This window comes from Acomys minous (assembly GCF_964271855.1).
Source record: "Acomys minous genome assembly, chromosome: 8".
NCBI classification, from domain to species: Eukaryota; Metazoa; Chordata; class Mammalia; order Rodentia; family Muridae; genus Acomys; species Acomys minous.
Genome location: NC_140489.1, coordinates 40,800,111 through 40,861,058, shown reverse-complemented (window position 1 = coordinate 40,861,058; position 60,948 = coordinate 40,800,111). Strand labels below are relative to the sequence as shown.

The 60,948-nt window shown below is 46.4% G+C and overlaps 1 protein-coding gene across 7 annotated transcripts; it reads left to right on the top strand.

Annotated features, from left to right (window-relative positions):
- The first annotated feature begins 5,848 nt into the window (after window positions 1-5,848).
- On the top strand, window positions 5,849-26,015 carry PPP1R36 (protein phosphatase 1 regulatory subunit 36). Of its 7 annotated transcripts, none has more exons than XM_084792318.1 (11): window positions 5,849-5,989; window positions 7,314-7,378; window positions 15,201-15,287; window positions 16,423-16,520; window positions 16,599-16,665; window positions 17,893-17,991; window positions 22,146-22,280; window positions 23,811-23,853; window positions 24,168-24,346; window positions 24,578-24,766; window positions 25,668-26,015. In XM_084792318.1, the coding sequence occupies exons 1-11, from the start codon at window positions 5,921-5,923 to the stop codon at window positions 25,849-25,851; spliced, it is 1,215 nt and encodes a 404-aa protein (XP_084648444.1). In that variant the 5' UTR covers window positions 5,849-5,920; the 3' UTR covers window positions 25,852-26,015. The 7 variants fall into 7 exon arrangements, with proteins under 7 accessions (XP_084648444.1, XP_084648447.1, XP_084648448.1 ...); XM_084792317.1 differs by lacking the exon at window positions 5,849-5,989 and adding an exon at window positions 6,017-6,227; XM_084792321.1 differs by lacking the exon at window positions 15,201-15,287.
- Window positions 26,016-60,948: the final 34,933 nt, after the last annotated feature.

Sequence of the window (60,948 nt, the reverse complement as noted above, 5' to 3'; positions counted from 1 at the left end):
GTGCCACCACCGCTGCCTAATAATAAATAGTGCTTTGTTTTTGTTTTAGCTTTTCAAGACAGAGTTTCTCTGTGTAATAACCCTGGCAGTCCTGGAACTTGTTTTATAGAGTAGCCTGGCATTTTTGGTTTGGTTTGGTTGGTTGGTTGGTTTTTTTGAGACAGGGTTTCTCTGTGTAGCCCTGGCTGTCCTGGATTCACTTTGTAGACCAGGCTGGCCTTGAACTCACAGAGATCCACCTGCCTCTGTCTCCCAAGTTCTGGGAATCCTGTCTCAAAAAAACAAAAACAAACAAGCAAAAACAAAAACAAACCCGAGAGAGAGAGAGAGAGAGAGAGAGAGGGAGAGAGAGGAGAGAGAGAGAGAGAGAGAGAGAGAGAGAGAGAGAGAGAGAGAGAGAAGAGAGAGTTTCTTTGTGTAGCCTTGGCTGTCCTGGACTCGCTTTGTAGGTCAGCCTGCATCTGCGTCCAGAGTGCTGAGAGAGATTAAAGGCGTACGCTGCCACAGCCTGCCTCCATTTTATATCTTAAACAGGAGTACAATCAGAATATCTGGGTAAAATAAGATCTTTTATGAAGCTAAGTGGAGAGGCACATAAGACATTCCTACTTGACATTGTAGGTTGTGGAAGTTGTATTGTAAAGCATGTCCCCCTTGCTTTTGAATTCTGGAAATTAAAATAAAAACGAGCCAACCTTGACTTCCCGAGTTCCGTTCTCAGGCTCCACAACACAGAAGAGAAGAAATACATTGTCCCTGCCACACTACCTGCCTACACATGCATGTGTCCACATGTCCCTGCTACACTACCTGCCTACACATGCATGTGCCCACATGTCCCTGCTATACTACCTGCCTACACATGCATGTACCCACGTGTCCCTGCTACACTACCTGCCTACACATGCATGTGCCCACATGTCCCTGCTACACTACCTGCCTACACATGCATGTGCCCACATGTCCCTGCTACACTACCTGCCTACACATGCATGTGCCCACATGTCCCTGCTACACTACCTGTCTACACATGCATGTGCCCACATGTCCCTACTATACTACCTGCCTACACATGCATGTGCCCACATGTCCCTGCTATACTACCTGCCTACACATGCATGTACCCACGTGTCCCTGCTACACTACCTGCCTACACATGCATGTGCCCACATGTCCCTGCTACACTACCTGCCTACACATGCATGTGCCCACATGTCCCTGCTACACTACCTGCCTACACATGCATGTGCCCACATGTCCCTGCTACACTACCTGTCTACACATGCATGTACCCACATGTCCCTGCTATACTACCTGCCTACACATGCATGTACCCACACACATAAATGAAAGCAAAGATTTAATTTAAACACGCAATCATAAATTCCATAACCATTACTAAGGGAATATATGTGTTAAAATTAAGAAATAGGGTGGTGGCAGTACCGGAAGCAGACAGGTGGATGTCTATGAGTTTGATGCCAGCCTGGTTTGCAGAGTTCCAGGACAGCCAGGATTACACAGTGAAACCCTGTCTAGAAAAAACAAAGGAAAATAATAAGAGTAGAAGAGGCAGTCCTGCATGGTGGCGCACCCCTTTAATCCCAGCACTGCGAGTTCAAGGCCAGCCTGGTCTATAAAGCAAGTCCAGGACAGCCAAGGCTACACAGAGCAACCTTGTCTGGAAATACTAAGAGAAAAAAAGAGTAGAAGAGGCTAAAGAGATGGTTCAATAGTTAAAGAGCTTCCCTTCCTGAGGACCTGAGTTCAAGTCCCAGCACCCACATCAGGTGGATTACTACTGCCTGTAACTAGCTCCAGGGGAATCTGATACCTTTGACCTCAGTGGGCCCGTGTGCACACACACACACACTTAAAATAATAAAAATGAATTTTAAAGGATAAGAGACTACCAAGAAGAGACTTGATACCCTATGAGCATGTACAGGGGGAGGAAGTCTCCCTAGTCACAGTCATAGGGGAAGGGAGTAGGGGGCAAAATGGGAGGGAGGGAGGAATGGGAGGATACAAGGGATGGGATAACCATTGAGATGTAATATGAATAAATAAAATATATTTTAAATAAATAAGTAAAACAAAGGATAAGAGAGCCGAGCATGGTGAGGCACGCCTTTAATCCCAGCACTGGGGAGGCAGAGGCAGGTAGATCTGTGTGAGTTAAGACCAGCCTGGTCTACAAAGACATCTAAGACAGCCAGGGTTACACAGAGAAACCCTGTCTCAAAAAAACTAAAAAGAAAGGAATAAGTAGGGATGTTCAGCTGCTTCTGTATGTTTAATGCATACACAGGCATGAATAAATGTTCTCAATTAGAAACCATACATGGGGGCTGGAGAGATGGCTCAGCAGTTAAAAAGACTGTCTGCTCTTCTGGAGGTCCTGAGTTCAATTCCCAGCAACCACATGATGGCTCACAAACATGTATAACGTGATCTGATGCCCTCTTCTGGCCTGCAGGTGTACATGCAGATAGAGCACGGTACATATAAAATAAATCTTTTTTTAAAAAAGAAACCATACACAAAGTTTCCAGTTTTATTCTTGGTATGACTCTTGGGATGTAAATATTTTAGAGCATAATCATTTCTGCTTTCATGGGGCAATACTTAATTCTAAGGTATCTTTAGAACAAGTTACAATGCATAGGTACTCTTCACCACCTTCCTTCAGAGAAGCTTGGTTGTAGATTGACGTTAGGAAAATAAGCAGCCAAGAATGTGTAGTTAATATATGGCATCACAAGTGTTCTGTTTTTAGAGCCTATCTTGCTATGTAGCCCAGACAGTCTCTGAATTCCCAGTCTTCTTGCCCCAGCATCTCCAGTGCTGACACCACAGGCATGCGCCACTGCGAAAACGTCTCAAACATTGCTCTTTTCTTTAGTGGACAGAATTACAACACTGGAATTCCATGACTTTTTCACTAAGCATGTGGGGTTTTTTTTTTTTCTCTCCTTTGTTTTTGAGACAGTGTCTTCACATAGCCCTGGTTGTCCTGGAACTCACTGTTCAGACCAGATTGTCCTGGAACTCACACAGATCTGCCTGCCTCTGCCTTCTGAGTGCCAGGACTAAGGATACGTGCCACCATGCTTGGCACAAGTATATACCAGGCCTAAAATTCTGAGCCCAGAAATTTTGTTCTGTGTTACATGTTCCTTGTTGCTCCACCTCTGACCACACCCCCACCCCCCCACCCCACCCCCCACCCCAGACAGGATTTCTCTGTGTAGCCTTGGCTGTCCTGGAACTCACTCTGTAGATGAGACTGGCCTTAAACTCACAGAGATATGCCTGCCTCTGCCTCCCCGACTGCTGGGATTATAGTATGCATCACCTTGCCCATGTCTTAGTGCTTTTTTAATTTTAAAAAATTATTTTATAGCTCTGTGTGGTGGCTGCACGCCTTTAATCCTAGCATTCAGGAGGCAGAGACAGGAGAATCACTGTAAGTTCAAGGCCAGCCTGGTCTACAAAGAGAGTTCCAGGACAGCCACGACTGTTACACAAAGAAACCCTGTCTCAAAACAAACAAACAAACAAACAAACAAACAACAAATCTATGTATTGTGAGAATTTTGTACACATGTATGTATTATACCATATGTGTGCCTCCTGTTTTTGGACATCAGAAGAGGTTGGATCCCTGAAACCAGTTACAGATGTGGTTATGAGCCACCATGTGGGTGCTGGGAACGAAACCCAGGTCCTACACAACAGCGGCCTTAACCTCTTAACGATCTCAAGCCCTGCTCCCTAGTTTCTATAAGATCTTAAGGATGGGGGCTGGAGAGATGGCTCAGAAGTTAAGGGCACTGATTGCTCCTCCAGAGGTCCAGAGTTCAATTCCCAGCCATCATGGTGGCTCACCACCATCAATAATGTGATCTGATGCCCTCTTCTGGCCTTCAGGTGTACATGCAGGCAGAGCACTGTATACATAATAATAAATCTTTTTAAAAAAAATCTTAAGGAGTTTCTCTTGATTAGGCACAAACACTTTCATAGGATACATGTTATTAGATACTTAGAAGGTAACTTTTTATTTCTATTTTATAACAGTATAAGCTTTTAAAAGTCTGTTACCTTCGTGTTGCATGTGCTTGTGTAGGCATGTGCTTCACCTGTGCGTATGATGTCAGGGAGCGATGCTCTGCGGTCAGCCTTCACTTCCACCATGTGGGCTGCAGGCTGGCCTCCACCTCACCTTCAGAGTGCTGGGATTACACTGCATCACCATGCCTGGCTTTTCGTGTTAATTTTAAATAATGTTTTAATTTTCCAAGAACTTCCTTTCACCTTAGTTTAGACCAAGGTTAGAGACAGGTGAGGTCTATAAACCCTGTTAGCATTTAATGTATTTAGGGGGTTTATGGAAAGATTTTTACTCTCACGGTCTCTACTAATTGTGGAATAACTCGATTCCTTGGTCTTAGTCTTCTCTGGGACTTTATCTCATTTTTCATGGTTCACTCCACTCCAAGTTGTACACATAGGTTGTTAAGTAATTCTTGGCATCTAGGAGATACTCTTTTCTCAGCTAGTAAGCAGGCTTTGCCCTTTGCCTCAGCCTGCACTGGAGATGTCCGGATGGATTCCCACACATTTGATTTAACCTGCTCAACAGCACTGACTCCAGCGACAAGGACAGCAATGAATTGATTACACTTTTAGACCGGAAGGCTGGGAGACTAGGGCAGGCCGTGACCTGCTTGTTTCCCGTAACTGTGGAGTTTACAGGCATTTATCCTTGCATATTTACTGTGCATCTTATACTTACTCAGCTGTGGGGATACAAAAGCAGAGCCAGTAATCAATCCAGTCGTTTCTTTACCTGGCATTGCCTGTGTTGGAGGGGGAAATAGCCCAAAACTGCCTATCAGTTCAGCTGCAAAAAAGAAAGCACAAGGTAGCGCGAGGTTGGTGACCTAAGTTCGCTTGAATTACCCGTCAACACTGAGCACGTTAATTGCTCTTGTTTTAAAGCAGCACTAATTTAGGGGTATTTATTAAGGCTAATGCTTTATACTGTACTGGCTAGGTTTATGTCAACTTGACACAAGCTAGAGTCGGAGAGGACGGAGCCTCAGTTGAGAAAACCTTATGATCGGCCTGTAGGTACGCCTGCGCAGGGCATTTTCTTACTAATGATTGATGAGGGATAGCACAGCCCATTGTGGGTAGTCATTCCTGGCCTGGTGGCCCTGGGTTCTGTAAGAAAGCAGGCTGAGGGATTTGGAGTTGGGTTGGGTTGGTTTGGTTTTTTTGGTTTTCAAGACAGGGTTTCTCTTTGTAGCCCTGATTGTCCTGGAACTCGGTCTGTAGACCAGGGTGGCTTCAAACTCAGAAATCTGTCTACTTCTGCCTCTCGAGTGCTGGAATTAAAGGTGTGTGCCACCACCGCCCTGCAGATTCGGATATTTTCAGATGTAGGTTAAAACCAGGTTCCACAAAAACAAACAAAACAAAACAAAAGACCAGGTTCCACTAGTTAAGCAGAAACTGCCCAAAACATTTTTATTTCCGCATCCATAGTTTCTTACAATGACCGAACTCTCCAGCCTAGGTCTCACTGTGTTTCAAATTCGTTGGGCTAGCCATGGCAGTTCGCAATAGGCTTTTCCTATAGGAATTAAAGTCTGGGTGAGGGTTTCATGGGGGGGGGGAGAGGGTGGGAAAGAGGGGGCGGGGAGAGACGCGGGTTACCGCAGTAAGCCTCAAGTCCGGGCAGGCCCCACCGCTGGGGGAGGGACTGGAGGATCGCTGGGGGCGGGGGGGGGGGGGGCCCGGGGGGCGGGGGCGGGGCGAGTGTCCGCCTCTGGCGGAAGCCCCGCCCACCGGGCGCCAGCTGGCGTGGCCGTATCCCAGGTGATGGCGGTGTGATGCTCTGGGTGAAACCATGCACTCCGTACCTGAGTTTTACTCCAAGAGGAAGCCTTTGGACGCGCAATCCTCTGCCAGGTTGGACGTAAGTGCAGCCTGGTCGCACTCTCGCGGGGCCCGCGAAAGGAGGGCAGTGCTGACCGGGACCCGCCCTCGACGCGGCAGGCGGTGTAGCTGGCACCTTGGGAGCCCAGGGAGACTCCATGGGGAGGCCGGGGCAGCGCTTGGGCTCCTCCTTCACAAGCGGGTCGAGGCCTTCGACTTGTGTCTGCAGTTTTCAAGAACAGGGGGGCCTGTTTGCCTCCAAAAACAAAAATGGAGAGGTGTGTTGTCGGATTTGAATTGTCTGACTCCCCACGCAGAGATGTAGATTATTATGAAAGTTCATTCCCCATTGTTATGTGGTTGTGAGATAGGGCAGTCCTGCTGCAGGAGTTCTGGGCTCTGGGTAGGACTCCGGGAGAGGAAGGGCTGGTTGCTTGCTTTCTACCTACTGTGTGAAATTCTGTCCCTGAAGGTCAGGGATAACGTCACAGCCGGCTGTTTCTTTTTTATTTTTTGGTTTTCCAAGACAGGGTTTTTCTGTGTACATTTGGCTCTTCTGGACTTGCTTTGTAGACCAGGCTAGCCTCAAACTCATAGCGATCCGCCTGCAGAGACCTCCCAAGTGCTGTCATCACAGATATGTGCCCCCAAGTCCGGCTGCTTTTTAATTTTTTAAATGGGAGTCTAACAAATCTAGATTAAAGGCTGCTGTATGTCATCCTCTGAATGGCTATAACTAGTCTTGAGCTAAATTTCATTCTTTTTCCCTTCCCATCTTCCTCTTTTCTGTTCTACTTTCCTTCTCTCATCCTCTCTCCCTTTTTCACGTTGAACCCACATCTGAAAACGAAAAGGTGAAATCAAGAACAATGGAGAGATGACTCAGCGAATAAGAGTACTGGCTGCTCTTCCAAAGGAGCCAGATTCTGTTCCCAGCACCCACAAATAGGCTCATGGCTGTAGTTAACTCCAACTCCAGGAGATCCAATGCCCTCTGCTGGCCACTTCTAGAATTACACATCTATGGTGTCCAGATAGATAGGCGCACAAATAAAACACCCGTACACACAAAATAAAATAAAAGTATAGGCTGGGTGTCACTTAGGTTGGGTGTTTGCCTAGCATGTACCCATCCATGTTTTGGATCCTAATCCCCAGCAGCACATAAGCCAGGGGTAGCAACGCACGCCTGTAATCCCAGCAATGGAGAGGTAGGGACAGGAGCGTCAGAAGCTCAAAGATTCATTCGAGATTCATTCGATAGAATTAACGAGGGAGTAGCAGGGCTTAATAAAGGTTTATGAGGACATGCGGGTTGTAAAGTGAATTTTAGTTATATATGATACAATCATTTCATTTTACAGCAATGTGGACTACGATTAGGAATGTGGTACTGGAAAGATGAAACCAAAACTCTGGAATTTAGAAGGTAAAGTTTAATAAAACCTTTTTTTTTTTTTAAAGCATTTTTTAACTACAATTACATGTCCTGGGGACAGAGGGTACTAAACCATACAGAAGAGTCTTTTTAAAAAATAAAATTAAATCCCACGATCTGAACATAATGAATGATTTCTTTCTTTTCTTTTTTTCTTTTTTTGATTTTGTTTTCGAGACAGGATTTCTCTGCGTAGCCTTGGCTGTCCTGGACTCGATTTGTAGACCAGGCTGGCCTCGAACTCAGAGATCCACTTGCCTCTGCCTCCTGAGCACTGGGATTAAAGGCGTGCGCCATCACGCCAAGCCATAATGATTTTTTTTTTTTGAACAGCCTTAAGACATTGTTTTCTGATCATGCCTGGTGAGTTGCTTTCTACTAGCTACTATATTCATCATTTAAATAATCCTTTGAAACATCTGAAGAGTTTGTTAAGGAGCTGAGGTTTTTAAGTAAGGAACTTGAGGGGCGTAATTGACATGGTTTAAACGTAGATCTGCTTGACTCAGAGGCCATGTTCTTAATGACTTCGTAGGCTTGCCTTTGGAGTTATAGTCTCACCATTTAAATTAACGAGATGACATTATACCTTCTGCAGCTTATAGTAAATTTTGTAAGGCTAAAATGATTGGATTGGGGGGGTGAAAGACTAGTTTTAATCTTCTTTGGGGGAATGCTGGCTGAAAGAGTGTATCTAAGCCAGGCATGTGAGTACACTTACATACCACACACTTGTTTATTTAAAGATACGTGGGTTTTGTCGTGTTTGGGGGTTGAACTCCGTGCCTTAGGCATTGCAGGCAAGCGCTCTGTCACTCAGCTACATTCCCAGCCCATACGTCCCAGCTCCTGTCCCACCCACTCCCATCCCCCACCCCCAATCCTTACCCTTAGTTACCAGCGGTTAGGGGCTGGGCTGGGTGTTCTAGGCTTTTAACCTTACTCAGATTTGTGAAACTGGCAAGGAGATTTTGCTTCAGGCAGTGCTTCTCAGCCTTCCTAAGCCCAAGAACCCCTTAATACAGTTCTTCATGTTGGGGTGAGCCCCACCCTTCCCCGTGCATAAAATTATTTTTGTTGCTACTTCATAGCTGCAATTTTGCTACTGTTATTAATTGCAATGTACATATTTTTTGGAGATAAAGGCCCACAGATTGAGAACCACTGAAAGAAGAAAGATCAGAAAAATACTACAAGAGAGCGGCAGGCCACACGGGAGAAGATGCTTAAATGCCCCCTTATTGCGTGGGGCTTCCTTTAATGGAATTCAAGAGGAGGAGTTTAGTTACTAAGGGCCTTAGAACAGGTCTTTCTAGGGAGGCATGGTAGCACAGCCCTTTAAACCCAGCATTCAGGAGGCAGAGGCAGGCAGATAATCCAAGTTCGAGACCAGCCTGGTGTACAGGCCAAGTTCCAGGAGAGCCAGGCCTACACAGAGAAACCATGTTTCTGGAAAAAAACCAAAAACAAAAGCAAAAAAGAATTCCCTGCGGTTGAGTAACCTGGAGTCCGGGGAGGCAGGAGTGCACAGTGGAGTGGGAATGGTTCGGTCTTCACAGCCGTCTCCACCCCCCCTAACTTGTGCCACCAGCACGACCTTGCTTAGCGTCCCATGCTTGGCCTCCTATAAATGAGTACACTGATGTTCACTTGCGTAGCTGCAGAGTAGACTTCGAGACGGAGCAGCCTAGCTGCTTTACCTACGGCCACTACGCAACACATCATCTGCAGCCAACTAGCAACCTCGAACTCACACTGGTGTAGGGCTACATGTTTGCTGCTCCCTGTTTCTTCTTCCCTCACAACAAACTTAATTTCTACCCAAATATACCAATGTGCTGGGATTAAAGGTATGTACCACCACTGCCTGGCTTCTTTTTCTTTCTTTCTTTCTTTCTTTCTTTCTTTCTTTCTTTCTTTCTTTTTTGTTTTGTATTGACAGAAAAGTCTTACTGTTACCACTTCCTCTGTATAGCCCTGGATGTCCTGGAACTTGTTCTGCTGACCAGACTGTCCTCTAACTCAGAGATCCACCTACTTCTGCCTCCAGAGCGCTAGAATTACAGCCGTGCGCCACCACCTCCCAGCCAACAAAATAAGTTTAACAAGTGTTTATTGAAGCCAGGCACATGTGTGGTGGAGCACGCCTGTAACCCCAGCACTTGGGGAGGCAGAGGAAGGCCTGGTCAAAAACAAAACAAAACAAAACAAAAAACCAACGCTCAAATGTTCACTGAGCATGTCCAGTTAACTAGTTGTTAACTGGGGACCAAATGAAAGGGCAGTGGCAGGGAAGGGAGTCGTACATAGTGATACAAGTGGAGGTTCAGAGTCAGGATTAGCTCTGCTGATAAATATAGAAAGCTGGGTGGAAGATGAAGAAATACTAAACAGGATGTTCAGATAAAGATGGCAGGCTATAATAATGCCCAAATGTGAAGGGAGAAAGTGGAATATGTGGCTAGGTTGCTTCCCCGCTACCTGAGGTGACTAGCATTGTCATTTCCGCACATTCAGAATAAAAGATGAGCCAGCAGTGGTACATACCTTTAATCCCAGTACACAGGAGGGAGGCAGAGGCAGGTGGATCTCTGAGTTCAAGGCCAGCCTGGACTACAACGTGAGTCCAGGACAGCCAGGGCTACAGAGAGAAACCAACACATGAAACACATGAAAACAACACATGCGCACACACACACACACAAGATGAAATCAATGGTTTGTTTAAGGTTGTTATGACAGGCTCACATGAAAACTAAGCTGCTGGGCCGGTGAAGCTGGAGGTCAGGAAAGGAGTTAGCTTAAGCACTTATAGTTTGTACTTAAATTATATAGCTCTAAAGGCATTACATGTGTTATCAAATAATTCAAAGACTTCAATTTAGAGTCAAAACCAAATGTTTCTGTTTTATTTTTTCCCAGGACCTTGTACAGGCCAGGCAAGCATTCTAACGCTAAGCTACATTCCAACAAGCATTATATTTTATTGAATATATTTATTTCAGCATCTCTGAGTAGCTTCATATGTTCAAAGCAGCCATGTAGGTTTGCCCCTGCAATATCACACACAGCGAGTGTGACCTAGATCATGAGAAAGCTTAGGGGATCAGAAAGGCTGGCCACAGAAGGGCAAATAGAGCACAAGAGGATGCAGGCACAATCTTAAGTGACCATGCGTTCCATGGACCGAATTCCTGTATAAATAAGGTTAATTGACAGTACTTTTCAAACTAAGTTTTGGTGTTGATCTCATAGTATTTCATAGTTAAGATGATGGATAAGTCTAAAGGGAAAATATTGATATTTTTATACTTATGAAATATATTAATAAGCTAAAGGTTTTAGATTTTTCTTTTCTGTGCATGTGTATGAGGTGCCCATGGAGGCCAGGCACGCCCACGTTTTTAGTAGTTTGTTATCAAATTGTTGTGAATATATGTGTTGATTGGACTGACACTAATTTTGGAGACTATGAATCGTTATGACTTCAAATGCAGGTTTTGGAGCTAGGCATGTGGTTCGGTTGGTAGAGTGCTTGCCTGCTCCATGTAAATCCCTGCGTTCAGTCTCCAGCATTGCATATGACTGGGCACAGTGGTTGGTGTCTGTAAGCCCAGCCGGGGGAGATAGAAGCAAGCAGATCCTAAGTTCAAGGGCTTCCTATGCTACCTGTCGAGGCTGAGCTATCAAACAAACAAATAACAATGAAATAAAATGGAGCTTATAGCTTGCAAATGCCTGTAGTCTCAGCACTTGGGGGCGTCGAAACAGGAGAAGAAAGAATTCAAGGCCAGCTTTGGCTCCCCAGTGAGCTCAAGGCTAGCCTAGGCTAGAGTTCTAGGCCTCACTTTGAGACTCTGCCTCAAAGTCAAAATAAAATATCCCCCAGTAAGATGAAATTAATTGCATATTTCTTCAGAGTAGACAAGTCTACGAATGATTTCATCACAAAAAAATGGTAAGTGCCTGAGGTGCTGGGCGCTGTCAATTACCTGATTAGACCATTAATTACAGTTTGTGTACATGTACTCAAGTATTACACTATGTGCTCCGCACATACATTAAATTATGCCAATTAAAAAGAAAATAATAGGGCTGGGGAGATGGTCCAATGGGTCAAGTGCTTGCCATACAAGCCTGAGGACCTGTGTTCGGAACCCCCATGGACGCATACAATGCAATCCCAGCAGAAACAGACTCACCTGGGAGCTCACAGGCTGGAGTAGATGATGACGCAGAGAGAGAGGATGAGACCTCACCTCCAACAAGGTGGGAGGCGAGAACTTACTCCCAAATGTTGTCCTAACCTCACACCTGTGCCATGCCACGTGCATGTCCACACTCACACACATCACACACACACAAACACACACACAAAATGACTCCCAAAAGTTTTCCTCTGACCTCACACATGTGCCGTGTCAAATGCATGCCTCCCCACAACCATTCAATCAATCAATCAATCAATCAATCAAATAAAAATCAAAACATGGAAAAATAAATGTAGATTGTGAGACACAGTAATGGCCAAGAAATTCTATTCACAAAAATGTAAATTTAGAGTAACTCTATAAGAGTGTGAGTTACTTTTTTTAGAAAGCAGAACGTTGTAATGGTAAGTATCAAAAGTAGTGGTTCCCTGCCTTTAATCCTGGCACCCAGGAGGCAGAGGCAGGTGGATCTCTGTGAGTTGAGGACAGCCTGGTCTACAAAACAAGTCCAGGACAGCCAGCGCTACACAGAGAAACCCTGTCTCGAAAAACAAAAAGAAAAAGTAGTGGTTCCCTTCATAGGAGAAGGTAAGTAGTGACAGTGAGGTAAGATGCAGGGCACGTTCTGAGGCACTGGAAATGGCTCACATATTGTGGTAGTTACTTGGGCACATATATATACACACACACACACATCAAATTGTATATTTGAGATTTATATGTGGAACATAAATGATGCAAATCTAAAGGGTAATCCCCACCCCCAAACCTCAGACTGTGTAGAGTACACACACCAGGATAGCGAGGGGAGTTTTGAGAGCTACATGAAGACAGAGGTGCCCTATGTGCCATCCTCCTTACCCCTCAGGGTTTTAAAAAATTATTTAAATAATTTATTCAATTACATACCGATTCTTATCCCCTCACTTGTGTCTTCCCATTCCTCCCTCCCTCCCTCTTTCACCCTATTCCCCTCCCCTAGGCCTGTGACAGATGGGGACCTCCTCCCCCACCATATGATCACAGCCTATGAGGTCTCATCCGGATAGCCTGCTTCCCCTTCCTCTGAGTACCACCAGGCCTCCCTACCAAGGGGAGGTGGTCAAATAGAGGACACCAGAGTTCATGTCAGAGGCAGTCCCCGCTCTCCACACAACTGTGGAGAATGCACTGTCCTTTTTTTTTTTTTTTTTTTTTTTTTTTTGGTTTTTCGAGACAAGGTTTCTCTGTGTAGCCTTGGCTGTCCTGGACTCGCTTTGTAGACCAGGCTGGCCTGGAACTCACAGAAATCTGCCTGCCTCTGCCTCCCAGAGTGCTGGGATTATAGACGTGCACCACCATGCCCACCTTGAGTGTCACATAATTTGATCAATAAATACTTCAGTATATCCTTCAAACTATAAGCACTTTCATAGAAAACCTACTAAATTGTTTCCATGCCTAAATATAAGCTTTAATATCAAATGTTTAGTTGCCATTCAGCTGGCTCCTAGTGTCTGATATATTTTATGTTTGTTCCAGTCAGAATTCAAATAAGGCTCAAAGATTACAAGTGCTCGATGCATGTCTCTGTTAGTGCACACATTAAAATTTTTCAGTAAATATCCTCACTAGACACTCAAGGTGATTACCCTTTAAGGCTATTATTGAAAGAAGCCTTTTGTTTTTGTTTTGTTTTTGTTTTGTTTTTCAAGAGAAGGTTTCTCTGCACAGCCCTGGGTGTCTTGGAACTCACTCTGTAGACCAGGCTGGCCTCAAACTCAGAAACCCAGCTGCCTCTGCTGGGATTAAAGGCATGTGCCACCACTGACTGGCTGTGAGAAGACGCTTTTTAAAAGGTTATTTTATTATTTCATGTTATAGGTGTTTTGCCTATGTGCACTTCGTGCCTACAGAGACTGGAAGAGGCATCAGATCTCCCAGAACTGTACTTACAGATGGTTGTGAGCCACCATGTGGGTGCTGGGAATTGAACCAGAGTCCTCTGCGAGAGCAGCCAGTGCTCTTTAACGACTGAGCCATCTCTCCAGCCTTTAGGAGCTAAGGTTTTATTACAACATGGCTATTGCCAGGAGGTTGGTAAACCTCCTAGAAGGAAGTACCAAACCAACTTTACTGTTCCCATGGGGAAGAGTATCTCTCAAAACATTTCCTTGTGGGGTTTGAAAAGGAGGTGATGGGGGTTCGTAAGATTGCTCTTCATCTTATGTGAGTGAGTGAACATGAAGAAAATCCTTCTGTCACTGCACGTATGCCTAAACTTAATAGTAAGACACAACTTTGGGCAGAGGCAAAGCTCCTGATTGGGTTTGAAAAGTAAATTGTAAGCCACCAAACTGTTGGGCTGCGACTTTATATTCCAGAGTCTATGTGTTGGCTCTACTCAGACGCCATCTTCTGTCCATTGGAATTCCTCACACCTGCTAGGGCCTTGATCTATTTTTGTTCACCATACTCCCTTAAAGCTCCTGTGTTGTGTGGTTGAGGAAACTTGTCATGATTTTACTGAGTCCTAGCAAACTGTCAGGCCACCTTCTCTGAGACTGAAGCCCAGATGGTGCGGACAGTAGAGAGAGGGACAACACCTCGCTGGAGCTGCTTAGATGTGCATATCCTTAGCACTCTACTCAAACCTTATATTCCCTTCCAGACTCTGCTCTGGACCTCTTTGTCCCTTTTCCCAATATTGTTACATTGAATAAAATCTTTTTCTGTTTTCCCTTTAAGAAAACACACACACACACACACACACACACACACACACACACACACACACACTAGCCAGGCAAGGTGGAACACGCCTTTAGTCCCAGCACTCAGGAAAGCAGAGGCAGGCGGATTTCTGTGAGTTGGAGGCCAGCCTGGTCTACAAAGTGAGTCCATGACAGCCAAGGATACACAGAAAAACCCTGTCTAGAAAAACAAACGAAAACAACCCCCAACCTAAAGTACATACACACATTACACATTCTCTCTCTCTCTCTCTCTCTCTCTCTCTCTCTCTCTCACACACACACACACACACACACACACACACACACACACACACACCACATACAACACACAGTCAAAATGCTGAAACCTTCCCAGAGCAGTGATACTGATGGCTGCTTAGGAGACCCAATGCCTGGTGACTGGGTGCACGGCTCTGTGCCTAGAGGACATGGACGCCTGTTCTGGCTTTACCCAGTCGACATGTTATCCATAAGCCTCCCTACTTCTCAAGGGTAAAAGTGATGGCTTTAATATTTTCCTCATAAAGTTCCTATGAGGGACGAGATGGTGCCTAAAAATATCTGGCCTGTCACAGGTCCTCAATACACTTCCTAAGACACTTAGGAAGTCTTCTGTATTTATGAGCTTGCTTTGTGACAATACTCCAAGATGTTCAGATAGAAATGGTTTGTGCATGGCGATATTCTAGAAGCTGACTGTGAGTTGGAGGTGCTACCCTTCCTCTTCATCATGGCCCCATGTGTGTATGTCCTGAGCTGAACACTGCTAATGTATACCAGTCTTCAGGCCACATGAGCTATGCCCCTGGTAGGATCCGCTTTCCCCCTGGAAAAGGTCAAGTCCCTAATCATCCATTTTCGTTGCAGTTTCACACCTGCAGTGGAACTGAAGGAGAAAGGCAAGAAAGGGAAGGCGGTTCACTTTGCTGAAATGGACGGCGCAACTTCAGAAAGGTGGCTCACTTGGACCACAACATCCCCCAGTGGACTTGCTTGTCTTTTCAAACTCAAAGAAATACCAATCCCATTTTCCTAGGTTGCCATGAAAACAGCCATCAAGGGAAACACAGGCAGTGTTTTAATTATGGCAGGAGTTACAAACAACCCCTAGACATTTGTTTGTTTGATGACATGGCTACTAGCACATTTCAAACTTGTTACAGCTTTTTTTTTTTTTAATCTGAAAAGAATAGTGACACTAGAATTTCTTTCATCCATCCATTTTTCCATTCATCCATCTGTAGTGCTGGGCCTTAAACTGGAGCCTCAGCACGTTCTAGGCAAATTAAACGACATCCTTAACCCATTAAATGATTTAAACAGTCTTTTTGAAAGCTGGGTGTGGTGGCACACGCCTTTAATCCAAGCACTTGGGAGGCAGAGGCAGGCAGATCTCTGAGCTGAGGCCAGCCTGGTCTACAGAGTGAGTTACGGGACAGCCAGGCCTGCATAGAGAACAAACAAACAACAACAACAAAAAAAACCAAAACAATAAAATGATCTACTTGAGTTTATGTCAGTCTGCATGCTTCCATCCCTAGCATGACAGATACAATGCACAATAAAGTGCATTTTGAAGCAATACTACATTAAATGGAGCCCATGCGTGACACTCTAGTTCTCGTTACTTTACAAGCAAATTCCCTGTGCATCTCAGGATATATTAGCTACAATTACAGCTTTTAACATTCTCCCTGAGGGAGAGAGACGCAGTGGCTCAGAGGTTAAGAACACTGACTGCTCTTCCAGAGGACACAGATTTGACTCCCAGAACCATCACAGTGGCTCTCAGTGACTATAATTCCATTTGGGGGATCCAACATTCTCCTCTGACCTCCATGAGCACAGCACTGCTGGAATGTGGTGCACAGACATACAAGCACTCCCTTAACCCCAGTACTCGGGAGGCAGAGGCAGGCAGATCTCTGTGAGTTCGAGGCCAGCCTGGTCTACAAAGGGAGTCCAGGACAGCTAAGGCTCACAGAGAAACCTTGTCTCAAAACAAAAACAAAAACAAAAACAAAAAATCAAAGGCAAATACAAAAACAAAAACAAAAAATTCACCTGAGACTATTATATTTCCAAACAGGTTGACAGATAAAAGGTTTGCCTCGAGGGAGGAAAAGTCAGGGAAGGCCTCGGAGAAACGATGCCACCAGGGTAACATCACGCTGGAGGATGTCAAGTGTGAGCCGCTTTCTTCATACCTCTTCCTGGGATGCAGCCTCCAGCCTCTGTGTTAACTGCCTTCCTCTCTCCTTGCAGTTGTTGCATTGCTTTCACTCCAAGACACTGAAATGCAGCGCGTCTGCTCTTTCACAACGTTTATGAGGTAAAGCTGACGAGGCAGCATACGCCCTTCCCTTTTCTCCTGCCGTGATTTTTGTCTAATAAGTGAAAACAGGTCTGATTGTTAGAGGAAGAGCTTGTGGCAGCCATCCTCTCAAAGACTAGACTAGGGAGAGAGTCTGGGGGAGATCCCTGAGGTCACAGGGGCCCCAAGTCACAGGAGCACCAACGTCCAAGAGCACCCGGTAAGAGCAGGCTGCAGAGGGACAGCCGGTGTTTATGAGTGGCTACCTCTGGGTAAGGTGTTTACAGAAGAGTGGGAAAAAGAGAGTGTATGCATTTCTGTACTTCTGTTTGTATGTTCAGATAGGGTTATGCTATAGAGATTTTCTCTGGCAGTTAGGGTGAGCAGCCCAGGCTGGCCTGAAACTTGAGATCTTCTTCATTGCTGATGTCACGGGTGTGACCACTATGCCCAGCCTGTACATTTTACAAAAAAATGGAAATATGTTACTTATAGAATGAATACTTGTAAACTGAAAAAAAAAGTTAGTAATTTCGTATATTGGGGGGCTGGAGAGATGGCTCAGAGGTTAAGAGCACTGTCTGTTCTTCTAGAGGTCCTGAGTTCAATTCCTAGCAACCACATGGTGCCTCAGAACCATCTATACTGGGATCTGATGCCCTCTTATGGTATGTGGGCATACAAGCAGATAGAGCACTTGTATACATAAAATAAATAATTTTTTAAAATTTAGTATCAGTCGGGTGGTGGTGGTGCACACCTTTAATCCCAGCATTTAAGGAGGCAGAGACAGGCAGATCACTGTGAGTTTGAGGCCAGCCTGGTCTACAAAGTGAGTCCAGGGTAGTCAAGGCTATACAGAGAAACCCTGTCTCAAAAACAAACAAACAAAAAATTTTAGTATCTTGGGTGTGGTGGTGCACACCTGTAATCCCAGCACGCAGGGAGGCAGAGGCAGGTGGATCACTGTGAGTTCAAGGCCAGCCTAGTCTACAAAGCAAGTCTAGGACAACCAAGGCTACACAGAGAAATCCTGTTTCCAAAAACCCAAAATAAAACAATTTAGTATCTAACTTCCCAGCAGTGGCTTTTTCAGGTATATCTTACACGTTCATTACAGTGGCTGGGAAGTTAATTGTGTGATAGACTTCTGTATATCCCTACAGTGTCCCCAGGATATTTCATGAGAAACCTGATGTCTGAAATGGGGAGTGTTGATTTCTTGTTGTCTTGGATTTCCCGTAGAAATAAGAATCTCGACAGCTTCCTCATGGCACTGTTGTACTACCTGTCCTATTACTTGGAGAAAATCTCAATGGAGAAGAAACCCCAAAGCTACATGGTGTGAGTAAGGGTTTTTAATGGCCTTAGAGCTCCGTTACTGGCAGTGCTGTGTAGGGGGAGGGGTGCAGTCTTTCTGGTCTAGGAAACATTTTTACACCTAGGAGGGTTTGCTTTGTTTTAAAGCTCACTGAGCAGTTCACACGGGGTTTCACACATGGTGAAACATTCCAACAAGCACAGGTCAGGACTGCTCAGTGAGGAGATGGCCTTGTAGCCGTGTTTGTAATTTTCTAATTCTGTTTACTTGTTTATTGATTTTTCAAGACAGGGATTCTCTGTGTAGCCTTGGCTGCCCCGGAACTCGCTCTGTAGACCAGGCTGGCCTTGACCTCACAGAGATCCACCTGCTTCTGTCTCTCAATAGCTGGGATTAAAGGGGGACACCACCACCACCCAGATGGTGGGATGTTTTTACTTTTTTCTGTAATCTTTAGAATCTGGTGTCTCTTATGGTCTCAATTCAGACGAACTGCTCTAAGGGCTCAGCAGGCACATTTAGCTGGTGACTTCAACACAGAGCCATGCAGCCAGTGTGGAGAGCTCTCCCCCCCTTCCCTCCCCCTCTTTTATGAATCTCTTATGCCTATAAAATTCATGTTAAAAGGTTTTTAAGCAACTAAATAACAAAAAGAAACTAGGGGTTTTTTTTGGGGGGGAGGTGTTGTTTGTTTTTAAGTAGATTTGGCTGAAAATAAAAATTCCCCATCAAAGCAAAGGAAAATCATCGCCCTGGTTTCTTCTTAAACTGTCTGTAGAAAATGTGACTGCTCACCCTGTTAGGCAGCTGGTCGCCTAGAGATAAACACCAGGGCCAAAATCTGGGAACTTGGAGCCCAGATCACAACAATGCCTCTTGGGCTTCGTGACCTTTCACAAGCCATGGAACTTTCCAAGTGCCCAGGCTGCCCATCCCCCTCCCCGCTCCCCTCTTTCCCCCCACAACCCCCCCTCCACCACCCCCACCTCACCCCACCCCGTAAGTGCAGAACTGAGTCAATGATTTAGCTGTTAGGAATGCTGGGTAGAGCCATTAATTTGTTGCTACAGAATGTTTTTAAAATATAAAACTCTGGATCTGATCAAACAGTTGGAGAAACATTTTGTGAACTAACTGGTCAGTGTCCCTGAATAGCAGTTTTTTAAGGGACCTGATGAATTCTTCAGACACTGCTGTGCCTGTAATGCCGCTACAATATACGCAACATGAGTGTTATTTCAGGGTGGCATTTCACAGCAGGGCAGCCAGAGTATGAAGTGTTTCTATGGCAGCACCAAAAGCCAAAGCCAGCGATAGCATACAAGGTTTGAGGAGCCCTTTGATTCCCAAACTGAACTCAGCATATTTTTATGGCTCTTTGGCTTATTATATTCTGGTTTCTTCTAATTCTGAGACTTATTACTAATCTAGCTGTGATATTTGTTTTACATATTAGTTTATAAGTAACAGAGAAGAAAGGTCTCTGGGTTAGTTTTAAATAGATTGAAACTAACTAGAGCCTAGTGGTATAGGAAAACACACCTAACCAAATTTTAAATTATGGATGCTGAAAGTCATGATAACCTGTCACCTTCAAGTGTCCAGAAGTCAGTTGGTTTACTGCATTGTAACAGAGTTAAGTGTAGATTGTGCTGGGGTATTTGCACAGAGGAAAAAAACTGAGTCCAGTCACACAAAGTGAGTAAGCGCCACACCCTTAAACCATAACTGGCTGTATGAGTGATATTTCTTTCCTCCCTCTTGTGTTTATTTATTCTGAAATGTTCTTGGTTTTTTTGATAGATAAATAATAATTGTAGGCCAGGCATGGTGGTGCACACCTTTGATCCCAGCGCTTGGGAGACACTGACAGGCAGATCTCTTAGTTTGAGGCCAGCCTTACCTACATAGTGAGTTCCAAGTCAACCAGGGCTACACAGTGGAACACCCTGTCTCAATAATCATAGTAATAATAAAAACTGTTACTATTGTTGTTGCTGCTGTTTGGTTTTGTTTTTTCGAGACAAGATTTCTCTGTGTAGCCTTTGCTATTCCAAACTCACTTTGTAGACCAGGCTGGCCTCGAATTCACAGAAATCCACCTGCCTCTGCCTCCCCAAATGCTGGGATTAAAGATATGTGCCAGCACTTTCAAATTTATTATTAATTTTTTATATATTTGTATATATTGTTATATGTTTATTATAACTTAAGATCAAATTGATTTTTTGATGTATTTTTGGGAAGGTCTTATTTAGCCCAGGTGGTCTTGAAATCAATGTGTATCTGAGGGTGATCTTGAACTCCTGGCCATCCTTCCTCAATCTGTCAAGTGCTAGGATTATGTAGCACTCTGCTACCATGTGCAGCTCAGAATTGACTATCTTCATTCATAACATCCCTCTGTCTGATTTTGGATAATGTTTTTTGCTTTTGTTTTTTTTATTAATTTATTTGGATTTTTTATGTACATTGGTATTTTGACTGCATGTATGTCTGTGTGAGTGTCGGATCCCTGGAACGGGAGTTACAGACAGTTGTGAGCTGCCATGTAGGGGCTGGGAATTGATCCTGGGTGCTTTATAGTCCAGGCTGGCCTCAAACAAACACCCAGAGATCCACCTGCCTCTGCCTCCAGATTGCTGGGATTAAAGGCGTGTGTCACGATGACCACCACCACCACCACTACCACCAGCACCACCACCACCACCACCACCACCACCACCAACACCACCACCACACCACCACCACCAGCACCACCACCACCACCACCACCACCACCACCACCACCACCACCATCACCACCGTCACCACCAGCACCACCACCACCACCATCACCACCGTCACCACCAACACCAACACCTGGCTATGTCTTCATATAGTTGTTGTAGCTACACAAGGGGCATTAATTTGTCACCATTGAGAGCACATTCTGTTTGCTTTCCTGTGACTCCTGACGGTATTGTCGACAGAACTGCTTCCTCCTATTATGCTGTATTGCAAATACTTAAGATTAGACTGCAGACCTGCTGTAACCTAAGAGCTAGCATCTTCTACCAAGCTCATTTGCAATTCAATCTGAGCGGGCTGTGTTTTCATAGGGAAGTGATGTTTTTATACACGGTGCCAAAAGCCACAGAGTAGCAACCAGCAAACAGTGCCCTACCAGACAGCGTTGGGCTCAGAGCTGAGAGCAGCCTGCATTCAGACACAGAACCCCTCAACTTACTAGCAACACCAGGGCCCTAGGGAAAGCTGAGGTGGCTTCAGGAAACCACAGGAGTGGAGGAGCCACGAGCTGCCCCAGCAGCCAGTGTGGATAACTTGCTACTCGACTGTTCTTGAGGAATTAGGATTCCGTGTGAATATAGTTGAGGGCACATAAAGAGCGTAGAGTCTAAGAGATCGATACTGGAGATGCTGACTCCACAGAGTAATAGACATTAGAAAACTTCGAGGGGCAAGGCCGGGTGGTACACACCTGTATTCCCAGCACTCAGGAAGGCAGAAGCAGGCGGATCTCTGAGTTCAAGGCCAGCCTGTTCTACAAAGAGAGTGCAGGACAGCCAAGGCTATACAGAGAAAACCTATCTTGAAGGCCCCCCTCCCCCGCCAAAAGAAGAACTTTGAGGGGTCACAGAGATGGCTTGGCAGGTAAGAGCACTAGCTGCTTTCCCAAAGGTGTAAGGGTCAGGTCCAGGCCCCACATTGTGGGTCACAACCATTCATGACTCCCGTGCCAGGAGACCCAGTGCCCTCTTCTGCTTGTGTGAGCACCAGACACCTACGCAGGTCACTTAACACACATGCAGGCAGGGCGCTCATGCAAATAAAACAAAAATAAATATATCTTTCGTTTGTTTGTTTGTTTTGTTTTTCTAGACAGGGTTTCTCTGTGTAACCTTGGCTGTCCTGGACTCACTTTGTAGACCAGGCTGGCCTCGAACTCACAGCGATCCACCTGCCTCTACCTCCCGAGTGCTGGGATTATGGGTGTGCGGCACCACACCCAGCCTTACATATATCTTTTTTTAAAAGAGAGATTGTGAGGATTTTTCCCTATGCCAAAATTCAAGCAAGTCAAATTGGTGAGTGAAGTTTGTTGAGTCACCACTATTTCTTAAAAGTAGGCTATACTTATGACTTCTAGTTAATTAATACAGACTTTCTCCCCCAGAGGCCTGGTAGAGAAGAAAGAGATGGAGCTGGTTATGAGCAAGTTAGAAGATGCACAGAAGTACCTGGCGCAGAAGTATTGTGTGCTCGTGCTGGGCGTGGGCATGGCAGATAAGCATCACATGAACTGTGGAAAGTACGCATGCGCTCCTGGGGCCCTTAGGCCGGCGCATGCCTAGCTCCTTTCCACTTGACCTCTGGTCCCCTTGAAAAAGTGTTCCCTTTGATGGGGCTCAGGTGAGAATCTGTCCCAAGCACTAATGATACTGCTTTGAGAGAGCCAAGTAAGTATGGGAGGAATTCCAAAGTCTCAGCTGGCATTTAAAAACTGTACCCCATCTTGGGATGACATCACTGTTCTCTCGGCAGAGTCTTGCTCAGCTTGAGGACCTGGGTTGTGGGGCTGTCTCAGAAGGAGGCCAAGTGATAGCCAGTGTTGCAGGAGGTGCAGTGTCTGTTTCGCTTGCAGCAGCTGCAGCTGTGAGGACCGCCGCCGAGTTGGCACTACCTGTTGGAAAACTAAGTTTTACCTCAGGATGACAGTGTCTACATATTGTAGCTAAAACTTTTTTGTTTTGTTTTGTTTTGTTTTTTTCAAGGCAGGGTTTCTCTGGGTAGCCTTGACTGCCCTGGACTCACTTTGTAGACCAGGCTGGCCTTGAACTCACAGCGATCTCCCTGCCTCTGCCTCCCAAATGCTGGGACTAAAAGGGTGTACCACCATCACTTGGCTGTAGCTAAAACTTAAAAGAGGCTCACAGCACAGGAAAATTTGGGCTTATAGGACGGGAAGCTTTGGTTGCTAACTCTGCACCTCCTGAGTAGTTTCACAGCAGCCCAAGAGCCACACCTTGAGCAGAATTTAACCAAAAAGTGCAAATCTTTAAATGCTCGTGTTACATATTAACAGCAACCATGATGTGTTGGTGATGCCTGTCTACAGTATGAAACACTGGGGAGCTGAGGCAGATGGATCACTTGAAGACCTCCCTGGGAGGCAGAGGCAGGCAGATTGCTGTGAGTTTGAGGCCAGCCTGGTCTACAAAGTGAGTCCAGGACAGCCAGGGATACACAGAGAAACCCTATCTCGAAAAACCAAAAAAGAAAACCAACAACAAAAATTTTATAAAATATATTTTAATCGTGCTTTCCCTCCCCTATTTCCTACCCACCCAACTTTATGCTCTTTCTGTTTCTCTGTTTCTCTCTTTAAAAACAAACAACACACACACACAGTCGAGTAATAAGAGGCAGCTGATGAGCACTGTGGGAATACAGAGAAAGAACTGGACTTCAGTCTAAACTTCAGCTTCCTCAGTGTAGCATAGAAATCACAATAACCAGCGTAAAGTAAAGGTCTTGGAATGTTCTGGCCTGTGGTGAGGAAGAGCATCTTGGTGGGAGGGCATAACAGAAGAAAGTTGCTTCTGTCATGGCAGCCAGGAAGCAGAGAGAAGTGGAGTCCTGACATGGTCACCTTCAGAGCATGTCCCCATGATGCAATGCCTCCAGCCCACCACTGCTGCCTGAGAGTGCTACCAGTTGGCAGCCACACCTGTGGCCTCAGGGAACTTTCCAGATCCAAATTATAATGGGGCCACCAGCTAAGATCCTGTCCTTTGGGGATGAGGATTATCACCAATAGCTGTGATTTGTTGTGTTGCAGGGAGAAAATATCAGACACACAGAAAGACTGGAAATTCTTTGAGGTAAGCCCCTTGAGACTTTTCATTTGCTGTGAAAACATCATACAGCAATAACCAGTGGCCATTTGGCAGGCACTTCCCTTTTTAGCAAATATCCTCTTTAAAAAGGATGATAACGTATTGTTTGTTATACCTTAGAATTTTGGCCTGATTTTCCACCTATAAATGTGAGTACACTTGTGATTCTGAGTAGCTGCCAGGAATAGCGAGCAGTTGGGTCATCTGGGTTTGTGTCTGCTTAGGGATACTGTGGGGGACAGTGGAGGGTTTTTTCATCACATTTGTGGGTCTTGTGACTCTTCTTTCTTCTCTTTCAGTCCTTTTATACTTTCTGCACGTGCATAGCTTGGATTGTCTTCCGGCGTCAATACTTGACAGAGATTGAGGAAGAAATAGGAAGGCTTTTTCGTACCAATATGTTCAACATTCCTCGGAGGAAGCGCCAGGATGAGGAATCGGGAGGAGAGAAGAAGCGCATGACGTTGGTACAATTCAGGTGTGAGCTCGCGCTCGTTTCCTCTATGTTCTTGGGAGAGAAGTCTGTCTGTGTAGCTCAGGCTGGCCCCAGACTCGGAATCCTTGTGCTGTAGCCTCCTAAGCAGCTGAGATTACAACCCTGCACCACCCCATCTGGCTCAGCTGTGACCACTGGGACCTTTCCTCAGATCAAGGATATTTATAAGAAACAGAATGGTGTGACATCACTGCCCCCCCCTTCCTCCCACAGGAGAATGATGGCAAAACGTCCAGCCATTAAAAAGGCCGTGGACATGCGCTCCCCGGTCTTGTCTACACTGCTGCCGTCTCTCAGAGAAAAAGCTCAGCATATCAGTGAGAAAAAGTATGTGGCAGGCATGAAACTCCCACCCCGAGTACAGAAAGACACAGCAAGTCTGGAGTCTGTGGCTATGCCAATGTAAGTGGCAAAGTGGATGGTGGATGTTGCCCTCTGGCAGGCCTGGAAGGGCCTGGGGCTTAGACACTGTTCCTCTGCTGAGCAGAAGAAAGCATCTTTCTCATGCTTTCCTGACCTGTTCCCATGCCAACCTCTGCCTTCCTGACCTGTTCCCATGCCAACCCTCATCTCCTAACTAGAGAATCTCCACTAGGCCCATCTGGATTAAAAAAAAGAAATCTCTAGAAGTTGTGCTAGACTCTAGATAGCTGATGCCTGCGGGAGGAAGGGACTCTTTAGGGTTGAGGGTCGGTTATAAGAATTCATCTTGGGGAGGTGTGGGTTGAGCGAGAACAGAATCCTGCTATGGACTGAGTTTCAGGCTGGTATGTAAGAGCAGTGTGGTGGTATGAAAACAGGTCTGGCTCTTAAAAGTATATGTATGTCTTAGCTTTCAGGTATGTGTGTGTGTGCATGTGTGGGTGTATAGGTGTATGTGTGTGTATGTATATATGTGTATGTGTGATGTGTGTATGTATGTGTATATGTACATGTGTGTATATGTGTATGTGTGATGTGTGTATGTGTGTATATGTGTATATGTGTATGTGTGATGTGTGTATGTATGTATATATGTATATGTGTGTATATGTGTATGTGTGATGTGTGTATGTATGTGTATATGTGTATGTGTGTATATGTGTGATGTGTGTGTGTATATGTGTATGTGTGTATATGTATATGTGTGTATATGTGTATGTGTGATGTGTGTATGTGTGTATATGTATATGTGTGTATATGTGTATGTGTGTATATGTGTATGTGTGATGTGTGTATGTGTGTGCCACAGACTGATAATCATACTCACAACCACAACTGTGAATCCCTATCTTTGGCCTAACTGTAGTAATTCTTTTTACAGAGTTGGCATCTTGGGGGAGCCTCGAAACCTCTTCAACCCTCATACTCTCCTCCCCCTTGAACAAGAAGAAAATGGAAAACAGAATGGACGAAGTTCTTCCATAATAGAGAGAAATAACACAAGGATTCAGGACACGCTGAATTTGGTCATGACAGCACTGTCTTCCAGCACCAGCCCTGATTAATCCAGTTTGTTCCAGTTCTTTATTCAGGTCTCTGTATTTGAAGTAAACTACTCTGACTTAACACTTTATAAATAGGGTTAATAGTTAACATAAATAGCTATTTAAATTGTTTTCTGTTAAAAGATAATAATTCAATTATTAAAGGATTTTAGAATGCTCTTAGAAAAGCATATTTTCCTATTTTACTAGTTTTTCTTTGTATTCATGTGAGTGTGTGTGCAGGTGTATATGGCAGTTGTGTGCCTGTGCATGTGGAGGTCTGAGGACAGCCCTGACTAGAAGGGCTCAGGGGACCTGAGAGGGGACAGGAGGGGATGGGATTGGGAGAGAGGGGAGGGGAGAGAGAAAGCATGTACATGGCTGTCAGAGACAACGTGTGGGAGTCATTGCTTTCCTTCTACCGTATGAGATCTGGAGACTGAACTCGGGTTATCAGGGTTGTGTAGCCCTCTTGTTGTCAGCCTTCACTCCCCTCCTCCCCCCCAAGATGAGGATGTAAAGACTTCTGAGGTCACCTTAGACTGTCAGCCGGCTGCACTGGCAGAACAAGCCCTGGGCTGGAGGCAGAGCCCCCTGCAAATGGCTGCAGTGGGGTTGCCTTGGCTGGAGAATAACCCATTGTGGGAGCTTCTGGAAGTGTCTAAATACACATAGCAATAATGGGTGCTGCATGGTGGGATCATGGATTCTGTATCTGGCACAGAGATAGAAGCCAATTGACAGTGAGGGAAATCTTTACCTGTTTCTAGATCTGTCCAAAAAGCTACAGCCTTAACTGGATGTGTGTAGACAGTTTGAATAAGTGTGTGTGAGTACCCACACAACAGACACAAGCCTGAAGGCCAGAGGGTGACATCAGATCTCTCCCTCTACTGCTCTCCACTTTTATTTACCTAGTGACTTGAGATAGTCTCTCTCTCTCAGTAAACCTGGAGCTTGCCATTTCAGGCAGGCTGCCTGGCCAGCAACCCCCAAAGACCCTTCTGTCTTCATCTCAACCTGTTACCAGTACTGGTTAGGCACATGCCGCAGTGCCTGATTTTTATGTGGACGCTGGGATCCAGACTCAGGTCACCATGACTACACAGAAACTGCTTGCCCTCTGAGCCAGCTCCCCAGTCCTCACAGAAACCAGATGTGTTGTTAAAGTTCACTACAGAACCAGGCGTGGTAGTGCACGCCTGTAATCCCTGCGCTCCAGGAGGCAGAGGGAGGCGGATCTCTGTTAGAGGCCAGCCTGGTCTACAATTAAGTTTTTTGTTTTTGAGACGGGATCTCTCACTGGTCTGGAGCTTTCTACGCAGCCTAGGCTGGCTCCATTGAGTCCTAGGGATTAGAAGCACACACCACCACTGACTGTCTTAGTTGGGGTTTTATTGCTGTGAAGAGACACCTTCACCAAGGCAACTCCTATAAAGACAAACATTTAACTGGGGCTGGCTTACAGTTTTCAGAGGTTCAGTCCATCATCGTCATAGAGGGAAGCATGGCAGTGTGCAGGCAGACATGACGCTAGAGAAGGAGCGGAGAGGTCTACATCTTGATCTGCAGTCAGCAGGCGACTGGCTGCCACACTGGGCATAGCTCGAGCATCGGAGACCTCCTCAAAGCCTGCCTCCATCATAACACACTTCCTCCAACAAGGCCACGCCCACTCAACAAGGCCACGCCTACCCCAACAATGCCGCTATGCCTCAAACTCTGGATTAAAGGTGTGTGTTGATCTGGATCAAAGGCATGTCATCTTCCTGCCTCAAGATCTGGATGTGTGCCTTCCATTTCTGGATTGCAGTTCATTCCAGACACAGGCAAGCTGTCAACAGCGAACAGCCATCACCCGACTTTCTTATGTGCGTTCTGGAGACCTCTATCCCCTAGGCTGGGGTTCCAAAATCAGTAAAAGGAGGGCATGGACAGAGGGCTTAGTACCCACATAGCAGCTCATGAGTATCTGTAAGTCCAGTTCCAGGGACTCCGACACCCTCTTCTGGCCCCCACAGGAACCTGGCAAACACATGGTGCACAGGCATACATGCAGGCAAAATACTCTTACACATAAAGTAAATAAAGATAAAATAAAGATTAAAAGGAGAGAGTGGAGCACCAGAATTCTCCTTGTTCCCTAACTGCATACTTTAGATAGATAGTATAGCATGCTTTGAAGGATGCTTAGGATAAAGTCAGTAGTTTATCACCTTGGGTTATATGCAGCCACTTTTTAACAACCCGATCAGCGCTCTGTACCTTGATAGGTCCATGAGGAAACTGAAAGCAGGTTACATGTGGAGGAGCTGAATGAAGTCAGGACACAACTCGGAAGTGGAACAGGAAAGCATGTCGGGAGGGCTAAATTGTGAGGCAGAGACTAAGGACCTAGCACTGGGCTGCTGACCACCCATGCAGAAGCGATGAGGTTGGAGGAGAGGAGGCCCTCACGTCTCATTTCCATTGGAGAGCTATACCCCTCTGCACCAGTGCTTGGATGACTCACTTCCTGAGGACCACAGCTGTTCATGTATCTGAGATTTGCCTCTTTCCTTGTGCTCTTTGAAACCCAGCAAATCTCAAAACAGTAGGCAGTAGTTTTCCTTTCAAACTGTATCTCAGGGCAACCCAAATAGTTGATGACGGACTTTTTTTTCTCTTTATAGAATTACTGTAAGTAATAATTAGAAAGGGATGGTCCCACTAGAATATTACCATTTTGTAAAATTAAAGATCCCCTTTAACAGGGTATTAATCCCAGAACTCGGGAGGCAGAGGCAGGTGGATTGCTGGGAGTTTGAGGCCAGCCTGGTCTACAAAGCAAGTCCAGGACAGCTAAGGCTACACAGAGGAACCCTGTCTTGAAAAACCAAAAGAATAAAATAAATAAGAATAAAAATCCCCTTTAGAATATTATCATTTTTCAAAATTAAAACAATTTCTTTTATTTTTATTTTATGTGTGTGAGTGTTTTGACTGAATGGGTGTCTGTGCATCATACGGATGCAGTGTCTGAGAGGACAGGAGAGGGCACCAGATCCCCTGGGACTGGAGTTACAGACAGTTGTGAGCTGTTGTGGGGGTGCTAGGAATTGAACTCAGATCCTCTGGAAGAGTAGGCAGTGCTTGTGACTGCTGAGCTATCTCTGGCCCCATTTTACAGAACTGGAGCAGAGTAGTAAGCCTTGACAAGGACCTCAGGCGCAGCTGGCCTCACAAGAAGCCCTTGGGCCAGGATGGGAGTAGCTAAGCCCCCTTCCCAATTATTTCTTCTCTGCATTAAGCACAGATCAAAGCATGAATAATATTTTTAAAAAACAAACAAACAAAAAAACAAGGGCTGGAGAGATGGCTCAGAGGTTAAGAGCACTGACTGCTCTTCCAGAGGTCTTGAGTTCAATTCCCAGCAACCACATGGTGGCTCAAGACCATCTATAATGGGATCTAATTCCCTCTTCTGGCCTGCAGGTGTGCATGCAGACAAAACACTGATTATGTCATAAATATTTTTTTTAAGATTAAAAAACCAACTCTCAAGAAACCAAACTGCAGTTACCCTCCTACAGGCTCAGCATGCCCGTATAGGATGTAAGACCTCCATGCCTGTGGCAGTGGATTTTCAGGCACTTCCTCTCATGGCATGGGGTGGAAATATCTTCATTTGTGTGGCTTCTCCGAGCCAGCAATTGTGTAATTGTGCTGGTTCCCACCCAAATACCATTACTTCATTCACTCCTCTCATCCTTCCCTTCACGTGTGTGGATAACAGTGCCCTGGTGCAAAGCGGAAAGGCAAAATGTGAGCATCTGCCTGATAGCCAAGGCTGACACTTGTGTCAAGGACTTGTGCCCGTCAGTGCACATGGAGAAGCAAGGGAAGGGGCATCCTATGACATCCTGGGTCTCCCATGGTAACAGGTACCCGCTAGAGAATTAGCATGAAAGTTATCAAACCTGACAAGTTTTCTTCACACTGAAAGAACAGTGGTGAGAGATGGTGTGTTTCCAGGTTGGGACTCTGAGCTGCAAAGTTGTTTTTAACCAGTCTAGAACTGCAAGTTCGTCCTTCATAAATCAGTGGTTCTCAACATGTGGGTCGCGACCCCTTTGAGGGGGTCAAATGACCCTTTCACCAGGGTCACCCAAGACCATCAGAAAACACAGATGTTTACATTAGGATTTATAACAGTAGCAAATTTGCAATTATGAAGCAGTAGTGAAAATAATTTTATGGTTTGGTGTCAGGAAACTCTGCTGCTAAGGTCATAGTCCCTCCCATGACTGGAAAGCCTTGAGCTTGGTGCAAAATGGAGGGCTCCCTGTGTCAGCTAGGTTTCCTCTTCTCTGCCCCTGAAGCTCAGATCCCTGTAGCCTCTACCTGAGGAATACCCCATAGTCCTTAGCGAAATTACAGGCCCAGCTCCCTTTCTCCAGATGAGAACCCATTCAGCAAGCACCTGGGATTCCTGGAATGCCTCTGAGGCACCTCAGTGTACCTTAGTCCTTCTGCCAATGATCTTTACCCACCCTGGAAATCCCTACCCGCCTCTTTAAAGTTCTATATAACCCTCGTTCACCCTGAATAAAATTGATCTGCATGCCCGAAGCTGATCCTGGACGTCATTTCTGCTGTATTCATGGGCCATCGGAATCCCCAGGTCATTGCTTCTTCTCCTTTGTCCCCAGGGGCAGGTGATCAGTGACCCCTGGAAACAAGTGAGCACTATAGTTGGGGGTCAGCACACCATGAGGGACTGTATTAAAGGGTTGCAGCATTAGGAAGGTTGAGAACCACTGCTCCAAATCATTGATTTATTGACCTACAAGTTTTTATTTTGTACCTGCCACACAAAGCTCTGAGACTGTGCCCCATAATAAGCAGATAGGAACTTTTCAGGAAATGAGAGATAACACAGAGCAGTGGTTGGTGCTTTGCAGGTTGTAGTGTGTTAGGATTTTACACAGTGATCTGGGGAGAAAGTGGGGGGGGGGGTTGTTAGACAAAGGTATGACATAACCTGTGCTTGAAAGAATTCCTCTGCCTGCTGCTTGGGTTGTGAGACTGGAGGTGAGGAAAACAGGGAACAGACAGTGGAGGCATTTAGAAGCTCCATAGCTTCCAGGGAGACAAAGCCAGTGACTGATTCTGGATAGGGTAGCGTGGATAAGATTTGCCGATGGACTGACTGGCTGCTGGGATCATAAAGAGAAAGCAAGGATGATTAAGTTTCCTGGTTTGAGCAGTTGGTTACTATTCTGCATTTCCAAATAGGGGATTGAAGATGAAGAACAGGCTGAGGAGGGAAGGCCTTGAATTCTCTTTTGAACTGGACCATTTAGAATGGTGACAGGTCATGGGAGTATGAATTATATGAATTAGTAGGATTTTGAACAAATGCCACATTCTTGGGAGCTATCTGGGCTGAAAATAGATAGAGCCTTGGAAGCAGCAGGTCACAGGATGCAGATAGAAGACAAAGTACCAGGCTGGTGAGATGGCTCAGTGGCCAAGAGCACTGTCTGCTCTCATGAGGTCCTGAGTTCAATTCCCAGCAACCATATGGTGGCTCATAACCATCTATAATGAGATCTGGTGCCTTCTTCTGGTGTGTAGACATATACGCAAACAGGACATTGTATATATAATAAATAAAATCTTAAAAAAAAAAAAAAAGAAGACAAAGTACCGAGATGTAGGACTCTCTCTACACATGAGACGAGGCTAGATGCCGTCTGTGCTCCCACAATGCAGTGTGGCAGTAGTCAGTGAAGCAGGAGGGACGCTAAGAACAGGGGGTCGTGGAGGAGAAACACATACTGTGAAGTAAGGAGTGGGTAGCAAGGTGAGATGGTCAGAGAAAAGTGGCCACCAGGCGTGGGGTCACGCAGTCCACTGTGCAGGCTCCGCGGGTGTGGAGCCCTGAGATGGCGAGTAGAAACAAGTGAGTGATAAAATGGAGACTGTAGTGGATGTAAACATGTTTTGTTTCAATCTCAGGTGTGGGATGTGAAACAGACTTGTGTAAGGGTGTGCGGTGTTTTCCTGCTGAAAACAGACTTGTGAGAGAACAGGTGATGTTTGTTCACTGGAAGAGGAAGCTCCTCTTGCAGGGGCATGGTCTTTGCCAACTGATAAGCATCCTAGTGTGGACTCTGAGAGGATGGGCCCAAAACAAGGGCTTTTTGGTCTTGGCTGCTCGTCACTCCAGCTCAAGCCTCTCCTACAGAGAACCACTCCAGTGAAGGCTTCAAGGCTCCCAGTTCCGGCTGCTGTTCCAGGTTCCCGTGGCTGCCGTTGCAGTCACCCTCGCTGAATTGCTGGTTTGCTGTTTAACTGGTCTGTTGGAATCCTGCCGACCACACCAGTGGAATCCCTCCAAGGAACTGAGTTGAAAAAAGGTCTACTTCTTCTGCTCCTATTAACCTCTTTTCTCTCCTGTCTAAGTTAGGTGGGTTGGAAGGGAGGTACACGCATTAAAGAAGCCCAAATAAAGTAGGTTTGAAAAAGTTCATAGCCTACAGGAGGCAGAGACTGATCGAAAGGCTTGATGTGCTCCAAGTTGCAGTGGGTGGGGGGATGACAGGGATGGGGGTGGGGGTGGGGGATGATGGGGGTGGGGGATGACGGGGATGGGGTAGGGGTGGGGGATGATGCGGGTGGGGGATGACGGGGATGGGGTAGGGGTGGGGGATGATGGGGGTGGGGGATGACAGGGGTGGGGGCGGAGGATGATGGGGGTGGGGGATGACGGTGATGGGGTAGGGGCGGGGGATGATGGGGGTGGGGGATGACAGGGGTGGGGGCGGGGGATGATGGGGGTGGGGGATGACAGGGGTGGGGGCGGGGGATGATGGGGGTGGGGGATGACAGGGGTGGGGGCGGGGGATGATGGGGGTGGGGGATGACAGGGGTGGGGGCGGGGGATGATGGGGGTGGGGGATGATGGGGATCGGGGTAGGGGTGGGGGTGGGGATGATGTGTTCACTATGAGATGGTGTGAGGTCCATCTTTGTTGGACTGGTTTCTTGATTGTTGGTTAGTTGGGCTTTGGTTCATTTGTTAGGCTTATTGAGATAAGAGTTTCATGTCGCTCAAACTGGCCATAGACATACTATGTAGCTGGGGTTGCAGGCATGTACTTTTATGCCTGGCTGTGGAGTTGTTTTGGTGCTTGGCTTTTCAGAAATAGGAGATACCAGAACATATCTGTATTTTTATTTATTTATTTATTTATTTTTGGATTTTTTTGAGACAGGGTTTCTCTGTGTAGCCTTGGCTGTCCTCGACTCGCTTTGTAGACCAGGCTGGCCTCGAACTCACAGCAAACCGCCTGCCTCTGCCTCCCGAGTGCTGGGATTAAAGGCGTGTGCCACCACGCTTGGCTCCATATCTGTATTTTTAAAGATTGGAGGTGGGGCTGGAGAGATGGCTCAGAGGTTAAGAGCCCTGGCTGCTCTTCCAGAGGTCCTGAGTTCAATTCCCAGCAACCATATGGTGGCTCATAACCATCTACAATGAGATCTGGTGCCCTCTTCTGGCCTACAGGCACACATGCAAGGGGGAATACTGTACACATAATAACTAAATACATCTTTAAAATTGACTATGTATGTGTGTTTTGCCTGCATGTATGTCTGTGTACCATGTGCTTGCTTGATGGAGGTCAGAAGAGGGTGTCGAATCCCCTGGAAATGGGGTTATAGTTGGTTGTGAGCCACCATGTGGATGCTGGGAGCCCTGAGTCCCTAGGAAGAGAAGAAAGTGCTCTTAGCCTCTGAGCATCTCTCCAGCCCTCATGTTTGTATTTTGATGCACGTGATGCACATGAGCCAATGAGGATTCTGGGACTGGGAGGAGAAGCACAGGTTGGGGGTGGCCCTGCAAGGAAGACACAGGGTGTACATCTTTCTCACATTCTCCCTGATGCTTCTGGATGCCCAGAGGCCCCTTGCTGCTTATCACTTGAACGAGCTCTACATTTTCAAACTTTATTTATTATTTGTGTGTATGTGACATGTATGCCACAGTGCCTGTGGGACAGTCAGGGGACAAGTTGCAGGAATTGCTTCTCCCTTCCCACCATGTGGGTGTTGTATAAAAATGATTATTAATATTTAATATAGATTCATATCATTATTATGGTGGTGGTTATTCCTTAACTTCCTATTATGCAAATAAAAGACACAGACACCTCTTATATTTTTTTAAAATTCTTAATACACCTGGGCTGGGCAGATCTTAGCCCCCTAAGCGACCTTGTTATCTCCCGGCCACACATCCCTTCCAAAATTCCCATAAACACTTGCACATGCTCCATTTGGAGGCAGGCTGCTCCTCTCCATCACGCCAATCCTCAGAACAAGCTCCTCCTACCCACGTGCTGCTCATTCACGGTGACCCATGCTGACCTGCTTCTTTCTCCTTTCTTCCTCCCCTCCTTCACCCCTCTCTTCTGTGATCCTTCCGCCCTCCAAGGCCACGACCCGCCCAGGCTTGCTAGCAAGTGCCTATGCCTCTGAGCCATTTCACTGACTGCTGAATTTTCAACATCAGAGCCCAGATAACAGAAATGTTTCCAGTGCTGAGCTTTGATGCCACAAGTAAGAAAGTTAGCCGCATGTGACAGTCTTATTTCCTTAAAGCCGTTCTTCCTGGGTAATGCTAGACCAGGCCTGAAAGCTGTGTCTGTTGGTCATCATCCAATGGTAGCCTGGCTTCGGGGTCCCGAGGGCCAGTCCAGGAGCTGCTTGCTTCCAGACGGGAACAGACGGAACAGATGGACCTTGAGATCAAAGATCCAGTTTCTTGAGCACTCAGGGTGAAGCCTGTTCTTGTCTCACCAGGGAAGGTGAAACTGAGTTTTCCACTGGGTGTTACAGTTTAGCTCTTTTAGAATGAGACTGCTGGTGTCAGATGGCAGTGGAGACTCGGACCTTCCAAAAGCCCAGGATGATACTGTGGTCAGCACCAAGCTAGCAGCAGCGATGGAGTGGGCTTCAACGGCTGCCAAGGCAGTCTCTCCATCACTGCCTGACCAGTAGTCAAGGCCCAGGCTTCCAGCAGAGATTCCACAGCAAGGAAGGGAGCTCTCCCTTCCGAGGAATAAATGGCGTCTCAGAAGGTCATGGTGGAGGAATGGCGGAATGGCAAGAGCACGAGAGAGAGTTTATGTCGTGAATCAGAGACATTTATAGACCTTGGGCAGTGGGAGGGGTTTTGAGGGTGAAGGTGTTTGAGTCACTGGGATCAGGAGGTGCCATGATACTTAATTTACATGTAACAAAACAGCCCTATCATAAGAAGGAAAAACAGTACTTAATTATCCTATGGGTGGGGAAGAATCTCCAGGAAAAGTCAAAGGTCATTGATTGAAAGCCAAGACACCAAGATATCTTTTTTTTAATTTTTATTTATTTATTTATTATGTATACAGTGCTCTGGCTACATGTACACCTTCAGGCCAGAAGAGGGCATCAGATTGCATTATAGATGCTTGTGAACCACCATGTGGTTGCTGGGAATTGAACTCAGGACCTCTGGAAGAGTAGACAGTGCTCTTAAAGTGCTCTCAGCCCCTCCCCCCACCCAGAAACCAAGATATCTTATTAGCATAGGGTGGGTATCTCCAGGAGTCCCCAGGTGCTTGCTGAACAGGTTTTATCAGGAAAAGGTCAGGCCTGTAATCTTCCCTGAGGGCTCTGTGATGCTCCTTAGGGGACCTGGGGCTCCCCAGATCAGGCAAAGAGAGAACCCCCGCTGAGAAAGTGAGTCTGTAATAGAGGGAGCTCAGTTGGCTATCCAGAAATGCCAGAGTTCGACCTTAAAAAGAAAATCAGGGTTCCACACTGTGTCCTTTTACATTTTTCTTTAGGATCATCAAACAAGCTGAACACCCCTGAGCCTCACGGTGCTCAGCTTGTGGAACTCATCTTGTGCCTCCTGGCTATTTTGTGAGACTAAGACTATTTCTTCCTCAGATTTGAGTGCAGCAGAAAGAGTTCTTGTTCTCAGTGCTTTTGATGATGAGCTGTGTGTGTGTGTGTGTGTGTGTGTGTGTGAAACAAACCCTTTCTTTCTCAAGTTGCTTTTGATCATGGTGTTTCATCGCAGCAATAGTAACTTCACTAAGACACATACATACATACATACATACATACATATATACATATATACATATTTCTACACACATGACAAATTGATGTCAAGAAGAAACTTACTAGACCTTCTGCATAACTAATATGAGCTCCTACAGTATTAGCATATTTGGATTTGCTTAATTTCTAGAGTGACTGCTTGGTGTTCTGCTACATGGCTTTAACCATAATTACTGAAGTCAATTTGTGGAAATTTTCAAATATAATATCCTGCCCTCACCCGTCGATAGTGTCATTACATTAGAGAGTCAACAGTATAGAGTGTGTTAACCAGACCCTTTTGCTAAAACTCCTCTGATGGCTTTAACCATCAGCCAGGTCAGAAGTTCTTTTTTTTTTTTTTTAAAAAAGCCTGTCTTTACTTTTTCTTGGAGACAAGACATAAACAAAATACTACAGAAACCTGTGTTTTAAAACATCCAGTTCTTCAGTTCACAGTGGCCCTGGCTTGCTACCAGATTGCAGTTTTTCTCTGCTTAGCCCTCAGTAAAAGCAGAGTTTATGTGTGTCGGCGGGACGAGGGCCAGAGACTACTAACAAGCCTCCACACAGCCAGGCCGAGCCTTGGCTTCCAAAGAAGACTGCTGTCTCCTGTATTGAGACTAAATTCAGTGTTGGTTGTCTTCCAGGAGCCGATGCGGCCAAACATCAGGATTTCTTCAGATTTGGAAACAAACCAAGGCTGCTTTCTTCCTGAGGGGCAAACAGTTCAGATAACTACAGGCAGTTCTTAGACGGGGTTAAAATGTAAACTAAGCTTCCCACTCCCAAGCTAACTAGAAGCCAGCAAAGTACGTTTATGGGGAAAGAGGCTTGTGTAAATACATTCTTCAGGGGCCTGTACGGTGGGGTTGAGTCTGAGAATTTGGTGTTCAGTGAGTGATACCAAATTAGGAGTTGCTAACACCCAGACAGCGAAGACTAACCTCACCAGGACCTTTCTCACTGGCAAGAACATCACGAGACAAGGTCTATACACATACAAGTGAGAGTGGGTTTCTTGGGACTTTGGGTGAAAACACTGCCCCATGTGCAGAACCAGTGAGCAGGTGAGCGCTAGAAAAGCAATGGCTGGAGAGATGGCTCGGACATTTGAGTGCATGCATTGCTCTCACAGAGCATCCGGTTCCATTCCCAGCACGTGGCAACTCACAACTGTAAGTAGAAGGTTACTGTGTAATTCAAATGCTGATTTTTGTAACTCCCACCCCCCACCCCAATCTGGTTGCATCCTTGTTCTGAGAATCTCCTCTCTCAGTGTTGTAGAGACACTGCTCCTCAATTGTCCCCTGATATGCCAATAAAGCAGCTGTAAGGAGAGGTCCAGGTGACATGAGGAGAGAGGAGCTGGAGCAGGAAAGTGACAAAGTGCAAGCATCTCTGGGATGTACACTGGGAGGAAGCCTAACCAGCTTAGAGGGTTAAGGACAGTGTAATAGTCAGGTGGTAGTGGCACACGCCTTTAATCCCAGCACTTAGGAGGCAGAGGCAGGTGGATCTTTGTGAGTTCAAGGCCAGCCTGGCCTACAAAGTGAGTCCAGGACAGTCAAGGCTACATAGTGAAACACTGTCTTGAAAAGAGCCAAAAACAAAACAAAACAAAACAAAACAAAAACAGTGTAATAATTGCTCAGTTATTATGCTGGGAAGCTTGTTAAAATACTATGATAGAATATCAATTATTTGTGTGACAGCCAGGTTAAGACAGAAACTGAAAAACAAACACAGTAGTATAAAAATAACCTTAACACAGCCGGGAGGTGGTGGCACATGCCTTTAATCCCAGCACTTAGGAGGCAGAGGCAGGTGGGTCCCTGTCAGTTGAAAGCCAGCCTGGTCTACAAAGTGAGTCCAGGACAGCCAAGGCTACACAGAGAAACCCTGTCTTGAAACCCTCCGCCCCCCAAAAATAACCTTAACACACAACCATCTTTCACTCCAGTTCAAGGAGATCGAATGCCCTATTCTGACCTCTGAGGACACCACATGCATGTGGTGCATACACATACATAGGAGCAAAACATGCATGCACATAAAATAAAAATTTTAGCCAGGCGTGGTGGGCCATCCTGTAATCCCAGCACTTGGGAGGCAGAGGCAAGTAGAACTCTGTGAGTTCGGGGCCAGCCTGGTCTACAAAGAGAGTTCCAGGACAGCCAGGGCTACACAGAGAAACGCTGTCTCAAAAAGCAAAACAAACAAACAAAAAAGATATGGAAAGGGATGATCTCTTGGAGGAATTTTAAGCTAATCAGGACTATTTAAACTGAAAAGCCAGAACCGTCTTCAGGTATTTACCGTCAGCAGTCAGGTGCTGGGTATCTTTGGGTGTCCTCCTTGGGAGACACAAGTGGAAACAAGGGTGATATCTAGGAGAATTTGGACTCAAGTCCTGGCACTTTCCAATACAGCAACTGGGGGACCATTGGGCATGGATGCAGTTCCTTGGTTAACTTCGGAACCAGTTTGGCCACATCTGAGGACCTTACCTTAACTTGCCTCTGCTTTCCCATCAGCACAATGGGTGATGAATGGTGTCTGTTTACAGTTTGTGCAGTTGTGCAGAGGTGTATGCAAAGCTCTGACAATTGTATCTTTTTCTTTTCTTTTCTCTTCCTCTTCTTCCTCATCCTCCTTCTTCCCCTAGACTTAGGGTTAAATTCCAGTCCTTGTGGTGTCTCTGTTTGATGTACTATTGATGTAGTTAGTATTCAGTCTTGAGGCAAAGTGGAGAGGAAGGCTGAGAGTGCGTTTCTCTCTGGTCCAGGGACTGGATGCTACAGGGATGTAGTGTAGCACATGATGCCAACAGAGAAGAGGAGGCCTCGGGAGAGAGAGATGACAGACGGAGGCAGCTTGAGGGGATGCTAGCCGTGGGCTTCCAGACTCCGCAAAAGCCCTATTCTGCTAGAGTTGAACTATGTGGTCTTTTACGACTCTTAGTTTATTCACATATGCTGGGTTGGGAAGTTATGAGGAGCACTTGCCCAAAGATTGAGTAATGCTTCAGCCCTCGGTTCAAATCTCAGACCTGCAAGCTCCTAGGTAAGGCGGTTGTTGGCACTCTTGTTTCCTGGTGGGAGCTTTGTACTGCCCAGCTCAGGGCATGTGAAGCTGTTGAAAAAAGGGATTGTATGTAAAAGCAGGTCACACAAGGTAGCTCTGTTTCAAGAACTTTCTCTCTGGGGGGGGGGGCAGGGGCGGGTGCTGGCCAATGTCTATCTCTTCTTAGTCCTAGTGGCAAACCAATGTTTGATTCCATCAATATTCATCCTGGGGAACCAATGGATTTCTTAGGATTACTGACAGAGCCTGTATGGGGGGGCTTTCAGGCATGGGTGTGGGTGACCCTACGGCAGCCAGTATGACGTCTGCATCCAGCGTGGATCACAGCGCCCCTTTGCTCCAGAGATGTAGCCCCTTCCCCTTGCCCTCCTCAGTCTACCCGCTCTATTTTCTGCTCTTGGAGTCCCCAAGGTCAGTGCAATAGAGCAGACTAGCATATGAGTGGTTGGGGGAGTGGCCAGTTGCTCAGGTAAAGGTCCAATGACCCTGCCCGCCCTCTCCTTCTGTGAGAGAATGTCAAAAGTCAACAAGCCCAGTTGTGAGGATCTTTTTCAAGCAGACACAACTGATTTTATGGAGATCAGGTACTTGTTCTGCCTGAAGGAATAGGGTTGGGCAACAGTCTCCATTAATGTATGATGAAGTGTGTGTGTGTGTGTGTGTGTGTGTGTGTGTGTGCGCGCGCGCGCGTGCGCGCGCGGGCGCCCGCGTGCACATGCGCGTGCGCTTTGCTCTTTTATCAAAATTCTACATTATTTACCTATACTTTGTAAAAAGGTTTGTTTTGTGCATATGAGTGTTTTGCCTGCATGTATGTATGCGTACCGCAGGCATGCCTGGTGCCCGCTGGGGTCTGAAGAAGAGACTGGGTCTCCCGGAACTGGAGTTATGACTAGTTGTGACCCACCATGCGGACGCTGAGAGCTGAACCTAGGTCCTCTGCAAGAGCAACAGGTGGTGTTAATGCAGCACCATCTCTCCAGCCCCTGAACCTTATTCCTTTAGAGCAGTTCTTCTTATTGAAGCTGGAGCTGCCACCCTCTGGAGTGGGCTGGGCTTATGTCACAGGTGTTGGGGCTCTGAACCGGGTCTTGGTGCTTGAGCACCGAGCACCGAGCCCTATGAGCCGCCCCGCACTTCCTGTCTGATGGACTTTCCTTGCTGTTACCTTTATGACTTTGCCTCAGTAGCGCTGGCACATGACCCGACCTGCGGAGTTCAACTAAAACTCGGGAGGAAGGTTACCTGTTGAGAATGCAAGACACAAGAAGGAGAGCAAGTCTGATTGATCAAACTCTCAAACTTTAATAGTCAGGCAGCAGCTTTTATAAGTCAGAAGGCGGGGAAGCATATTGCTATAGCAACCCAACAGCAAGCCTTTCTCAAAACATAGGGTATTCCAGGCAGGGTCATAATGTCCTGCCACACAGGGTATGTGGCTCCCTCTTTGTCTAGTCTAACTGCTAAACCATAACAGGGTTGCTCCATTTCTATCTGTCTTTAGTCTAACTGCTGACAGGGTCAGCTAGTTTCTGGTGAAAGGCAATCTCTAGGGAAAACAGAGACTTAAAGGTGCAGGCTCTGACAAGATGGCTGAACATTGGCCATATGGCCTATTGTCCCCAACAGGCACAGATCTGAAACGTTCTAAGACGAACACACAGGAGTATTAGAGGCAGTGACAAGCCTGTGGTTAAACTGGTCCTCTGCCTTGCAAAGAGATCCACTAGGAATCTCTGTGTACCTGTTTCCCTGTGCATCAAGACCAGTTTCTAAATGGCATCGCTAGAGCAGGATGTCCCGTCCATGGCAAACACGACAGAAGGAAAGTCTCCTCTGGAGACTCTAGAAATGTCACCCAAGACATAGAAGAGTATTGTGAGGAGACACTAGCCCCAGTTTAACTATGTTCCAAATTGTCATCTGGGAAAACTCAAGACGTTCTGAACTCTGCACGTTTTCCTTGAAAAGATAGGACGATAGATGGGACAGTGAGGAATAGACATCAGCTGATGACACTAGGTGTCCCTAAAGATCCAGGCTGGCAGTAGATGGGGACCACTTTAATCTGCACTTGTAATTTCCACCCAGGCAGCATGTTTATTACCTCAGATGTTTCTCTAAATGAAGAGTGAATTCTTTATTAGTCAGCCTCTCCTAGGGTCACAAGGAAGGCAGTGGCGGTGCCACTGAGGAGGTCTGTCCTAGCCCAGCAGCTGGGGATCCTGAGGGGGCAAAGCTTATGGACATTCCTGGGCCCCTTGAGTCTCTAGAAGTGGCACAACAAACAAGCAAACAAACAAAAAATCCTGAGCATCATTAACAGGAAGTCAGTTGTGATGTTTTGGTTTTTTTTTTTTTTTTCAGAGCAGGGCTAGGGAGAGGCAGCTGAGTTGAATGAAGAATCAGTACTCTCTTATGATACAAGGTCAAGGCTTTTGTTCCAAGCAAAAGACAGATCATCCTTTGTCCCTCTCTAGCTAAATGATACCCAAGGTCCCAGGAGGAATAGCTGGTACCTGTCACAAGACGCCACTGCCTTGTCACATGCTGGGTTAGCTCTAGAATGAGAATGCGGTGCCACTCCCCAACTTTCATCTCTTCTTTTGGTGTCTGGTTTTACAAATGCCAAAGATAGCCTCCATTGACCGAGAGTTTCATTTTCCTTTGTGACACATTCCAAGACAGTTATTAGAGTCAGATGAGATTTATGCCAATTTGAATAATAGACAGGATTTAAAAAAAAAAAAAAAGACTTGTTATTCCCTGGCAGTAGTAGATTGTTTTTCTTATCATGACCTATCTCCAACCGACTAACAAAAATGTGAAGATTATTTGCTTAAAAACAAGACAGAAGCTCGGGAGATGGCTCGATCTATAAGTGCTTTCTGTATAAGCATGAAGACCTGAGTTTGAGCCCCAGACCCAAAAACCTATGTAAAAACCAAATGTTGTAGTTCACACTTGTTGCCGGGCATGGTGGCACACACAGGAGGCAGAGGCAAGTATATCTCTGTGAGTTCAAGGCCAGCCTGGTCTACAAAGCAAGTCCATGACAGCTAGGGCTATAACACAGAGAAACCGAGTCTTGAAAAACCAAACCAACCAACAAACAAACAAAAAACTATAGTCCATACTAGTCGTCCCAGTGGTGGGAAGGCAGAGAGGAGGTGACCTGGGGCTTGCTGGCCAATGACTCAGTGAGCTCCAAGTTAAGTGAGAGACCCTGTCTCAGAAAATAAGATAGAGAGAGGCATGTGGCTGAGAAGGAAGGCATTGTGTTGTGTTATGAATTAATGCATTTGAACATCTAAGCACTTGCTGCTGATCAGTGTTCCCTTTTGTGGGTTCTCTCTCTCTCTCTCTCTCTCTCTCTCTCTCTCTCTCTCTCTCTCTCAGACAGGGTACACTTGCTGGGAAGTGGTGGTGCATGCCTTTAATCCCAGCACTCAGGAGCCAGAGCAGACTGATCTCTGTGAGTTCAAGGACAACCTGGTCTACAGAGTGAGTTCCAGGATAGCAAGGGCTACCCACAGAGAAACCCTGTCTCAAAAAAGAAAAAAGAAAAAAGAAAAAAGCTTAATGTGACAGATGCTAGCTTCTAGTGGTGGCCTCAAGGCCTCCCAGAAGACTTGGGCACAACCACAGATGACTCTGTCTGGATTGTGATTCCGGTTAAGTCTGTCCCAACTGGCCTGCTGCAAAGGCTCGCCTGAACTGTGGACACCTGGAGAGTCGACTGCCCTGTTTTGCCTAGACAAGATAAGGTCGGTCATTCTCCCAAAGTTCTCTTCCATGGAAAGCCCTCTCGGACTTGCTGGGCCAGGACTGATGCTGCTCTAGGACCTGTTCCCAGAATGACGCCACTGACTCCGCAGGAGCCTTCTGGGAAGGCCGGCTGGATAGTGGGTAAGCCTCTGCCAGATTAATCAATACTTACTTAGTTTATCTTTCTCAGGTCTCTGATGGGTTTGAAGATCAGTTTAACAACAAAAACCAAGACTTCATCTGCTTTCTCAGAAAAGTGTAAAATTTGGGCCCGGAGAGATGGCTCGGTGGTTAAGAGCACTGACTGCTCTTCCAAAGGACCCAGGTTCAATTCCCAGCACCCACATGGCAGCTCACAACTGTCTGTAACTCCAAGATATGACACCTTTACACAGACATGCATGCAGGCAAAACATCAATGCACTAAAAATAAAGAAATTATTTTTTAAAAAAAGAAAGAAAAGTGTAAAGTTTATGTAAGGTCTGAGCATCTAAGAAAGTGTTTGAGGGTCTGAGAAGGTGTTTTAAGGTTGGTAAAGGTACATAAAAACTCTTCCCCCACTGTGCTTCTGTTATATTTAGACTGTTCTGAGCTTTAACATTAATCAGATTTTAAATTTTCTTCCAAGCCAATTTGTCTCTTTTTGTAAACTTTTAAGCTTTAGGAGAGCCACTCGAATCCACAGGTCACACTCCAGATAAGCATTTCCTGTTTCAGAGGGTGGGATTCCTGCCCCACTCCCTGATTTGGGGACTCCCCTCCCCGGTTTGGGGAATTCCCCTCCCCCAACTACCAAGACCATGGGCCTAAAAGTTTCAAATGTAAACTCCTTAACTTTATCTTCGGCCCCCTAGCACACACATGTCCCAGCATGCTGCCAGGTGCTGCATCCAGAACACAGGAGCTCCAGCCTAAACCTCACAGACTGCACCAGTTAGATATGCAGTTTCTTAGCTGCAAATGGTGTCACAGATCCTGAGCAGCAAATACAACAGCCTACTCTGCTGGTCTTGGCCAGCATTCCAGGCTTCTGCACCCCATCCCCAGACCGCGTCCCCATGTCAACCTGAAGCAGTCAAAGACCAGATTTCTTCCACAGTTATCCATTTATTATCAACAAAAGGCTGGGATGTTAGGTCCTGCTGCAGGGCGTGGCTGGCATGTCCTGCCCTGTACCTGGGGGTGGGGCTTCCCACTCCCAGAGACTCACTATATAAACCAGACATTTTGGTTCCATGGCTCCTTTTGTCCCCTTGCCGACCTAGCCCTTGCCCTTTCTCCACCTACCTGCCCTCTCTCCTTCCTTCTCCCCCACCCCCAGCGGGTGCTCTTCCTTCCCCTCCCCCTCCCATGTTGTTTCCAATAAACCTGCGTTTATATATTATAGCTTCATGGCCAGTAGCTCATTCCGATTATTTAATCAGTCACCATGTTTATTCACAGTGAGAGGGCAACCTTATCAACCAGTATACCAAAGTGCCTAGAATGAAAGATGGGATATGGTCCCTCATAGTGAGAAAGGGAAGCCGGGAAATGTAGTCAGGAAACCAACACAGCGGGAGTGTTCTATAACTCACTTCGTAGACCAGGTTGGCCCGGAACTCACAGAGATCCTCCTGCCTCTGCCTCCGGAGTATTGGGATTAAAGGAGTGTGCCACCACGGCTGGCTCAGACATTCATTTTAAAAATAAAGAGTGAGGGCGCTGGTGAGATGGCTCTGTGGATGGCTCCAGCTGACTGCTATCTCTCTTTACCAAGGCAGTGTGGGAGTCTCACTAAACCCGTTGTGCTCAGAAACAGCTCATAGTACATGGGGTTAACGGTGTTTAAGTGACATGAGCAAATGCTGTACGTGTACCACAGGGATCACTGAGGGACCTCTGGGATGGTGCTTTGGGGCCCCAGACTTCAAAGGAACTCTGTGAAGGCCATTTTGTCACTCTCTAATCACAGGGGCAGAAAGAGGTATTGCCTCCTGTGCGCCACAACTTGGTGACATCACTGGGAGGAGACCTTCTAAAGCAGTGGTCCCAAAGGCCATCTCCTCTCCTACGTTCTGAAACCATGGTGACCACAATGTCTTCCTCTTTGATTCCACCCCATCTCCATAGGTCTGCATGTGAAGGTACCTACCTGATGGCCACTATTGGTTCATTCTTCCATTTTGTTAGCTGCTTTCATGGAAAAGGGAGCCCCATTTCCCTCAACAGGCTGCAGTGCCGAGGATACAGGAAAGGATGGGGCCAGGACTCCAACGTTTCAGTGTTTAGAATCGGTTTAATGCTCCTATGCAAGGCTGGAGAGATGGCTCAGAGGTTAAGGGCACTGGCTGCTCTTCCAGAGGTCCTGAGTTCAATTCCCAGCAACCACAGGGTGGCTCATGGCCATTGATAATGTGATCTGGCACCCTCTTCTGGAGGGCAGGCACACATGCAAAAAAAAATTTTTTTTAAATCTCCTGTGTGAGCCTGGAGAAAGCAGCAGAGTCAGCCAGGTGTTTCCTGGCCAGTCCCACATAGATACTTCCTCACCTGTTCCCACCTTCAGAGCTTCTTCATCTGGGAGGTTGTTTTCACACACTGCTTCTACCACCAGCACAAGTTCCATGGATTGAAAATGGCCAATCTGGGTGAAACCTGCCCCAAAGTGCTTGAGGGAGCCAGTGGTTTGTGTTTGCAGGCCCTGCCTTCTGCCTTCTAACTTGCTAACTCAGGGGAGAGAGCTGAGCAAATGTGGCCTTGCTGGTTTGGGTAGCACTGCCCCCCAGCACAGGATGTGGCCTGGGAAACCAAACCTGCCCTGCCCATAACATGCAATTATAGTTTTAATATTTGAATGGTCCAGTCCAGTGCCAGGTCTCTCGTTATAGGAACCAGGACATAACTCCAAGTCCCTTCTTCTAAAACAAACCCAGGAGCCTTTATTCTCGAGACCGACTTCCTCTGATGGGGCTTTCCCTGGGCCTGTGGAGGCCTCTGTTCCTCACCTCAGCCTCTCGTCAAAGCCCTCACTGGCCTCATCTGTTTCGCTGTTTGAGCTGGAGATGGACGTGAGGTTGGGTGGTCTAAAGAACAGACTGACCACGGGCTCCTGCCCAGAGTGCCACTTCCACTCTGCCTAATCAGGGAAATGAACCAGATGTCGCATCCCATGGCAAACAAGCAAAGGCCATTGCCTGCTGATGAAACTGCCAAGAGGCGGTGATAGTTCAGGGGCTGCCCTCTGCTTCCAGGGAAAAGCCCCTTGACTGTACACTTGAAATATAGCCTAAGCCTAGATCCATATGGCATATGCAGAACAGGACACCACTCATCCCAGGAGAAGGCATGAAGTAAATTAAAACGTCACATATTCAGTGACGTTGAGCTGTCTGCCTATCACCGCCCATCAACGTCTCATTGTATCAGGCATCGGCTGGCCGATCTAATGGGGGCATTTTGTCAATTGAGGTTCCTTCTTTTTCCATGAATCTAGCTGGTACTAAATTAGCAAAAATCTACCCAACACAATAAATGACGAGTTATTTAGGTGGAAGGGACGGAAGACAGTAAAGTTGCTCACGCTGCCTGCTTAAAGGTAGGGGCACGCTGAGCACCTCCGGGTACCGATCCTGGCACCCCTCACCTCGGAGCTCTTCCAGACTCTTTCTTTCAGCTCATTTAACCAAGCCTAACAACAATCTTGTTAGGCCGTGGATCTTTAAGAGCCGTTCTAGATTCCACAGGTAAAGAAGCTCATAAATCTCACCCCCACCCCCACCAAGTCACCCCGGGCGCGCAGGAACAGGCTCTGAAAGGAAGCCTAACTGAGTGCAGAGGTTGGGCTGGAGTGGGCAAAGGGCTGGGAAAAACCACTGAATGGAAGGTGCAAGGTAGGAAAAACCGAGGACTGCTGATCAGGGCGTCTGATGTGAGGTCAGACAAAGAGATTGCTGTTTGTCAGAAAGGGCAGGCAGCTGGAAGAGGTGAGTCAAGGGCTGTGACTCACAGCGCTAGTTCCCAGCACTGTCACAAATACCTGAGATAACATTAAAAAGGGGGACAGTTTTGGAGCATTCAGTTCAGGACCCTTTGGCTTTGGGTACATGGGAGAAGAGCACATAGCTGGGTATACAAAGGAGAGGCAGGTGGGCACCCAGCTGTTCTCTGTTCTCAATGCCTTCATGTTATGCCAGTAGTCAGCAGTACAGAGCAACGGATGTGTGTTGGTGTCAGCTTGCCTTCTCTATTCGTAATGCAACTCAGGATCCTCTGATGCAGGGCATGGTGCCACCCACAGTGGACAGGTAGTCCTACTTCAGTTAGTGAAATCAATATAATCCCCCACAGACATGTCCAGAGGCCCATCTCCCAGGGGATTCTAGAGTCTGCCAAAATGACGAAACTAACAACCACACATATATTGTGTATCTAAGCACAGCACCTGCAATTTATGAATTGCCTAGAATAAATCAGTCATATATCTTTCTGATTTTGGTTTATGTACTAGAGATTCCCGTGATATGCTCCTGAAGCACAAACAGCCAGAAAAAACAAATGAAAAATATAAATATATTAAACTTACCCAAATAGCAGCTTTTTGAGGTAGCTCTCTCTCTCTCTCTCTCTCTCTCTCTCTCTCTCTCTCTCTCTCGTGTGTGTGTGTGTGTGTGTGTGTGTGTGTGTGTGTCAAAGGGAACCATTGCTGCCTTTAGCCTTTAGGTGGCAAAGTCCTGGCAAGAAGTCTCAGAAATAAAAGTGTTTGCAGCCAAGCTTGATGAATTGCGCTAGACTGCCAGGACACACATAGTGCACAGAGTGAACCCACTGCTCCAAGTTGTCCTTTGACCTCATGCATGAGCTATGGCACACTAGTCCCACATACACAAACATACAGTCATCCAGTGTACTTTAAAATGGATATCAATAAAATTTGAAGATAACCAATAACAATTGACAGGTATTCTTCTGCTAATGAAATGAGCCAATTCAAGCCAAGTTAGAGTATATAAATGCAGGTTCATGGGTCCAAGGAATGAAACGGGGGAAGCAGAGAGAGAAGAAAGAAGAAAAGCAGAGAGAGAGAGAGAGAGAGAGAGAGAGAGAGAGAGAGAGAGCGCAAAATGTCTGGATTACATAGTGAAGAGCCTCTGGGGGAGGGGAAGCCCCACCTGTGGGCTGGAAAGTTCAGGGTAGAGGGCACTTATGCCAGCCATGCCCTGTAACAGGCAGTGACTGAGGGACTCTGGGAGAACCTGGAGGCCAGGCCCGCTTTGGTTAAATGGGCACTTCAGCCGCTGGTCCCCGTCTGGATCCCAAGAATAATGAAAATATTTGCAAAACAAATGCTGAAAGGAACTTACATTGAGATATATGAAAAACTATAACAATGGTAGAAGGGAAAATAACCAAATTTAAAATGGGCTGAAGCTTATTTCAGGAGTATAGAAGGTTCTTAACACACTGAGATGCTGGTTTCAGTCCCCAACAGGTGGATGCACACACACACACACACACACACACACACACACACACACACACACACACACAATCTGTGCATGGAAGGAAAACAATAGGAAGGGCACATGTGAGTTTTGTGACGAGCAGTTCCTGGGCAAACCCATGTCTGCTGTGTTTGTATGTGGTCTTGAGTATCTGAGTCACCGCTGAACCCCAGCCAGCGTTTGTCTTCTCTGTCCTCTCTCCAGCTTTCTTCTTTGATGCTCTCCCTAAGCTAGCATCAGCTTGTGGCACAGGCCTGCCTACCATCCTGCCCTGGGTGGAGAAGAAAAGGGGAATCAGGTACATGTGAAGATGCACGCACGTGCAAACACACACACACACACACACACAGAGAGAGAGAGAGAGAGAGAGAGAGGGAGAACCACTAAAAGACTCTGCTTTCTCTGAGGCATCACTGCAGAGTCATATTGCAGGGCTTTTGCAGAACCCGCTAGTGGTTCAGATAAGGCACTGAGGGTCTATGTGGTTTAAAGCTTTTGGCGTTTCTCTGGAGCAGTCTCTCAACTAGCTTCTAACTTAACCCAACTTCCTGGCCTCTGTCCCAGCCATGTGGCTAGCTCTTTACCTCCCTGTTCCTGTTCCTGTTTGCTCTATTCTCCTCCATGTCTCCTTCAATCTTCCCGAAACTGCTTGCGTTCCCCTGCGTATAGGGACCTCTGAGATGCTACACTGACTCCCTAATAGGTGTTTCAGCTCTATCTCCCCAACACGGAAGATACTCCCATGACTAGTGACTGCAGGTAGTCACTGTGAGTCATCAGGCTACACAGTGAAGGACCAGAGACTGCCCAGAGCCAGGCTGTGTTCTAAGCTCCTCCCCCACGTTAACTTGCTTAGCAGGATGGGTACTTTCATCTGTCCCATTGTATAATCAGGAAGCTAGAGCAGAAAAAGACCAATGGTTGTGTCAAAGAGGTCCTGCAGCAAGCAGATAGTAAGGGCAGTCTGGTCCAGAGTCGGGGTTCCTACCCTCACCACCTATTTAGAATCTTGTCAAGGTGATAGGCAGCGCAGTACAGTTCTACTGTGTCCCTAGGTACAAAAGCCACTTAAATTTGCCTTGTTGGGCTGGGCAGTGGTGGTGCATGCCTTTAATCCCAGACCTTGGGAGGCAGAGGCAGGCGAATCGCTGTGAGTTTGAGGCCAGCCTGGTCTACAAAGTGAGTCCAGGACGGCCAAGGCTACACAGAGAAACCCTGTCTCAAAAAACCAAAACGAAACCAAAATGAAAATTTTGCCTTGTTGGGAGTATCACAGAGCTACATAGAGCCAGGCTGATTCAGTTCTGGGACTATGGAGAGCCCCAAGCTGTCCAGAGCCCCTCCCCAGGAAAGTAAATGGTTGCATACGTAACTCTTGGGGTGTGTGCATCTCCTGAAGCCCACAATAGGTTTGAAAACTTAAAAAGAACGGACTGAAGGTCTCCAGCTGTGGCTGCAGAGGGAAGGGGGAGCTGGCCTGCTAGAGACAGCCTGGCTGTGGGGCCACTAGAGGCCGTGAGGCCAGGGCCAGGCTCCGCTGAGCACAACTGCTTCCAGAAGCTTCTCTGCCCAGTTCTGCAGGGAAAAAAACTGCTCCCTTCCAGCGCTAAATCATCCTCCCCCCTTTTTTTTTTGCAAGAAAAGAAAGGCTTTATTGGGAATGCGTTGCCAGCATAGTATAAATCAAGAGGCACAGCAGACCTAAAGGAGTTACAGAATCCTAGAGACTAGGGGCTATAAATATAAACTATTTCCAGTGCCCCCGACGGGAGGCGTGGAAATTCAACTTCAGAGAAAAGGACAGATTGAAGTGAACAACTGCTCAGTGGGGAGGCAGATTAGAAATCAAGCCATAGGATGCTCAGCGAGTTTCCTCTCGAGCTCTCTTTCCAATCTTGTCTTTATTCTTCGACAGTTGCATATGTGTGCATAATATGTCTTGATCATATCTACCCTCAGCCCCACACTCCCACTGTCCCCCACACCTCCTAACAGGTTTCTCCCCCCCCCACCTTTATGCACCCCCCTACACACTGAGTCCTATTAGTGCCATCTGCAGGAACATTGACTTCTCTTGTATGACTTGGTCTTGTGCGGGGGACCATAATTATATTTTCTTTTTCAAAAGAAATCTGTGGGGCTGGAGAGATGACCCCAAGATTAAGAGCCTTTTCTGTTCTTCCAGAAGATTCGAGTTTCGTTCCTAGCACCCACATTGCAGCTTACAACTGTCTGAAACCCCAGTCCCTGGGACTCTGAAGACCTCTTCTGGCACTCATAGGATACCCAAACATGCATTCAGGCAAAACACACAAACACATAAAATATAAAAGAAAAAAAAATTTTAAAGTAAATTTCTTGGAAAGTCTGACTTGGAAAGGAAAGCCTGACTTGGAAAGTCAGATGCATCTCATCCCTTTCAGGTTAACTTTTTTGTTGTTGGTTTTGTTTTGCTTTGTTGTTTTTTGAGGTAGTGACTTGCTACACAGCCCCAATTGTCTGGCAACTTATTAGGTAAACCAGGCTGGCCTTGAACTCAGAGATCAGGGCTGGACTAAAGGCGTGAGCCACCACACCCAGATCTTTAAGGCTAACTTCTTTGTTCTATTATCACCATCTTTAAATAATACACTTAAGCTGGATGGTGGTGCCGCATACCTTTAATTCCAGCACTCAGGAGGCAGAGGCAAGTGGATCTGTGTGAGTTCTAGGCCAGCCTGGTCTACAGAGCGAGTTCCAGGACAGGCAAAGCTACACAGAGAGAAACCCTGTCTCAAAAACAAACAAACAAAGAAAAAACCCACTTTTTTTGTGCTCTTCTCTAATAGATAAGGATTTAGATATGCTATCACCTATATGACCCACATTTGTTTATGTATTTATTTAGTTAGTTCTTTGAGACAGGGTCTCATGTAGTGGAGGTAAGCCTCAGATTTACCATGTGTCTGAGGACAAGCTTAAACTCCTGATCCTCCTGCTCTGTCTTCTGAGTGCTGGGATTACGGGCATGCACCACCATGCCCAGTCTTCATGAGGCACTATGGAATTGAACCCGGGGACTTGTGCATACTAGGCAAGCACTCTACCAGCTGAGCCATATCCCTCCCCCTCTCCAGCCCATCTCAATTTCTTCATACTTGGTTGACTTGCCATCTTTCTGTTTATTATATCAGTAAACACTGTATCCATGACACACACACACACACACACACACACACACACACACACACACTGGAGAGTCTCTGTTCATTTAACTTCTTTTTATTTTTTTCATTTAACTTCTTTTTTTAATATTTATTTATTATTTATTATGTATACAGTGCACATTAGATTACATTATAGATGGTTGTGAGCCACCATGTGGTTGCTGGGAATTGAACTCAGGACCTCTGGAAGAGCAGTCAGTGCTCCTAACCACTGAGCCATCTCTCCAGCCCCTCATTTAACTTCTTAAGTCAATATGCAAAGTAACAGATTTCATCGTAGTATCTTAATACATAGATAGGCATCAACTACACTCTGTTTTCTCTCATTCCCTCCCCCACTGCTCCTCCCCCCTCCAGACATTCAACCTTAGACAACCTCTCTTGCTTTTCTTCAGTGGGGATGAGAGGAAGGGGGAAGCCATGCCTAGCCTAGGCCACGGCTGGTAAACGGGAGGGTTGGATACACGCTCAGGTCAGCCTCAAGCCCCTGAAATGTCTGCACCACACAGCGTAACTGCTGTGGTCTGGAAACACTTAGCCTGGCTCCTCTTGCAGAGGCAGGGTCACCTGCTATTTTTATAGCTGTTTCTATACACAGTGACCGTTGCCCTGAGAACCAAACTGTGCCGGGTACCCAAACACCTGTTTGTTATCTGTGAGGAAGGAAAATTCACGGATGGGTTGCAGAGTGCTAGAAGTCTGAGCCCTCTGAGCTCCCCTATCCACTTGCTGCCAAGGGCAGGCCTGAAAGAGCCCCTCTAGTGCATTTGACGGTCATGGGGATTGTTAGGGGAAAGCCAGCTCAGAGGTTTCCTCTTCAACACCGTCACCGCATAGCAAGGAAACACAATGAAGGCATTGAAGCGAGCAGCTTGTCATGTAATGTCCCAGCCCGATTGTCAGAAGGCATGGCAGGTTTTCCAGGTCACGCCTCATTGTCTCCCTCTTTCTGTGGCACAGTGAAGGACTGGATTTGTTCTCAATGTTCGCTGGTGGTTTAAATCCCAAATCAGATCTGGGCCCCGCCGAAAGACTCACCTCTCAAGCGTCTCAGCTCTCCTACTGTTTCATCAGAACGTGGAATCCGCAGCCTGTGTTAAGAGCTGCAGAATGGGATCCTGGGAAATGATTCCCACTGGGCGCTCCTCAGGGCTGACACGCTGCGGTTTGCCAGATCCCCTGGGCTAAGTAAGCCATTTTGTTGTAGGTAGTGTCAGAACCAGCCCTGACTTCACTGAGCGGAAAGCCAAGAAGAGAGAGGTGCATAGAGGTAGTTCATTACCCAGCATTTCCACAGCTGGATGCTGTCGGCAGGTGCCAGGTGTGTTGGCGCACACCTTTAATCCCAGCACTTGGGAGGCAGAGGCAGGTGGACCTCTGTGAGTTTGAGGCCATCCTGGTCTGCAAAAGAGTTCAGGACAGCCAAGATAACACAGAAAAACCCTGTCTCAAACCCCCCCCCCAAAAAAAAGAAAGAAAGAAAGAAAAGAAATAGCCTTGAAGCACAGGTAAAAGTAAAATATACTAATATGATTAGGAAGCAATGACTGTTTTTAGTACTTATTACTTTAAAATTAATCAGTTGCTTGCCGGGCATGGTGGCAAAGGTCTGTAATCCCAGCAAGGGGGTGGGGGTGGGGGGGGAGGGCAGCAGAGGAGGGCAGATCTCTGGGTTTTTTAGATAGGGCATATTAGTCACACTTCTCTTAGAGGACTAGAACCGATAGAATGAATATATTTGAAAAGTGGACTTACTGCTGGGCCTGCACCTCACATGTTTACTCTCAGCACTTGCGGGGCGCAAGCAAATGGATCGATCTCTGTGAGTCCGAGGCCAGCCTGGTCTACATGTAGAGTTCCAGGTATGCTAAGGTCATACAGTGAGACCCTGTCTCAAAAAGGGGGAGGTGGGCTATCAGATTGTGTGGATAGTCTACCAAAGGTGCTTAACACGGGGAGGCTAAGCATGCGCTAACTGCTTTGTCCGGGAGCCTGGATGTCTCAGCAGGCGGTGCTGTAGGCTGCAATTTTCTTAGGAGCCTGAGTGAGGTATCCGGTGCAAGAATGCTGCAGTAAAAAAAAAAAAAAGAATGCTGCGGTAGCAGCAACAGAATACATGAGCCTGCTCGAGGCTCATTTTCACAGAAGTGAGATAGCGCACGTGGGCATGCTGAACAGGTTCTGATACCATGCCCCAGACATCTCAGCCTCCAGAACTGTGAGCCAAATGAACTTATTTAATATTCTATCATAGTTAAAAAAAAAAAAATCGGGCAAGTTGCTTACCTTTCTCTGAGACTTCTGCTGCCTCTGGCTGGACAGAGGACTTCAGCCTGTCTGAGAAGGGTAGTGGAGAAGAGCTCAATTTAGAACAGTCTCTTCCAGATTATCCCAGTCGGGAAGATGCCAGACCTTTAATTACAAATGCCAGGTTTGGGTCAGGCATGGTGGCGCATGCCTTCAATCCCGGCACTCGGGAGGCAGAGGCAGGTGGATCAACGTGAGTTCCAGGCCAGCCTGGTCTACAAAGTGAGTCTAGGACAGCCAAGGTTATACAGAGAAACCCTGTCTCAAAAAACCAAACCAAACCAAAAGTAAACAAAAAACAAAAACAAATCACAGGTTTTGGATTTCTCTCTACCCACATAACTTGATTAAACAAAGATGGCATACTGGTTTGTTTACATTGCTGTAACAAAGCACAACAATCTGAGCAGCTTAAACAACACAAATGTATTGTTTCATGGTTCAAAAGGCTGGAGAGCTGAGTTCAAGCCGTCAGCAGGACTGACATGTTTTTCCTTAGCCTGGAAGGATGGGCTGTGTCCCATGCCGCTGTCCTTGGCTTGTAGAAAGCCAGCTGGCTGGCTGCACAGCCTTTTCAGAGCATTCCCTTCTTCTGCGTTGTCCCCTCCCCTGAGGAGTGGTGCCTGACCTTGAACTTGCTTTTTGGCTGAGCATGGTCTCGAACTCCTGATCTTTCATCCTGTCCATCACAGTTGCGGGCATAAACAGTGACTGCTACCACAACTAGTTTACTTGGGGCTGAGGATCAAACCCAGGGCTTCATGAACGCTAGGCAGGCTACGCTAGAAACAGAGATACAGCCCCAACTCTTTTATAAGGGCACAGATCATTCTGGAGCAAGGTTCACACTAGCATGGCCTCATCTTGGTTAGCGATATCTGTAGCACCCCTATTTCCAAATAAGATCAACCTTTGTGGTCCCAGGAGTTAGAAAGCCAGCATATGGAAATGGAGTAAGAGGCACAATTCAAGCCATAACGGTATCTGGCCATGTGAATCTGGAGAGAAAGTGATGTGCTGTGTGCTCATGAGATGAAACACTCACAGGCTGTGTACACCGTGTCTTAATGTAGTTTTACCTCTAAATGCCTTCTGCGGCTGCCAAGCACTCACTCAAGTGAGGGTGGCTCACCTGCCAAGTGTTCACTCAAGTGAGGGTGGCTCACCTGCCTTCTTGTTCCTTTGCTATTGGTCCCTCTGGTCGGTTGGTCTATATGAATGAATGCCTGAATATTTTTGAGAATTCGCAGATATAAACAGTCAACTGTAGATATGCAATATCTATGATCATACATGTATGTATGTATGTATGTATGTATGTGTGATGATATATGTATATATTAATACTATATAGTTTCAAATCAACATATACTTCTTATACCAACAGTACACGTCACATAAAATATACGCCCACAAATAGACATTTTAAGGGAAGAAATGAAAACATTGTATTATAGACATTGTATTCATTTCCTCCTGTGCCCCTTTTGTGTTGTATTGAATACACCCCACTTTGAAGACCTCTTCCCACTACTACTTTCTGACAAGGAAGTTTTCGTAGAGGAATTCGTTAGCTGAAATAGAGCAGTGGCCTAGTTGTTCTCAGTGGCTTGTCCCTTACCCTAAAGCACAGAAACCTGTTCCTGAAATGGGTGGAGACCCACAGAGCACCCTGATTTACATGGAAAGAAAACCGCACCAGTCCAGTGTATTGCTAAATGTCATGCCCATTCTGTGGCAACCAAACACAGTGGGCTGACCCTTTCTGCCAGGCCTGAGGGCCGACACCCTGCCTCTCTGCAGTCCGCACGCAGCTTCTTCTTTATTCTCATTAGAACCCCAGCGTGTTAAGGCTTGTCCATTCCCTACCCTGCTTGGAACTTCAGCACAGGCTGCTGTGTCCTTCCTGTCAATGAAAATGCAGAGATGGATGCCAAACTTGCAGGAGGAGCCAGGAGCTGTCAGCAGTACAAAGCAAAATGCTGAGTTCTACATGCTGGGAACAAACAAGGAGATGCCATCCAAGACCTGGGCTTAGCTCTGAGGACCACGCAGCCTGTGCTTGACCACGCCGCCACTCTTGAATAGTGTCACCCCACTAGTCTGACTGGAAGTCCTCAGGTGAGGACGCTAGTCCTCATTGTAGTAGGTGCAGAAAAAGGCACCTTTGTGATACGGCATTGCTCACCCAGAGGCTCGAGAACCAAGGAAGTCCTCGGAATAGAATGCATGATCCAGCGCTTACATTAGGGGCCTTTGGAGAGTTCCACTAACTAGTCACTTGCCCAAGGCCTAGCATATGGCTTTGTCCTGGTAGTAACTGCAGTGTGGCCAAGAAGAAACAACAAGTTGCTGCTCCCTGATAACTGTCATAAATGTGGGGGCTTTGGGCAAGTTAACTACATTTAACCCTGTCTGCTTACTGATGGCAGGTTCTGAATCAAGAAGATGTGTGCCAATACACAGTCCTGAGAAAAGTCAGCTGATAACAAAATCAAGGTTTGCTAAAATAATGCTTCCCCAGACGTTTCAGAGCCTGCCTGATACCTGCCCCTTCAACCAATAACTTAGAGGTGACCATTTAAAGCCCATGATCATAAAGCAAACTTTCTAGATATATGTTGAGGAGAACTGCTACTTGGTATCGGCCTGAAAGGGTTAACTAAGGATTTTGGGGAAGAGCTCAGGGGCTGCCCCTCCTGGAAGGGTTGGGTGGCTCTGGCTCTGCTCCCATAAGTCTTGGCAGTAGCTCCTTGTGAACTTCTTGATAAAGGAAACAGTTGTTGGTTCAAGGTGAGGGAAGGCTTATGGTTATCTTCTTTCTTGTTCGTGAAATTGTCTCCCTTGACTGATTCCCAGAACGTGTTTAGTCTAATAGGTGTGAGAACCAAGTTTGTTATTGGTAATATTATTGAATAACTAATGTTACGTGCCAAGCCAGAATATGCTACTTTAGAATAGTATAAAAGCTGTACTTAAGAAATAAACCATTGCTATTTGCCACCGGAGCAATAGTCCGCCCGTTTCTTAAGGCTACTTGCCACCAGAGCAGTAGTCCGCCTGTTCAAGGCTACTTGCCATCAGAGCAGTAGTCCGCCTGTACTCAAGACGTTCGCGGAGCTGGTCTCCGTCAATATGTAACATTCTACTTGAAAATTAATACGAGGTGGGTATGGAGATGGGGAAGGATAGGAGATAGCTCAAGGATAGCCTGGGCTGCATAGAGAGACCCTGTCTCAACAAATGTGGTGGTGGCTTGAATGATTGCCCCCCCACCCATGCTTAGGGAGCGGTATCAGTAGGTGTGGCCTTCTTGGTGTAGGTGCTGTCTTTTTAGAGGAAGTGCGTCACTGTGGGGCGGGCTTTGGTGTTTCAGAAGCCCAAGCCAGAGTGAGTGGCTGTCTCTCTTCCTGCTGTCTATATGAATTCAGACGTAGAACTCTCTGCACCTCCGGCATCATTTCTGCCTTGCTGCTGTCATGCTTCCTGCCTTGAACACAACTGACTAAACCTCTGAAACTGTAAGCCAGACACAATTAAATGGTTCCCTTTATAAGAGTTGCAGCAGTCATGGTGTCTCCTCACAGCAATAGAATATAAACTAAGATAGCAAATGAAACACAAATCGTTAATTAGTATGAGTTTTTCATATAAATTGTTTTAGGAGGGGTATCATTAGAAAAAAAAATGCCACATAATTCCTCAGCATACTGATGTCCACCTAGTGGTCACAAAGCCTCCCACTCACTTCCTTGCTTCCATTGTATTCTGCACAATGTCAATGCCTGTTATCACATTGACATTTGCAGTAGGAAGCTCTCTAAAACCTAATTGTCTTTGAAATTAAAAGAGTATATTAGCCAGGCAGTGGTGGCGCACGCCTTTAATCTCAGCGCTTGGGAGGCAGAGGCAGACGGATCTCTGTGAGTTCGAGGCCAGCCTGGTCTACAAAGTGAGTCCAGGACAGCCAAGGCTACACAGAGAAACCCTGTCTTGGGGGGTGGGGAGTATATTGCCCATCCTAGGACTCCAGGCAAGCTAGCAGAGGGTAGCAATAGCTATTTCTCTGAAGTCTGCGTTTGGAAGGGACACTCTTTGCACTTGTAGCTGTGCTCCGTTCTTTCATGAGAACCATAACGAAGATGGACCGGCCCAGGCTGGAGCAGCCCTGAGCTGTGCACAGCGATGGCCTTCAAGGAAGTGGAGCAGGAAACTGGCATGTAGGTGATGAGGCAGAGAAGTCAGGGTGGGCATTGAACTAAGTCTCCTGGAGGTGTTTCTGTATGAGCAGATCTGTGGGAACATCACGTGGGGTTTAGATAGCCTCGGGCATCCAGCAGTCAGGGAAAGAGATATTTGTTCCTGCTTCTGTTATTTTCACCAAGATCTACCATGTTTTTTGTTCGTTTGGTTGGTTTTGTTTGTTTGTTTTGTTTACCAAACTGTTAAAAAAAAATCATGTGAGGCCTGGCCTGGTAGCTCCTGCCTTTAACACCACCACTCAGGAAGCAGGGGCAGGTGGATCTTTGTGAGTTCAAGTCCAGCCTAGTTTACATAGTAAGTTCCAGGACAGCTAGGACTGAAGTAGAAAAACCCTGTCTCAAAAATAAATAAATAAAATTGAAAAAGTAAAATAAAATTAAATCATGTATAAATGGACAAAATCTTAAAACTGAAGGCTGGGGATGTGAATCACTGATTGAGCACTCACCTACTATCCACAAGGGCATGGATCCAATCCCCAGCACACACAAAAATGCAAGCAGCTGCTGTGGTCTTCTCCCGCCAGATTTGTCTTCTTTTCTGTAGGCATGTGTGCAGAGTTTGGTGGGTTCTGCGGCTGCTGTGGAGAACACTGCCACCTGCTGGGCATCTTTAAAACATCCACATATTCTGTCCCTCAGAGAGCACTCTTCCGCTCTGTCAGCATTTTGAGAGAAACTACACAGGATTCCATCTAACTCTTGATTTTCACAGTGGCTTCTGGAGAAGTTACCCAGCGAACCAGAAGGTACACATATTGAGCTAGGAGTTAAGTTCAACGTTGAAGATAACTGTTGCAAATGAAAATTTTAACACCCGCATCCCCAGACGATCCATTTTGCCTCCCGACAAATGAAAACGCCAGTTGGGCACGACAGCACATACTTGTGATCTCAGCACTCAGGAGGCAGAAGGATCGCAAGGTCAAGACCAGAGGAGGCTACATAGCAAGACTCCAGATGGCTCAGTAGTTAAGAGAGCCTGCTGCTCTTTGTTTGTTTGTTTGTTTGTTTTGTTTTGTTTGAGGCAGGGTTTCTCTGTGTAGCCTTGGCTGTCCTGGACTCTCTTTGTAGACCAAGAGGGCCTCGAACTACAGAGATCTGCCTGCCTCTGCCTCTCCCTAGTGCTGGGATTACAGGCGTGCACCACCACACCCGGCTGAGCCTGCTGCTCCTACAGTGACCCTGAGTGCCTTTCCCAGCACCCACAGAGTGCTTGCAACTCCAGAACCCTCTTCTGATCTCCTTGGGCATCTACACACACATGCACATATTATATGAAGATATACACAGAAATAAAAATCAATTTTTAAAGAAAAACATATGCAACCAACAAAATAATGTTAGATTCAATAAGTAAGATGTTTTCCTAGACTTCTCCTTGTTGGCTGTAGGAGATAGAGCAAGCCTTAACTTAGTAGTAACATCTGCTCCATATTGTTGGAAGGACTGAAAATTTGTGACTCTTAAGTGTTTGATCCATTGTTGCTCTTACTCTTGACTCAGTTGCAAAATTCTCTGAAATATAAAGCCTGGTCACATATTGACCTATTATGCATCCAAATAAGCCCTTTTGCTCTCTTTGATAGGGTGTCCAGTCCTAAGGGAGGCACAGACAGTAGGAATATTCTGTTACAGTCTTACCTTCCCTGTTATTCTAGAATAACCATGCCCTGCCATCCTGAAAACAAACAAAACCAAACAACCACACACTTTCTAGCATAAGAATTCTGACCAGAATCTGTGTGCCTGGAAGAACCATGGTGGACTGCAGAAAAGGAGAAATGCCACAAGAAATTTCTTCTTCTTCTTCTTCTTCTTCTTCTTCTTCTTCTTCTTCTTCTTCTTCTTCTTCTTCTTCTTCTTCTTCCTCCTTTTGGACTGTTGGAGACCAGTTTGCCTTCAGCACTTCCATTTCTGACCTAAGAATTTTGGCTTAGACTACTGGTTAAAACTCGTATGTGGTTCTGCAGCCGAGGAGGGAAAGAAAGAAAGAGAAACAGAGCTGTTCAGACAGGAACTAGACCAGCCACTGCGGTTGTGGGCATGGGGAAGTGGGGAGGCCTGGGGAGCAACACCTGGGAAATTAGTTCTCTCCCTCGACTATGTGGGTTCCAGTGGGTTCTCAGGTGGTTGGGCTTGGCTGTAGGGAGCGAGAAGCTCAGCCAGTCGGACTTCTACCAGGAAGACACCGAGAGTGAGGAGAAGAGGGGGCTGCAGATGGGAGAAGGACGTTCTCCAGGGAGACCCCCAACTTCCTCTGCCCTGTCTCCGTGCTGGACTTGAAACGGGAACATGGAGCGTGACCGGAGGCCTCAGAGATAAAATGTACCCTGGAAGGCAAACTCTAGCCTCCTGGGAGGTTCAGACAATGAATTATTCTGCTCCAGGTGCAAGCTGGCACCCAAACATCTGGCCTTGATGTGAGAACATTCTCACCCAGCTTTCTCCTTTGTCTGCAGGAACACGATTTATGCAGAACTTGCAGTGGAAACAGGTGTTTTCAGGGCAACGAAACAGGTGTTTTCAGATGGTGGATGAAAAGCTATTTCATTTTGGACTATTCCAACTCTGAAAGCCATTGAAACAAACACTGCAGGCATCTCCCCAAGTATAATCAGGGGCTGTGTAGAACAGAAAACAGGAGCAATCCCATCACTACGCAAGCAGCTGGCTGTGTTTTGTACATTCATAAATGGGCATTGTTGACAGACTGAAGATGGCACTCAAATTCAGCCAATCAGAGCTCAGCTGTACCCAACACAGGGCATCTAAGTTCAGTGACTGAACCATGGTCCTATCTGTCAGGGGTTTATAAGGAAATTAGGTCAGTCTAGAAAGCAGATCACTGGTGTTTGGTAACAG

What these genes read in the sequence shown, in the direction of transcription:
- PPP1R36 (XM_084792317.1), top strand. Translation starts at nt 6,108, where the DNA reads ATGGGGAGGCCGGGGCAGCGCTTGGGCTCCTCCTTCACAAGCGGGTCG. An exon ending in CCAAAAACAAAAATGGAGAG is followed by an intron (nt 6,228 to 7,313) that starts GTGTGTTGTCGG and finishes TTCATTTTACAG; the next exon opens with CAATGTGGACTACGATTAGG. An exon ending in AAAACTCTGGAATTTAGAAG is followed by an intron (nt 7,379 to 15,200) that starts GTAAAGTTTAAT and finishes TTTTCGTTGCAG; the next exon opens with TTTCACACCTGCAGTGGAAC.